This window comes from Hyperolius riggenbachi, chromosome 5 (assembly GCF_040937935.1).
Source record: "Hyperolius riggenbachi isolate aHypRig1 chromosome 5, aHypRig1.pri, whole genome shotgun sequence".
Taxonomy (NCBI): domain Eukaryota; kingdom Metazoa; phylum Chordata; class Amphibia; order Anura; family Hyperoliidae; genus Hyperolius; species Hyperolius riggenbachi.
This window is the reverse complement of record NC_090650.1, coordinates 113,549,571-113,621,659: the sequence shown is the minus strand read 5'-3', so window position 1 is coordinate 113,621,659 and position 72,089 is coordinate 113,549,571. Positions and strand designations below refer to the sequence as shown.

Genomic DNA, 72,089 nt, shown 5'->3' with positions numbered 1-72,089 from the left:
AACACAATAGAGGAATGATAGCTGAGTGAGTTGTGCTCCCCCTCCTATACTGCGCCCTGAGGCTGGAGCCTCTCTCGCCTCTGCCCTGCTTCCACCTATATGTATAGCTATGCGCTTATTCCTTGAACTACTGTGTAAACTTGCATTTCTTAATGTATTTCCTATTGTACTACCTATTGTTCATACATAGAATGTCTTCTGTTTCATATAACCTGATTCTGAAATAAAAAATATTATGGAAAACAAAAAACGCATAAAAACATAAATACATTCGTTTTTAATGTGTTTTTGAAATGTGGTTTAATGTGCATGAAATATGTTTCAAAAACGCATTAAAAACGCTGCATTTTTATAAACACAGCAGCAGTGGGCTCAAGCCCTTAGGTCTCGTTCACAGTAGAGGCGTTTTTTGGATTTTTAAGCACAGACGATTTGTACAAATCGCCCTAAAAGCGCTTACACTATGCTTTCCAATGTGATAGTTCTCAATGGGGCATTCTGTTTGCTTTCCGCTGACTAAAACGCTGCATGGACCATTTTCAGGGCGATTTGCACTGAATGGAAGGTATAGGAAAAACGCAAAACGCTCACAAAATCGCTGTGCAGCGATTGCGTTTGCATTTTTAAGAATAAGTACATTGTATTTATTCTTTTCCAGATCAAAGAGTTCACTTCCTGACTTGTGTCAGGGAGTGAATTAAAAAAACGCTCTGGAAAACCACTTACAAAAACGCTTAGCAAAAACGCCCAGTGCGCAGAAATCACCGGGAATCGAAAAACGCGTCAAAAAGCACCCCACCCGAACGGCCACGCGATCAGAATGCAATGGGAATGAGGCCTTAGAGATCAAGTTTTAATCCCTGCAGGTGACAGCAATTGTGTGTGTGTACGCACTTTTAGACAAATGGAAATCATTACTTGCCATTCTATCTGCATAAAGAAAGACACACTTTTGTGTGTGTAATAATGGAACAGAATAATCAAAGAATTTTCAATAAACTTGCAGAAGAAGTCAACAAATTCTATGAATCATTGTACCCTTTTTCTTATGGTGGGAGCTGGCCAATACAAAACAGGCATTTAAGGCAGCTGAGCTTCTGGGTGCTCCTAATGGAGCCCATATATGGTACAATAAAAACATTTGATTTTCCCTTTTATTCGAGCAAAATTATCAAATCAAATGAAAGTTGAAAATAATCTTTTCTTTCGGTCAAGCAAAACAAACAATTGTCCTGTCTTTTCAATAATTATCCGATAGGACATGTTGGAAAAAACCTTATATTCAATCTAACGGAATAATCGAACGAAATTACAGTATCTAATCGAAAAAAAATGTACCATGTGTGGGCACCATTAGTGCAGAGATTAACTGCCAGAGCATGCGACCTGGCATGATGCCACCTGGGACTCCCTGATTGGTGCAGCTGTTGCTAGGGCTACCAATGTGGTCATTTCCTGTTTACTTCTTGCTGTGCCTTTGAGACGAGTACCTGCTCATTTGGGGTCTGTGATGGGGGTTATGGCTGGAAATTGATGGTATTTACATTTCAAAGTGTACCTGAACCCTGAATGTTGTTTTTTTTAAATAAAAAAAATAGGTATAGGTATTCCTCAGTTACATGATTAGCTCCATAAGTTCCCCCTCCACTGCCTGCTGCTGCTGCTTCTCTCTCTCTCTCTCTCTCTCTCACATTTAGGCCCCATTCACACCTGCAAAACACTAGCGATTTTGCTTGTGCTTTTTACTCTGGCGATTTTTGGCGATTAATGCCAAAAATCGCCATTTACACTTGGGGCGATTTTCCACGATCGCGATTAGCGTTTCTTTAGCACTAAACACAATCGCCCGAAAATCGCCTGAAAATGGTGCAGGATACAATTTTTTTTGAGCGATTTGCCTGAATCGCAGGCGATTAACGCAAATCGCCCAAGTGAGAACAGGCCCATAGGTTTTTATTGCACTAGCGCTTTCAAAAGCGCTAGCGCTTGAGCGTTTTGCCGAACAGGGCCTTACTGGTCACTATGGCTGTAAATGTCATTTGAGGAACCTCTAATACAATGATGGCGAACCTTTCAGAGGCCGAGTGCCCAAACTGCGACCCAACATCGACTTATTTATCACTGAGTGCCAATGGGGGGGGGGGGGGGGGGGGGGTGTTTTGCCGAAAAATGGTCATGGCCATGACATTGTATGGGCGGAGCTAACATAATGATGTAACAGCGAGGCATAAGACAGCAGTGTTTCTGCCATTATGTGGTGAAACGAGGATTCACATCATGGGTGTGCAGAAACTGTGTGATGCTATTTATTAGTATACACGCCGTAACCACAAAGCAGCAAATATAGCCAACTATGACCATTAAATAATAAATGCAGCAACAGTTATCCCAGACACCAGAAAATAAATGCAACGTGGGCAACAATTCAGCAGAAAATAATGCAGTGGGCCACATTTCAGCAGAAAATAAACGCAGTGCTCCACATTTCAGCAGAAAATAAATGCACTGGGCCACATTTCAGCAGAAAATAAACGCAGTGGGCCACATTTCAGCAGAAAATAAACGCAGTGGGCCACATTTCAGCAGAAAATAAATGCAGTGGGCCACATTTCAGCAGAAAATAAACGCAGTGGGCCACATTTCAGCAGAAAATAAACGCAGTGGGCCACATTTCAGCAGAAAATAAATGCAGTGGGCCACATTTCAGCAGAAAATAAACGCAGTGGGCCACATTTCAGCAGAAAATAAACGCAGTGGGCCACATTTCAGCAGAAAATAAACGCAGTGGGCCACATTTCAGCAGAAAATAAATGCAGTGGGCAACATTTCATCAGAAAATAAATGCAGTGGGCCACATTTCAGCAGAAAATAAATGCAGTGGGCAACATTTCAGCAGAAAATAAACGCAGTGGGCCACATTTCAGCAGACAATAAATGCAGTGGGCAACATTTCATCAGAAAATAAATGCAGTGGGCCACATTTCAGCAGAAAATAAATGCAGTGGGCCACATTTCAGCAGAAAATAAACGCAGTGGGCAACATTTCACCAGAAAATAAACGCAGTGGGCCACATTTCAGCAGAAAATAAACGCTGTGGGCCACATTTCAGCAGAAAACAAACGCAGTGGGCCACATTTCAGCAGAAAATAAACGCAGTGGGCCACATTTCAGCAGAAAATAAACGCAGTGGGCCACATTTCAGCAGAAAATAAACGCAGTGGGCCACATTTCAGCAGAAAATAAACGCAGTGGGTCACATTTCAGCAGAAAAAAAAATGCAGTGGGCAACATTTCATCAGAAAATAAATGCAGTGGGCCACATTTTAGCAGAAAATAAATGCAGTGGGCAACATCTCAGCAAAAAATAAACGCAGTGGGCAACATTTCACCAGAAAATTAAATGCAGTGGGCAACATTTCATCAGAAAATAAATGCAGTGGGCCACATTTCAGCAGAAAATAAATGCAGTGGGCCACATTTCAGCAGAAAATAAATGCAGTGGGCAACATTTCACCAGAAAATAAATGCAGTGGGCCACATTTCACCAGAAAATAAACGCAGTGGGCCACATTTCAGCAGAAAATAAACGCAGTGGGCCACATTTCACTAGAAAATAAAAGCAGTGGGCAACATCTCACCTGAAAATAACGCAATGTGGGCCACATTTCAGCAGAAAATAACGCAATGTGGGCCACATTTCACCAGAAAATAACGCAATGTGGGCCACATTTCACCAGAAAATAACACAATGTGGGCCACATTTCACCAGAAAATAAACTCAGTGGGCCACATTTCACCTGCAAAAAAAGGAATTTACTCACCTGACAGAAGTCTCCTCTCCCGGCCGGCCTCTGGCGCGCAGCTCCCCGGACGATCCTCCTGCAGTCTCCCGCGCTGACAGGCAGAGAGCAGGGCTACGGGAAGATGGCGCCCGAAGCTGTGTACTGGAGACACAAATAGTCTCCAGTACAGGGCTTCGGACGCCATCTTCCCGTAGCCCTGCTCTGCCTGCCAGAAGACTATAGAGGCTGGAGCGGGGCTGCGGGCTACGAACTGGCTCGGCGTCTAGTAGACGCCGTGGCCAGTTCATGCAGGACATAGCGCAGCAGCGATGGCGTGCCAGCAGATTCGGCTACGCGTGCCATAGGTTTGCCATCGCTGCTCTAATAGCTTCTGCAGGTTAGGATTATCTCCTGAAGTTGATTGGTTTCAGCAATTTGTGTTTATCAGCATGATAAGCACATGTAGCCTGGAGAGTGGCAGTTGGCGGGGGTGGAATCTGTGTCAGGTCATCTGGGCCTATAGGCTCTAGATATGTAAATACATCAGTTCTCCTTCTCCACTTCCACTCAGCAGCAATACACTCCTCTCCCGGCACCTCCCTCCAATCAATAAAAAAGATAGAGGCAGCCCAGCCCGCCCCCACAAGTTCAAGGCAGCAGCAGAAGCCGTGTTTAAGGCGTGTATTCACGCCATACTGCAGCAAATGACGGGTCCATCAGACCCTCCCGCCGGGCGGACATTCTGCCAACAGTAGCACGTGTGTACATGCTGTCAGGCAGACTGATAAGACGGATTCACTCTGTCAGAAACAGTCTTATCAGTCTGCCGACAGCGTGTACACACGTGCTACTGTCGGCAGAATGTCCGCCTAGCGGCAGTGGCGATCCTACCATTGGGCGCAGGTGGGCGTGGCGCCCCGGGTGACTGACAGCCAGGGGGGTGTCGCCACAACCCCCCATAGTTGCAGTCTTGCAGAGCAGGAGGGGAAGAGCAGGAGGGGTGACAGGGACAGCGGCGGGGAGGGGGGACATATCCCCCCGTCACCTGGGTCCCCTCCTTCTGCCTCTCTTCCCCTCCAAATTGACAGCGGGGGCAGTGGGCAGCAAACAGGCAGGGCGGGCGGAGAATATTCACTTCACTTCCGCGTTCCAGCTGCTGGAACGCTGCGTCGCCGTCACGTGCCTCTTCTGCGCCTCCAGCAGAAGAGGTACTTGACGGCGACGCAGTGTTCCAACAGCTGGAACGCGGAAGTGAAGTGAGTATTCTCCGCCCGCCTGCCCCCCTGCTTGTTATTTTGGAGGGGAAGAGAGGCAGAAGGAGGGGACCCAGGTGAGGGAGGGGGGGGATATGTCCCCCCTCCCCGCCGCTGTCCCTGTCACCCCTCCTTCTAGCTATACTGGGGGGGGGGGGTACTATAATAGCTACACTGGGGGGGGCACTATACTAGCTACACTGGGGGCCACTATACTAGCTACACCGGGGGCCACTATACTAGCTACACTGGGGTGGCCACTATACTAGCTACACTGGGGGGGGGGCACTATACTAGCTACCCTGGGGGCCACTATACTAGCTACACTGGGAGCCACTATGGGGGCCACTATACTACCTACACTGGGGGCAGCTATACGGGGAGTCACTATACTAGCTACACTGGGGGCCACTATACTAGCTACACTGGGGGCCACTTTACTAGCTACCTTGGGAAATAATAAAGGCCAATACATGGGCTGCTTTATCATCCTCAGGGTCCTTTCACACCGAGGTGGTGCGGTAATCTTACCGCACCCCACCGGCATGCAATGAAAGTCTATGGAGACTTTCATACTGCGACGTTGCGGCGCAACGCAACGGAAGTGACGAATTCGCCACATCCCTGATGCAGGTCAAAAACCACGTTAGTGGTGCGGCGATGCGGCCCGGAAGTCATGTTAGTCTATGGCGACACTTGGACTTGTAAAAATTCAGCAACATGACGTTGCGGCGCGCATGTGTGGAAGCGTATTTTAACAATATGCTTCCTTGCACTTCCGCAAACCCAAAACAGGAAGTGACGGCAAGCACATGTCACTTCCTGCTTGGCCGATGGGCAGACAGGCAACACCGCGCAATAGCGTGAGAGGTATTCTAAACGATTAATAATAAACCCTTTTCAAATATAACATTAAGGAACGACCGTTCTTAGTAGAAATGTGCGAAAAATCCCGCGCCTGGTCGCACTACTACGCAGGCAATACTTTCACGCATGTGCTTTAATAAAAATGATCGTTGTACGTCAGTTAAGTATTTGTACACACATACAACGATAACAGACCATTGGTCAAACGATTCCAACAGGTTCGATCATGGCCGACTCCCGATATCGGTCATTTCATTAGGTTGTTGATGGTCAGTCGCTGTTGGTTGCTGCCCATAAATCGGTCAAAACCTTGTTAATCGGTTGTTTTATTAGGCTTACGACCAATATTTATATAATGTGTGTACATAGCTTTATCCGAAAACTGTAGGAGGAAAAGCGATAATAACGGATAAATAGCGGAATAACGATAAGCTAAAAAATCATATATTGGCTTTATTCTGCACAACATAATAACAATATTTCTTGCCTAAATAATAATTAACCAATTTACCAGGGGCGTAGAAACACGTACCGCCCCTGGTGGTCCGCACTCCCGCTCGCGCTCCCGCGCTTGTGCACGCCGCCGCCCGCTCGCCCGGAGATCAATGAATGGGAAAAACCATTCCCGTTCGTTGATCTCAGCCCCCCAGCAATGATCGGCTGCTTCTATGAGAAGCAGCGCGATCATTGTGATTTTCCCAGCCTCATTGTGCTTCCTGTAAGCGTACTTCTGGACGCTTACAGGTCGCATTAACAAAAAATTACTGTTGCCATCTTGTGGCCAAATAGTAAAACTACATCCAATAACATTTTTCATAAATAAATACCTAGTTTTCCGTTATAAATTAACTCATTACCTCCCACACGCCCCAATTTATTTATTTTTTTTGTAATAAAAAGAAAAAAAATTACAATAAAAAAATCAAATAAAATACATAAATAGTTAGGGACTGAACTCTTTAAATATTAATGTCAACAGGGTATAACACTGTTACTTTATAAACTATGGGCTTGTAATTAGCGATGGACGCAAAACTGAAAAAAATGCATTTATTTCCAAATAAAATATTGGCGCCAAACATTGCGATAGGGACATAATTTAAACGGTGTAATAACCGGGACAAATGGGCAAATACAATACGTGGGTTTTAATTATGGAGGCATGTATTATTTTAAAACTATAATGGCTGAAAACTGAGAAATAATGATTTTTTTCCGTTTTTTTCTTATTATTCCTATTAAAATACATTTACAGTAAAGTAGCTCTTAGCAAAATGTACCACCCAAAGAAAGCCTAATTGGTGGCGGAAAAAACAAGATATAGATCAGTTCATTGTGATAAGTAATGATAAAGTTATAGACGAATGAATGGAAGGAGCGCTGAAAGGTAAAAATTGCTCTGGTGGTCAAGTGGTTTATTAAATCTGCCCTGGCCATTTAGTGTAGAGATTAACTGCCAGAGCATGCGACCTAACTGCCAGAGCATGCGACCTGGCATTATGACATACCAGAGCAAGCGACCTGGCATGTGCCATCTGTGGCACATGCCAGGTCGCATGCTCTGGTATGTCATAATGCCAGGTCGCATGCTCTGGCAGTTAGGTCGCATGCTCTGGTATAAATAATGCCAGGTCGCATGCTCTGGTCACTTCCAGCTGTGCCTAGGAGGTGAGTAGATGCTGATTTGTGGTTTCTGAGGTTATGGCTGCAAATTGATGGTATTTACGGTTCAAAGTGTACCTGAATGTTTATCTTTAATGAGATATACGTGTATTTACCCCTCGATTACATAATTAGCTCCTTATTTTTAATGAGATATATGTGTATTTACCCCTCGATTACATAATTAGCTCCGTGTGTCCCCCCTTCCACCGCCCGCTGTGTTTTTTTGCCTGCTCGATCGTCTCTCTCTCTCTCCCTCCTTCCCTCCCCCTCGGTAACAAATGTTTTTTGTACAGCTCGGATCTTACAGGGGGAGGCGGGGCCGCTGGAGGGAGTCTTCACAGAGAGACAGGAATCATGAGAGACAGGAATCAGTACCGCCCCATGACTCAGCCAGCCTATTGCAGCCCAGCCTTTGCCTTCCTCCGTAGTTCCCGCCCCTCCAGCACTGCAGCGAATGAAGAGCTGGGGATTACCGAGCAGCCAGCCTGATATGTGTGGATTTCCCTTCTGTATGCTGGGGGCGATATTTCTGCAGGTATTCCCTCTACACATCCCAAATGTTGAGGGTAAGGAGGGGACAGCCTGATATACATCTGTGCCAAATTACACCGCAAGCCCTGCTGGTTCCAGAGATAATAGAAAATTGTATACTTACCTGACGGTAATTTTCTTTTCCCCATGCATCCATGGCAACACAACGGGTATTGGCCCCGCCCCTAATACCCCATAGGACGTGATAACTATAAGTGTTTTGCCAGTCCCCCCCTGCCATGTCTGATAACTAGTACCTCACCGAACAGTGGGTGGGTGCGCTGTGTTGCCATGGATGCATGGGGAAAAGAAAATTACCGTCAGGTAAGTATACAATTTTCTATTTTCCCCCTGCCTCCATGGCAACACAACGGGATTTAACTAGCCACAGAAAAGACGGGAGGGAGACTGTTGCAGGTGCCAAATCACTCAAACTTTTTTATTTTGTTATTAAATTGCTAATGCAGAGGAGCCAGAAGATATAACTGCTCTTCCGAACTCTAATGCAGTTAGCCCAGAAGTGTCCACTCTATAATGGTTAATGAAGGTGTTTATAGAAGTCCAGTTCGCTGCCTGACAAATTTTTTCGGGCGTGACCTTTGCTTGTGCAGCCCAGGAGGTAGCAATACTCCTAGTCGAATGGGCTTTGATTTCTTTAGGAGTTTCCCTATCATTTGCTCTGTAAGCTCTCTGTATTATCTTTATTAGCCATGAAGCTATTGTCCTGGAAGAAGCCGGCTGCCCCTTCCTATAACCTGCATAGACAATAAATAGTCTGTCTGACTTCCTGATGCTTTTGGTAGCAGCAATGTATGCTTTTAATGTTTGTGCCACGTCTAATGCATGAAGAATCGAAGAATCCTGTTGAGTAAATGTTGGTAACGACCACTCTTGATTTAAATGATAGGCAGAGGAAACTTTCGGCAAGAAGCTGTGAACTGGTCGCAGTTGGACTCTGTCAGGGTAGAACACTAAGTAAGGCTCTAGGCAACTCAATGATTGTAGCTCTGACACTCTACGAGCTGAGGAAATCGCCACAAGGAAAATAGTTTTTTGGGTCAAAACTTCTATTGAACATTGCTCAGCCGGGTGAAACGGTGGCTTTGCTAAATATTCTAATACTAATGGTAGATCCCAAGACGCAAACATAGGCTTAACTGGAGGCTTCATTTTTAGCACCGCTGCCATAAATTGTTTCACTAACGGATCAAATGCCCACCTTTGACTAGTTAGTGTTGATAAGGCAGAAATCTGCACTTTGATCGAGTGAAAGCTAAGTCCCTTCTCTATTCCGGACTGTAGAAAACTCAACAGTTGCGTCACTGATGGTTTTAAGGGGTCAAAGGTATGTACCCTTGAAAACTCTATGTATACTCTCCAAATTCTTTGGTAAGTACTGTTCGTCGTACTCTTACGAGCCTTAAAGAAAACCTGTACTGAAAATAAAATTCAAAATAGGCATACACAAGTCATACTTACCTTCCATGTAGTCTACTCCTCAGTGTCTTTCTCCTGTCCTGCGTCCTATTTGCTCACTATGATCAAGGGAATTTTCCGTCCTCCATTTTGAAAATAGCCATTACCCATAACAGCTTTCTGGTCAACACACAGTTAAACTGTAACATCGCCCACTTGAGCCATAGGGAAACATGGACATTGCCTGGTACATCCGTTTTCCTCTCAGCTATAACTGACAGCAACTGATATTTTACTGACAGCAACTGATATATTTCAGATCTGACAAAATATTGTCAGAACTGGATGGGATTATTGTCAGAAGAAAATGGTGAGCTTCTGAGAGGAACTGATGGCAAGGTAACTATGCAATGTTCATTTGAAGTTACCTCATGTGTTTATTTTAAATATTTTTACTCAGTACAGGTTCTCTTTAAGTAAGGTTGAGATCACTGGCTCTGAGCATCCTATGTCCCTCAATTTCCTCCTTTCAATTTCCATAACATCAGCTTGAGACGGGCAGGATTGGGGTGGACTACTGGACCTTGAGTGAGTAAAGACTCTATCAGGGGAATCTGAATTGGTTGAATTACCTTCATCTGTAAGGCCATAGGGAACCAGGGTCTTTTGGGCCAGTAAGGCAGTACTGCCAGAAGGGTGACTGGTTCCGACCTGAGTCTCGTCAGGAGACGTAGTATTAGCGGAACTGGCGGGAATACATACGCCATGCGAAAGTTCCATGCCGCCGTCAGTGCGTCCACTGCTTCCGCTTGTTGTTCCGGATAGCGGCTGTAATATCTTTGACATTTCTTGTTGAGATTCGTGGCCATTAGATCCACCTGTGGTGTTCCCAGAACTGAGCATATCCAGTTGAAGGTCTTCTGATTTAGTTCCCATTCGTTGTTGGATATTGGTACTCGACTCAGGTAATCTGAGACTATGTTCAAAACTCCTGGTATGTGAGTTGCTGAGAGGGAGACCAGATGAGAGATTGCAAACTTGAATATAAGCCTCGTCTCCTGAAGAAGAGTATGACTCCGAGTCCCACCTTGATTTTTTATATAGGCCACAGCCGTTGAGTTGTCCATCTTCAGAATTACTGGCTTGTTGGAGATTAGATGCAGAAACGCTCTCAATGCACAATAGGCTGCTCTCAACTCCAACCTGTTGGCTGACCAGTTCCTCATGAATTGGGGCCAAGTTCCCTGTGCCATCTCCTGCGCACACATCGCTCCCCACCCGGATGTACTGGCGTCTGTTGTTATAAACAGTGGCTGACTCTGTTGTAGTTGTACTTGTTTGAGGAGATTCTTGTTGGAGAGCCACCAATACAAATCCTGTTTCATTGATCCTGTTATGAGGATATTTTGATGAAGATTCCACCCGTCCCATTGGCGAAGGAACCCTTGTTGAAAACTTCTTAAATGCCAGTGGGCCCATGGAATCATTGGTATGGTAGATGACATTGTCCCTAATACCCTCAAACATATCTTCGCTCTGGCTCGATGTGAATTTAGTATTAGAAAGACTCTTTCCTTTATGGTTAACACTTTTTCTGGTGGTAGACCGACTGCGTTTTCTGCTGTTAGGAATCTGGCTCCGAGATACACCAGGTCATTTGTGGGGACCAACTGGCTTTTCCGGTAGTTTATGATCCACCCGAACCTTTCCAGAGTGGAAATAGTTTGTAGTCTGTGTGCCAGAATTTGTCGTTCTGTGTTCGCTAGAAGTAATAAGTCGTCCAGATAGTGATGACAACGTACCCCTTGTTCTCTCAGCAAGGCAATCACTTCTACCAAAACCTTTGAAAATGTTCGAGGGGCGGTGCAAATTCCAAAGGGAAGGCAGACGAATTGGAAATGTTTTTTGCCTACTGCAAAGCGCAGATACTTTTGATAAGAGGCCAGAATAGGGACGTGCAGATAGGCGTCTTCCAGATCTATTGAAAGTAAGAAGTCGTTTTCCCTTACTGTCGATATTATGGTATTCAACGATTCCATCTTGAACTTCTCCAAGTGAATGTAAGAGTTCAGACGTTTTAAATCTAGAACTGGCCTCCAGTCCCCTGTCTTTTTCCGGACAAAGAACAGGGTTGAATAGAAGCCCTGTTTCTCCTGTAGCTTTGGTACCGGGATTATCGCCTTTTTTACTATTAAGTCCTGCAAATATGACTCCAGTATTTCCCTCTTCTCTGGCAAGATGGGAATTCTTGTTCTTCTGAATACATCTTTTGGTGGAATCTTTTGAAAGGTCCAGGAGTGTCCTACCGTTACTGTGTTTAACCTGCTGAGCGGTCTGGACGAGCTCAGCTCGTCCAACACCGCCAGAGGCTGCCGCTCAGGCCCTGCTGGGCCGATTTTCGTCAAATAAAAAGCAGCACACGCAGCCGGCACTTTGCCAGCCGCGTGTGCTGCCTGATCGCCGCCGCTCTGCGGCGATCCGCCGCGAGCAGCGGCGAAAGAGGGTCCCCCCAGCCGCCTGAGCCCAGCGTAGCCGGAACAAAAAGTTCCGGCCAGCGCTAAGGGCTGGATCGGAGGCGGCTGACGTCAGGACGTTGGCTGACGTCGATGACGTCACTCCGCTCGTCGCTATGGCGACGATGTAAGCAAAACAAGGAAGGCCGCTCATTGCGGCCTTCCTTGTTTATTCTGGGCGCCGGAGGCGATCGGAAGAACGCCTCCGGAGCGCCCTCTAGTGGGCTTTCATGCAGCCAACTTTCAGTTGGCTGCATGAAATAGTTTTTTTTTAATTTAAAAAAACCCTCCCGCAGCCACTCTGGCGATTTAATCAGAACGCCAGGGTGGTTAATACCCATGGTGACTTGATATGGGATTTCCAAACTTCTGCATAGTAGGCTAATCTTGCTCCTACCGGATACTCCTGGGCCTGGAAACTGTCAAAAGGACTTCTTTGGAACCGCAGACGGTGTTATTGCTTTTTGCTTATTATTCTTAGCATAACTGGTCTGGCTAACCTGCCAGTTTCGTCTGTAATTACGTCCCGGTCTATAGCTTCTGGAATTGCGATATCTCGAGGTTTGCTGCTGGGTCTGGACTGCTGAAAATTGCCTTGTAGAACGCCTGTCCTGCGGGATGAGACCCGACTTGCCGCCCGTCACCCTAGTGATGGCAGAGTCCATCCTTTCACCGAAGAGGGACTTGCCATCGAAGGGTATCTTACACCAGGTAAGGCGAGAAGCGGGTCTGCCACCCATGACCTAAGCCACAAGGCTCTCTTCGCAGTCACTGACACCAGCATTGACCTAGCTGACGAGCGGATAACATCGATGGCTGCTTCCCCAACAAAATCCGCTGTGATTCTTAAGTCTTCTAGAGAGGCAATTAAGTCTTCTTTACTCACTTCATCTATAATTCCTTGATGCAGGTTATCTGTCCATGCTCTGATGGCTTTGGCTACTGAGGTGAGCGCTATGGCTGGTTTACATGCTCCCCCACAACCCGTATAAATCTTCTTAAGGTCCATATCTATTTTCCTTTCGAGTGGGTCCTTAAAAGCCACGGCATCTTCTAACGGGAGTGTAACATGTTTCGCTAAGCGTAGGACAGATGCATCTACCACAGGGGCATTCTCCAGAGCTTTAGTTTCTTCTTCAGGGAGAGGGTATAGTTTTGCGAATCTGTTTGCTAGAGGGGGTCTCTTCTCGGTACGTAGCCATTCGTCTTCAATCAGCTGTTGTATTTCTGTCATTATAGGAAAAGGCGTCTTTGTCTTTGTGAGATGTTTGTAATAGCTCTTTTTGGGTTTATCCGGTACCTCCTGCACCTCGGAATCTTCCCAGGCTATCGCTTCCCTCACTGCTTTCACATAAGGTTCTACCAATGAGAAGTCGAAACCAACTTCCAGTTCAGTATCCAGCAGGGCCGCTGAAGACGTGGAAGGTTGATCTTGTGAGGCAGTATGAGATGCTGTTACTGGTAATTTCTCCATGTAATCTTGCATAGAATCTTGAACTGCTTTCTGTATAATTTCGGAAACATCGACGGGTTCAGCAGCCGTCTCCTTCCCTAGATCTCTGAAACAATCTGCGCACACAAGTTTACCCGGTACAACCGGCTGTGCGCAAGCCCAACAAAGTTTTTCTCGGTTCTGATGTGGAGATCTTGATCTTGACTTTGTTCTCTTATGAGACTTATTATGTCTAGATTTGCGCCTGCTGGATCTATCCTTAGAGTCTTTCCTATCCTTCGAGCGGCGTCTTGTAGGCGAATGTGAGGATCGTCTCTTATTGCGTGACCTCGTGCTGCCACTGGAAGACAAGAGAAAAAAAACCCCAGATGGCCGCTTTAGCACTCCTATGTATATATATCCTTTTTTTTTTTTTTTTTTTAACCTACCTGTCACCCCCTTACCTTGTGTAATGATAGTACTGGTCTTTTTGGGGCCTGTGGGCGTCCATAATGAGGCAGCCAAATGCAGGCTGAAAGAGGAATACAAGAGAAGATAAGGATAGTTCCAGGGAAACATAGCGTAGTGTAAAGTATAAGAACTGACAGTAGCACCTAACATCCACTTACTATGTGAAGAATAACTTGCGTCTGTGTCTCGCGCGCACACCCTGTAGCCACCATCTCTGTGTGGTCTGAATTTTTAAATAGGCTGTGCGCGCTACCGAGCGGGAACGCGTCTGACGCGTACTTCCGGTCGCGTTAGCAACCAATCAGGTTAGGCGGAAGTGACGTCATTGTCCGAGGCGCTTCCTGAACACAGCTTTGCGTTCCACCAGCCGCCGGAAACTATAACATTGCGGAGCGCACGCCACATTTGCCTGCTCCGGCTCCAACACACCACGCAAAAAGAAAGAGGAAAGGACGCCCGCCCTGACCGCACTTTTAGTACGGTATTGTTACTTTTTCCACGCCATACTGTCATTTGCAACACTATTAGCATTGAACGACTATACAGTAGGCGAAATGCATATACCCCCAAGAACCAGTAGAACGGGTTTTTTTACTGCCATATGTTAAGCCCATTTAGAACTTGTCATAAGGCCTTGCAGCAGGGAGGCTTACCTGCGCGTAGGTCACATGATGCGACCGGTAAGGGGGAAAAATAAATAGTTTGCAGGGCTAAAGCCTGCCGTCCTGTGAGGTGAGGGACCAGGAAAAAAGACATGGCAGGGGGGGACTGGCAAAACACTTATAGTTATCACGTCCTATGGGGTATTAGGGGCGGGGCCAATACCCGTTGTGTTGCCATGGAGGCAGGGGGAAAAGAGTATAAGGACCTATCTTGTGAACCAGCAGGGCTGGGGGGCTGATATTTTGCACATGGGCAAATTGGGGGGTCTCCTCCCTACCCTCAAACTTTGGGGTGTACAAGGGGAATAACTGCTGAGATATTGTAGGTGGTTGGCACTTGGCACTGAGCTTGTCGTGTGTTAGTCAGTGGGGCAGCACTGGACAGCACAGACACTACTGCAGCCAGTGACATAGTGATGATCAATGTGTGTTTTACATTAGCTGGACCAGTGCTGTGTCTGCTCTGCTGCATATTCAGTTCCAACATAGGGCAGCAGTATAATATGTTTGACATGAATAGAAATTAATTTCAGGTTTTTTTTATGCTGGAAAATGCTTCTGTTCATTAAGGTGATCCAAAACTTATTAGCATTCGTTTGGTGCTGGCAATGCTGAAAATTGTAAGTCTACCTGCTCATTGCTAGATTTATTTTAAAATGATTGGATTGCATCACTGGCATGCATTGGACTGGGCTCAGTATCACCATGCCTGGGGAGCAATGAAATGGGGCAAAACACACCACAGCTTTTCTTGCCAAAGTTTATTTTCAGTCTTCTGTAAAGTGGTTTCTCAGTGCAGCTGTTGCTATGCCCAGTTGAGATGTTAGTGGAAGCCTGCTATGTCACTTTTCTATGGGAGCTCAGTGTGTGTGTGTCGCTGGGCACTGTGTGTTGTCACATATGTGGTTAGGCCTCGTTCAGATCATTCAGTGCAGATGGCTGTACGATTGTACCCCATCTGCGCTACTATGCGCTGCAGATCCCATTCGCTACAGTGAAAGGGATCTGCACTGCGATTCCTGAAAAGACAGCAGCAGCGCGATAGCACATTGTGCTGGTGCGCAATGCAATGGGAACGGCAGAAGGGCTGTCTTAGCCCTTCTACCGGTCTTGCGTGTCAAACACTATGCGCGCTGCCAAAATGTGCACGGCAGCACGCATAGACTGAACAACCCCTTACTGTAGTCCCACACCACTGTCATCCTCAACTTTACACTCCCTTTCCTGCCTGCAAGAGCATTATATAGGTGTTGTCCCACCCACCTTTTATTTAGCACTGCCTGCAACCTGCTCTAGGGACTGCTGGAGCCATTTTGGGCCCAGAGCAGCCCAGCATCCAGCCCCAACCTTGCCCCTGCCACAGGCAAGCAGCAGTTGGGGTGGAGAAGCCAGACAAGTAGTGCCACTGTGCCAACAGTCACAGCCTGACCAGGACCAGCGTGGTGACACTGGGGATGGGTGGGGGGACTGGGCGACCAGGGAATATAGTGTGGGCATTATTTTTTGAATTAAAGTAGAGGCAGCTTCATCCTACATTTTGCTAGGCAGGTCTGCTTACCCCACGGCTAATGCTAGGTACACACTGCAATTTTCTGACAGATTTACAGTCCAATCGATTATTTCCAACATGCCCAATCTGATTTCCAATCAAATTTCCATAGATGTGAGCAGAAAATCGATCGGACATGTTGGAAATAATCGATCTGACAGTAAATCTGTGAGAAAATTGCATTGTGGGAATCTAGTTTTAGATTATGTATGCTGGGTTTTACCCACAACTACGCCCATGGCTATGGCCATGTTTTCAGCGCTGAGCACTTTCCATGCTGCAGGAATGGGTGTCAGTAAAAAAAAATATTTGCCAGTAAATTTTGTCATATAAAATAAAATATAAAATAATTTGAAAGGTGGGCAGCACTGCACTATGGCTACACATGACATATGAGGCACCTGCAATGGCTTCTGCAGGTTAAGGTGGCCACACACGACACAATAAAATTATCCGATTTTACGGCAATTCGATAAAAACGATCGGATCTCCCGAAAAAATCTAAAGCTTTTTTTCATTCGACTGAAAAATCTGATCAAATTTAACGTTTTCTTCGATTTTTATCGATCCGGAATGCCAGATATTTTTCTTCAATCTTTCTAAAGATTGTATGGTGTGTGTTTAGATTGTCAATTTATTAATACACACCCTAGCAATTTTGTCAGAGTTTCCAATCATTTTTATCATAGTTGGGGAAAAATTTAAAATACGTGTGTGGTACATTGGTCATATTTTTGAAATGTAACAATCGGTCAGAAAAAATTGATTGTAATTCTTGAATTGAACAGATATTTCAAAAATTGTATGGTGTGTGTCTACCTTTAGGATTATCTCCTGAAATTGATTGGTTTTAGCAATTTGTGTTTGTGTTAATCAGCATGATAAGCACATGTAGCCTGGAGAGTGGCAGTTGTGGGGGGCGGAGTCTGTGTCATGTCTTCTGGGCCTATAGGCTCTAGATATGAAAATCCTGCCCTGTGTGTTATTAGCACCAAATTATTGCTTGATTATCTGGTTGTTAATGGTTCTATGCAATGTTTTGTAATCATGTGATGGAATAAAGTTTATAACTTGATAAATATACTTAACATGTGGTACCATTCTTATGCCAAATTGCTTCCTGGTTTGGGCTGTTTTACACTGGGCACTTTTTCAGCACTTTGCTGAATGCCGGCGATCATGTATCCCTATGGATACATTCACACTGCGCCATTTGCGATTTTGATCAATCGCAAACGCGTCTTTGGGGCAATTGCGCTGTTATTATCGTTCTATTGATGGGAATCACAAATGCAAATTGTGCTGAAATTGCAAGATTTTGCCGCCAAATCGTGATTGTGGATCCGAATGCGATCGCCCAGGAAACGCGGGCAAGCGCCCATTGTGAACCGGCCTCAGTTTCTGTGTCATTATTGTTATTTGGTCACATGAGAGTTATGATACAGTTAAATTTATCTCTGAAATGATGCCTTATAAAGTCCCTGTGATCCCATTCTGGCTACCTATACTGGGGATGGAACCACTTATACCTGGCTACCTATACTGGGGCACCACCTGTACCTGGCTACCTATACTGGGGCGCCACCTGTACCTGGCTACCTATACTGGGGTACCACCTGTACCTGGCTACCTATACTGGGGTACCACCTGTACCTGGCTACCTATACTGGGGTACCACCTGTACCTGGCTACCTATACTGGGGCACCACCTATACTTGGCTACTTATACTGGGACGCCCATAGCTTGCTACCTGTACCTGGCTCACCTATACTGGTGCACCACCCATACCAGGCTACCTATATTGGGAGCAACTATACCAGGCTACCTATAGCGGGGCACCACCTATAGTTGAATACCTATACTGGGGCACCAGCTATACCAGGCTACCTATACTGGGGGCATCTACACCAGGCTACCTATACTGGGGCACCACTTATAGCTGGCTACTTATACTGGGGGAACCTATACCTGGCTACCTATACTGTGGGCACCTATGCCTGGATACCTATGCTGGGGGCACCTATACCTGGCTAGGGCAGGGGGACGAGCTGAGACAAAAGGGGACAAAAGGTAACATGGGGATAAAAGAGGAACAGGGGGACAGAGGCGGACAAAAGAGGCACAGGGAGAAAAGAGATGAGGGCATGTCCTGCCTGCCACGGGCTGGAGGAAGCCCCAGGTAAGTGGATTAGCATTTTTTTTCTTAAACCACCGTGAACAAAGCCTTGTTGTACTTTATGCAATCCTGATTTTCTTAATGAATCACTGTTTATCTTGCTGTTGAGCTACTGTAATGAAGAAAAGATAGCTTAGGGTGTATACATCCAATTTGGATTGGCCAATTATCTCCCGATTTTGCATCTCCCATGTAGTATGAGAGATTACTTATATAAATAGTCATTACCGCTGCACGACGCAAAGCCTCGTCCACCTAATCGATCAATAGTAGCAATAGGGGTTGTAGAGGTTGCGACCGCATCGGGGCCCGAAGGACCCTCCCTCGACTACAGTATTAGCTCTCTATTGGTTCTGTGCGAATAATAATTACTTCTGTGCATAATAATCACTTCTATAGATACTTGGATTATTGGTAATCATTAACAAACTGTTCCCCATCCTCTTCTTGCACCTCTGACACTGTAGTTGCCATTGGCAGGTTTTGGTGCGCTGTATCAATTATGTATAAAGCGCTTGAGGGGCCCCATTGCAAAACTTGCATCGGGCCCACAGCTCCTTAGCTACGCCACTGTTTTCAAGCCTACATGATTTTTACAGGAAGATCCGCCAAGCACCTTCATTCAGCAGTAGCTCATCACCCTTAAATCTGAAAATGATTTATATGAGCCTGGATGCAGTGTCTATTCCTTGCAACTCATAGCTGCGGCAGTGAAAGTGTCACCCTGGCCACCACAATGCATGCTGTGAGATCCTACTGCCTACATCTCCTGTGATTACATGAATGTACTACATCTCTCATTGTGCATTGCAGTGGCCAGGGATACACTTCCACTAGATGTAGTGTAGATGGGGTGCAGTCTAAAGCAGATAGGGATGTGGGTGCTCTGCTATTTGTTGTTTGAGCAGGACTGTTACTTCTTGTTTTTTTATTGATTTATATAAGAGTAAAAAAATGTTTAAAACACTTCGTTGGCTTGTGTAAATATGTTTTATTTACTTTACAGCTCCCCAATGTTGCTTTAATTGTGTACTTTAGAAGAAAATGGAAAAAGCGGGTCGGGTGCTGTGGGTGCGGGTATCAAATTCACCAGGAAGTGGGTTGCGGGTCGGGGTGCAGGTAGCGGGGCTGTAGGTGCGGGTATCAAATTCACCAGGAAGCGGGTTGCGGGTCGGGGTGCAGGTAGTGGGGCTGTGGGTGCGGGTATCAAATTCACCAGGAAGCGGGTTGCGGGTCGGGGTGCAGGTAGCGGGGCTGTGGGTGCGGGTATCAAATTCACCAGAAAGTGGGTTGCAGGTCGGGGTGCAGGTAGTGGGGCTGTGGGTGCGGGTATCAAATTCACCAGGAAGCGGGTTGCGGGTCAGGGTGCAGGTAGTGGGGCTGTGGGTGCGGGTATCAAATTCACCAGGAAGCGGGTTGCGGGTCGGGGTGCAGGTAGCGGGGCTGTGGGCGCGGGTATCAAATTCACCAGAAAGCGGGTTGCGGGTCGGGGTGCAGGTAGTGGGGCTGTGGGTGCGGGTATCAAATTCACCAGAAAGTGGGTTGCGGGTCGGAGTGCAGGTAGTGGGGCTGTGGGTGCGGGTATCAAATTCACCAGAAAGTGGGTTGCGGGTCGGGGTGCAGGTAGTGGGGCAGTGGGTGCGGGTATCAAATTCACCAGAAAGTGGGTTGCGGGTCGGGGTGCAGGTAGCGGGGCTGTAGGTGTGGGTATCAAATTCACCAGAAAGTGGGTTGCGGGTCGGGGTGCAGGTAGCGGGGCTGTGGGTGCGGGTATCAAATTCACCAGAAAGTGGGTTGCGGGTCGGGGTGCAGGTAGCGGGGCTGTAGGTGTGGGTATCAAATTCACCAGGAAGCGGGTTGCGGGTCGGGGTGCAGGTAGCGGGGCTGTAGGTGCGGGTATCAAATTCACCAGAAAGCGGGTTGCGGGTCGGGGTGCAGGTAGCGGGGCTGTAGGTGCGGGTATCAAATTCACCAGAAAGCGGGTTGCGGGTCGGGGTGCAGGTAGCGGGGCTGTAGGTGCGGGTATCAAATTCACCAGAAAGCGGGTTGCGGGTCGGGGTGCAGGTAGCGGGGCTGTAAGTGCGGGTATCAAATTCACCAGGAAGCGGGTTGCGGGTCGGGGTGCAGGTAGCGGGGCTGTAAGTGCGGGTATCAAATTCACCAGGAAGCGGGTTGCGGGTCGGGGTGCAGGTAGCGGGGCTGTAGGTGTGGGTATCAAATTCACCAGGAAGCGGGTTGCGGGTCGGGGTGCAGGTAGCGGGGCTGTAAGTGCGGGTATCAAATTCACCAGGAAGCGGGTTGCGGGTCGGGGTGCAGGTAGCGGGGCTGTAGGTGCGGGTATCAAATTCATGGGTGCGGGTATCAAATTCACCAGGAAGTGGGTTGCGGGTCAGGGTGCAGGTAGCGGGGCTGTGGGTGCGGGTATCAAATTCACCAGGAAGCGGGTTGCGGGTCGGGGTGCAGGTAGTGGGGCTGTGGGTGCGGGTATCAAATTCACCAGAAAGTGGGTTGCGGGTCGGGGTGCAGGTAGTGGGGCTGTGGGTGCGGGTATCAAATTCACCAGAAAGTGGGTTGCGGGTTGGGGTGCAGGTAGTGGGGCTGTGGGTGCGGGTATCAAATTCACCAGAAAGTGGGTTGCGGGTCGGGGTGCAGGTAGTGGGGCTGTGGGTGCTGGTATCAAATTCACCAGAATGCGGGTAGCGGGTCGGGTGCAAGTAGCGGGGCTGTAGGTGCGGGTATCAAATTCACCAGAAAGTGGGTTGCGGGTCGGGGTGCAGGTAGTGGGGCTGTGGGTGCGGGTATCAAATTCACCAGAAAGTGGGTTGCGGGTCGGGGTGCAGGTAGTGGGGCTGTGGGTGCGGGTATCAAATTCACCAGAAAGTGGGTTGCGGGTCGGGGTGCAGGTAGTGGGGCTGTGGGTGCGGGTATCAAATTCACCAGAAAGTGGGTTGCGGGTCGGGGTGCAGGTAGTGGGGCTGTGGGTGCGGGTATCAAATTCACCAGAAAGTGGGTTGCGGGTCGGGGTGCAGGTAGTGGGGCTGTGGGTGCTGGTATCAAATTCACCAGAATGCGGGTAGCGGGTCGGGTGCAAGTAGCGGGGCTGTAGGTGCGGGTATCAAATTCACCAGAAAGTGGGTTGCGGGTCGGGGTGCAGGTAGTGGGGCTGTGGGTGCGGGTATCAAATTCACCAGAAAGTGGGTTGCGGGCCGGGTGCAAGTAGCGGGGCTGTAGGTGCGGGTATCAAATTCACCAGAAAGTGGGTTGCGGGTCGGGGTGCAGGTAGTGGGGCTGTGGGTGCGGGTATCAAATTCACCAGAAAGTGGGTTGCGGGTCGGGGTGCAGGTAGTGGGGCTGTGGGTGCGGGTATCAAATTCACCAGAAAGCGGGTTGCGGGTCGGGTGCGGTAACGGGGCTGTGGGTGCGGGTCTGAAAAATTGGATCAGCGCAGCCCTCTAGTGCAGGTATCACCTGATGTGATCACACAGTGTAGGAAGGACATATAGAGCTGCTATATTGCACTTTATAGTAGATTGTGCTGTTATTTATCTGATATACAGAGTTGTAGCAATAGTTATAGGCACAGCAGCTGCTTTGGGGCCTAGGAGATAAGGGGGCACCGGAGATGAGAGAGGCCTGTGTGTCCTGTAACGCCATCAGCAGACACTTGTATGTAAAGCAAGTAGCAGGACTCAGGCATTGAGGACAGTATGTGTGTAGTGCTGGAAGTGGGGAAACCAATGGGTACTTCTAGAGCCTGTAGGGAAGCAGTACTGAGTATTGCAGCTGTGCATCTCTGTGTCTTCCCATGCTGTAAGTGACTGGCTGCAGCCTCCTCCAATCCTATCCTTTTATCTGTCTTGTCACTACAAACACTGATGTCATGCCTGTAGTCATATGTGTGTCTGTATAGACTTGCTGAGGACTGTCCTCTAAACTGTCTCCTTTCCATTTACAGACGTATCTACAAATCCTTTGACCTGCGGAAGAGTACTGTGCGACCAGCGACTGCTGTGAGTATTGCAGTGATATTAACCACTTCACACCTAGACCTTCTTGCCCTTATGGACAGTTGACATTTTAGCTATGCCCCTATTTAATAAGATGTAACTTTATCACTACTTATGACACCTGAAGGTGGCCATACATTGGGTGTCAGGGCGGCTGGTTGACCATCTGTTTCATTTGTTATAATAGGTTTGGTTTACAATGCAACCAATTTTGGTTGCATGTATGGATTGGACAGGCTGTAGATGTAGTTGCTCGATCGGGTGCACGGTGGTAGTGGATGATAGGCTAGAAAGGAAGAAACCGACACCAGACTTCCACGTTCCACTCTCGGCTGGTTGCCCAGGGAACGCGTACATGGATTCTCCCGGAAGTCGCTATGGACTAAAAGATCGCCAATAGTAGGCGCTCTCTTAAAGGCCACCAACGGTTTAGAAGGTAGACACCCCTTAAGAATAGGGTCCTGGAGCAGAATAGGCCAATTTTTAGTGACCACCCTCTTTATCTCTCTCTCCATTGGGGAGAAGTCAAAGGTAAAAACCCCTGAGCCTTTTTTCGAGTGGCTAGAATTGGATACTTTCCTCCTAATGAGGTCGGATCTATCTTTCTTCAAGGCCTCTTTGATAGCAAGCTCGAGTTCAACTGCATCATAACCTCTTAGGAGCAGGCGTGATTTCAACTCCATAGCCTGTTCCATGAAGTCCTCCAGACTGGCATTATTCCTGCGTAGCCGCAGGAATTGGCCGTATGGGAGAGACCTCATGATATGGCGGGGATGGTAGCTTTCGGAATGCAAAATAGTATTCGAGGCCGTCGGTTTCCGATAGCCCCTAGTTACAACCGTCCCTTCCTGAATCATTAATTCAAGATCCAAAAAATACACCTTGTCTGGTGAGTATTCCATCGTGAACTGCATGTTCACGTCGTTAGTATTCAAGTATTCTAAAAAACCAGACAAGGATGCAACATCACCCGACCAAAAGGCCAAGACATCATCCACGTACCTGGACCACATCCTCAGATGTGATCTAAAAGGGTTGTCTACAGCGTGGATAAATCTCTCCTCCCAGGCCCCGAGAAAGAGATTAGCATAGGTACAAGCGACTGGGGTCCCCATCGCAGTGCCGGAGACCTGCTGGTACCAAGCGTCACCAAACAAAAAAGCGTTGTGGGTAAGAATGAACGCCAAGCAATCACATATATATTCGTTAAAGAGGGGATCCTTGTCGCCTCTGTCAAGGTACATCCTGACAGCTTTGAGGCCCTCTAAGTGGGGAATTCTACTATACAAGCTTGTGACATCAATGGTAACCAACAGGTCTCCTCTGCACCACGAGGTGGACCCCAGGCCCTCCAAAACGTCGAGGGTGTCGCTGAGATGGGAAGGGACATGGGATAAGAGGGGTCTGAGGATGTGATCCAAGTACCTAGAGAGTCTCTCCGTGACCGACCCCAGGCCCGACACAATGGGTCGGCCCGGTGGGTCGGTCAGGGACTTGTGTATCTTAGGTAGATGGTACCATACCGGTTTAACCGGGAAATCAGGTAACAGATCCTTGGCCAATCTGGGAGTAAGGAAGCCCAACTCCACCCCTTGTCGCAACAAAGATCTCAAGGCGGATAAATATCCTACCGTGGGATCGCTTTTCAAAGGTTTATAAGTGGAAGCATCAGAAAGTTGTCGTAATGCTTCTTTTTTGTAGGCTGCAGTGGACAATATGACCACCGCACCCCCTTTGTCTGCTTTCCTGATCGTTAGGTCAGGGCGATTTTTGAGCCAATGGAGGGCTCTAGATTCAATGGGGGTAAGATTTGGTTGTGACTTGGGGTAGAGCAGGGCCTTCACCTCCCTGTCCACTTGTTGTTCAAAAACATCAATAACGGACCCAGCTTGTGTAGGAAAAGGCATGGTAGACCTACAAGGTTGAAACCTCCTAGCGTCATGTAACGGCACTTCAGCCGGAACTGACTCATTAAGCAGTTCATTCAGAGTTGAGATAGCTTCCAAGTCCCTGTCATCCCAGCTTTTTGATACACTGAAGCCCAGGGCTCCTATTGTTGGTTTCCCTGCCGGCTGAGTATTGCTATCTACGTTAGGAACTTCCAGTCTCTTTTTCTCAAAGTGGTGTTTAATATTCAGCTTCCTAACTCCTCTATAGAGATCTTCTTTAAAGTTGGGGTAGTCAAATTGTGTGGACAAGGAAAAGTTCAGGCCCTTATTCAAGAGGTCTTCCACTCCTTCTGGTAACAACTCAGAGGTCAGATTAACCAAGTTCGTTTTGTTGTTGGTGGGCATTGTTACTGTCTCGTCTTCCTCTTTTTGCTCTTTCTCTTTTTGTCCTCCCAGGAAACTTGCTTTCCTTCTGCTCTTTCCTCTTCCTCGCCGGATTCTCTTTCTAAAGGGACCTGCTGTTCTTCTATCGGGGTTTTTTTATGTTTATTAAGTTGGGACGGTTTTTGGGGTTTGCGTGGTTTAGATCTTGGTGTCGTGTTGGGGAGATCCTCTCCACTGGACTCAGATTCTGTTGTCCAGTAGCCCTTGGGCTTCCTAGGAGGACGGGGTTTTCCTCTCGGCCCCGGGTTCACAAAGGTCCCCCAAGTAAAGATCCTACCGAATTTATAGTCCTCCCTGTCACGCAAATACTTCTTCAACTTCCGTCCTTTGATATTGTCCTGCAAAGGTACTAGTTTTTTATCGATTTTATCAAGCGTGGCTTTATAAGAGTTCTCAGAAACCAACTTTTTATACTCCAGCTTGCTCTCAGTTATTGCAGATGTAATTAAACCCAACTCCACTTTGCTTCTGTCAAGTACTATATTTTGCAGACGTGCAGAATGTTCCAAGAACTCCTGCTTCCAAGTTTCAAGAAATTTGGGATCTTGTCTGTACTCAGAAGGCTCTTGATATCTCCTGAAGCCTCTGGCCACCAAGTCCTCTCCCTTATACTTCTCAAGAGTGGTCACCGTCCAGAATACTCCCACCTCTCTCTCACAGAGCCTCTCCAGGTTTTGCTCCAGCACCTTGGCGCCCACAGTGGAATTGGAACAATTGGGACCACTGGTATAAGTGAAAAAACCAGACAGGTCCGACCTCCCCGCGGTGACGTTATCACCTTGCACTTTAACAGCCTCATCTGTTGAATCAGACTCCTCTCGAGAAAGATCTTCGTCTAAATTAGACATAACTGGTGCTCAATACCTTAGGGAAGGAACAGTTCAATAGGCAAGCTTTGAAGAAGGTAGGTAGGCACTCAGTAAATTACAGATGGGACAGATCACTGAAAGGCAGTGTGCAAAACTTCAGCAGAAGCTACGTGCTCACGACATGAATAGTTCAAGCATTGTGACCATTTCAAGTAGGAAAGAAAACAGAAGATGTCTGGCACTGTAGCTTTAATGTGTGACAGCAGGTGTACAGTTGATTGGCAAGCAAACACACAAGGACAATGTCCGTGAAGATGATAATACTTATCGTGCTCTGCTGAAGGTGGAGAGGCGACTGTGGGCGCCAGTGGGTGCACGGCCTTACAGCCGTTTCACAATGGGGTGAGCCTTGCTTCTTCGGAGGCTTTTCGTGCACAATGTGCTGAAGGGAAGCGGCCATTAAATCGCCTGCTTCCGTGAGGGTCCCGCCCGCCTGTAGGAAGTGACGTGGGGCAGCACCATTGGCCGACCAATGCGCGTCATCGTGGGCGGCGCGCCCGCGTACCACCAATCGGAGGCGCAGGCGCGTAACTGCGTACAGATGAGGCGTGCGCGAGGGGCTTGAACAAGTCGCCCTGGCAACCTGGTCCGCCCCAACCCGTAATGGCAAGCGGCGAATCACGCCGCCGGCCAATAAACGGAGAAAGGGGCGGGTGCGAGAACGCACTGCAGCGTTACCTAGCAGCAAACGATAAACAAAACCCCTATGCCATCCACATTAGGGAAGGGATAGATTATCCATATTCCCAAGCTAGGTTCGCTAGTTCTAGTGGAAGGAATAATGCAACAAATGTGTAATGCCACGTACTAGATACAGCCATGGAACGCCCCATGCCAAGGGTGGGCAGGAAGGGGGGGGGAAAAAAAGGGATGAGGGAAGTGAAAGTGAGGGAAATAGGGGTGGGAAAACAGTGAGGCGGGACACGAGTCCTAGATACAGAGGCTCCTACAGAAGAGAGAGGTGGGAGGAAACATAGGACAAGGAGACCACTCCATAGAGATAGAGACCTAAGAAGGGTGCATTACACCCATCCATTCGCCACACAGACCGACAAATAGATAGACATAGTAAAAATGGACTAATACAAATATATAAATATTGAAAAATTATTAAGATTAGAAATTAAATATGTGAATAAAAAGGACGGTCATAGTGGCGAATAAAGGGGGGGAAAAGGGGATAAATCAGAGGACAGAGAAAAGACCAACATACAGAAAGGAGATCTCAAGGGTCAAGGAAGCATGCTAGGTCCAAGTGGTCGTTAAGACCAAGAGGGCCCATGGCATCTGTCTTAAGAATCCACTTTGATTCGAGCTTAAGGAGCAACTTTTTCCTATTGCCACCTGTAAGGCCGTGCACCCACTGGCGCCCACAGTCGCCTCTCCACCTTCAGCAGAGCACGATAAGTATTATCATCTTCACGGACATTGTCCTTGTGTGTTTGCTTGCCAATCAACTGTACACCTGCTGTCACACATTAAAGCTACAGTGCCAGACATCTTCTGTTTTCTTTCCTACTTGAAATGGTCACAAACTAGACATCCTTTGGGTTTTTTCCCCTCAGGAGTTATTTTATTTCTTATGCATATTAACCCCATTGGCGTTATGATTCTTTCCGGATTTTAGGGTCTAAAATTGGTGCAATTTTTTTTTGCACCCTATCAGACCCTAAAACCTGGAAAAAACCATGCTGCCAGGGAGATCTGCAGCAGTTCTGCAATCACTCACCTCCCTGTCTCCAGCACTGCAGTTAGTATAGGTAGCCAGAAAATGCTCCCCCCAGTATAGGTAACCAGAGTGGCCCCCTTCTGTAGGTAGCCGGAGAGAGTGCTCCCCCAGTATAGGTAGCCAGAGAGTGCTCCTCCCAGTATAGCTAGTCAGAGAGTGCTCCCCCAGTATAGCTACCCAGAGAGTGCTCCCCCCCAGTATAGGTAGCCAGAGAGTGCTCCCCCCCCCAGTATAGGTAGCCAGAGAGTGCTCCCCCCCAGTATAGGTAGCCAGAGAGTGCTCCCCCCCAGTATAGGTAGCCAGAGAGTGCTCCCCCCAGTATAGGTAGCCAGAGAGTGCTCCCCCAGTATAGCTAGCCAGAGAGTTCTCCCCCAGTATAGGGAGCCAGAGAGTGCTCCCCCCCCCCAGTATAGCTAGCCAGAGAGTACTCCCCCAGTATAGGTACCCAGAGAGTGTCCGCTCCCCCCAGTATAGGTAACTAGAGAGTTCTCCCCCAGTATAGCTAGCCAGAGAGTGCTCCCCCCAGTATAGGTACCCACAGAGTGCTCCCCCTAGTATAGGTAACTAGAGCGTGCTCCCCCCAGTATAGGTAACCAGAGTGGCCCCTTCTATAGGTAGCCAGAGAGTGCTTCCTCCAGTAAAAAAAGATGGGCTACATGTGGCCGGATCCTGATGCCCTCTTTGCATATACCCTTCCGGGCTGCGTCTCTGAGTGTGGCTTAGGGTTCTCCATTTTATGAACTGAAAATTAACCCCGAGCAACACTTGGAAAAAACACTAGGGGGTTAAGTAACATGTGAAGGCTAATTCTCTATAGTGACCACACATCTCCAGCTAGTCCTGCCAATCACAGGGGACTGAGACCCCTTTTCTGACCTTTTTTTTCTTGTATTACTGTTATTATTATTATTGTGTACAAGGAGTGTTATCGTACTATATTACCCAGTCTGCCACTGAGGCCTGATTTATTTTTACCTGTGTTTTATTGTGTATTGGAAAATGTTATTGCATCACTATGGCTGATGTGACGTCACACAGACCATGTGATCTTAATGTTTCTTTTGTTCTATTCTCTACAGAATTATGTCTGATTTTGAGGACCCAAAGACTTTGAGCCTTCCATCCATGTCGTGAGTATATCCATATGCTGTTCAGTAACCCTCCTGTAACATTAGCAATAGCTAATAACATCTTGCTTTCTTTCTTATATAGTGAGGATCCAATCCAAACAATGGATCTGACGGACACTAGCCTGCAAATTGTGTAATGCTGGGCATAGATGGTTCGTTTTATATTATCAATCGAGCCGCTGATGATGGCTCGATTGATAATATTCAACCTGTCCGATCACCGCAGCGGGTCGATACCTCGCTCGATCCCCGCGGGTGGACAGTGGTAGAAACGAAACGCTGATGAGGAAGTGCCCACGGGGACGAGCGGGATTCGATCCGCGTGCACACGCGGACGTGCGGACGAGCGGAGATGCGCCGGCATCGAGACGCTGGCTCGATAGCAGCACATAAACGAACCGTCTATGCCTAGCATAAGTATATCCATACATGTGCAGCATCTCTCCAATAGTGTCTTTATATAGAGGTAATAGATTGATGTCCATATAGAGCGGCAGGAGCCGGTGAATTTACTTTCCTGTTTTTTTTTCTCTTATAGACCTTGATATGGACATGTGAGTATAACCATGGGGGGTGCAGAAAGACTACCTAATTCTACTATGGGGGGTGCGCAAAGGCTACCTAATACTACTATGGGTGGTGCACAAAGACTACCTAATACTACTATAGGGGGTGCAGAAAGACTACCTAATACTACTATGGGGGGTGCACAAAGACTACCTAATACTATTATGGGGGGTGCACAAAGACTACCTAATACTACTCTGGGGGGTGCACAAAGGCTACCTAATACTACTATGGGGGATGCACAAAGACTACCTAATACTACTCTGGGGGGTGCACAAAGGCTACCTAATACTACAATGGGCGGTGCACAAAGACTACATAATACTACTATGGGGGGGGGGGGTGCATGAAGGCTACCAAATACTACCGTGGGGGTGCACAAAGACTACCTAATACTACTGTGGAGGTGCATGAAGTATGTCTAATACTACAGAGAGGTGCATGAAGTCTGTCTAATACTACTATGGGGGTTCACAAAGACTATACTATAAGGGGTGTACAAAGGCTACCTAATACTACTATTGAGGGTGTACAAAGTCTACATAATACTTCCATGGGGAGCTGAAAGGATACCTAAAACTACTATGAAGGGGGGTGTACAAGGGATACCAAATACTACTATGGAGGCGAGGGGGCGTAAAAAGGTCACCTAATACTAAACTATCTGGGCATTAAGTGTGCACCCAAAAATGACTTAATACTACTATCTGAGTGAGTGGACTCAAAAGCTTCCTAATTCTATAATTTGGGAATGATAAGGGGGCACAAGTGCTACCTAATACTACTGTATGGGGTGGGGGTGATGGATGGGGGTCACAAAGGCTACCTAATGCTGCTACCTGGGAGGAGGGATGTAACAAGAGACCACAGAACCTACCTAATACTGTCTGGGGAGGGGGGTGATGGAGGGCCACAGAGGCTCCCTAGTATTATTTGTGTTACTTTACTCTTCCTGTATCTGACACAGTTTTTGTTTCTCTCATTACAGTGAGGACCGTGAGTTTTCAGACAGTGACTCAGTAAGTACACCCGACATGGCATGTGAGGAATGGATGGAAGTTGTTGTTGTTGTTGTTGAATATAATGTAATAACATGAAATACTAATTTGTGCCTTTCCGCTTTTCTCTTTTCAGTCTGATTTTGAAAATGGCGGGTATCTTGACTGTAAGTATGAACATTTGTACACACACCGGACCAGCAACGGTAATGGCAGAGCTACAATTGGAGTATGGCTACATAATACTGGAGCCACATCTGGCTACCTATATTGGGTACCTATATTCTGTGCCTGATATTTTTGGACAATCTTACTAATAGTCTCTCTTTTATTTTCAGCCCTCGGAAGAGACGAACTGTAAGTCATTTTTCCTTTGTCTACAAAGCCTACAGGTGCAACTCGAAAAATTAGAATATCGTTCAAAAGTTAATTTATGTCAGTAATTCAACTTAAAAGGTTAAACTAATATCTGAAATAGACCCATTATATGCAAAGTGAGCTATTTCAAGCCTTTATTTGTTATCATTTTGATGATTATGGCTTACAGTTTATGAAAACCCCAAAATCTAAATCTCAGACGATTAAAATATTGTGAAAATGTTCCATATTCTAGGCTCAAAACGTCAGACTCTAATCAGCTAATTAATCCAAAAGACCTGCAATGGGTTCTTATTTCATGTATCAGTTTCACCTTTTAAGTTGAATGACTGAAATGAATGGACTTTTGCATGATATATCACATTTTTCGAGTTTTACCTGTTTATATTCACTTATAGTATAAACAGATGTACTGTGCACCTCTGTGTACATTTAGATTTTTAATCAAAAAACTAAGGTGGGTTGCCAAGAAGGGAAGGTCAGTGAGTTTGCAGCCCAGTGGCGTAGCAATAGGGGTTGCAAAGGTCTTGACCGCACCAGGGCTCTTGAGCCAGAGGGGCCCCATAGGACCGGCACCCAACAGCAGCATTATGCTAGGCATACACGGGTCGATCCGGTGACCGATTAGCCGCCGGATTGACCTCCGCCGGGTCCCCGCTCATGCGCACGGATCGATTACCGCTCGTCCCCGCCGACGCTCCTTATCAGCCGCTCGATTCCCCCGCCGGGGATCGAGCGGGGAATCAATCTGGCTGGTCATCGGACCTGTCGGATATTATCAATCGAGCCATCAGTGGCTTGATTGATAAGGAGAGTTTCTCCCGTGTATGCCCAGCATTAGCTCTTTATTGGTCCTGTGCTTGTAATGATCACTTTTATAAATGATAATAATCATTAACAAGCTGTTCCCCATCCCCTCCTTGCACCTCTGTCTGACACAGTGATTTCCTTGGCAGGTTTTGGTGCCCCGTATCAATTGTTATGTTTAGAGTGCTTGGGGGGCCCTATGTAAAACTTGCACTGGAGCCCATAGCTCGTTAGCTACGCCACTGGTGCAGGCCCTTCCTCTACCAGACGAGGCTGTAGGCATTTTAGCACTGGGGGTACTTTGCATGTAGGAGGGCTTTTCTGCCTCCTCTGTAAAGCCCCTTGTGTTGAGGAAAAGGACCTTTATATGACCTCTGTATAAGAAAATGGCGGTGACAGTAAAATAGATCAAAAAAGGAGAGGGTGGGTGAGACTTATGGCTGAATCTTGAAGCCCACTTAAATGTGGGTTACCAGATATATCCTCTTACACTCGGGGAATAAGTCTCTTTCTGATAAATCACTGACTCCTGCCCATCAGGATTTTGGGAATCCTTAGTGTCATATTGGGTGGGTGACATCCGGGATTCATAATCCTAACCTCCTTTTACCAGATTATACCCCTAGTGACCTATGCAGGTGATGAGCATTATAGCCAGAAAACAAGCCTTTCCTTAGAATTCCAGCAATGCCTGCTCCCATACCCCTGAGGACAGGTGCAGTGCTGGACAGGAAGAGGTGCGGGGTCCCCTTTTATATAGCCATAAGAATAGGGGTTAGACCCACAGGGAGTATTGTTTGAAGAAATAAGCTTAGCAGCTGTCACATTATCATAGACTACTGATAGCAGTTTTCTCGCCTTCACTGACTTGCGTTCCCGTATTGTTCAGAAGGTGGAAGGATTGCTGTTGTAGATGTTTAAAACATGTCCAATTTCAAGCAAAGATAACTCATTATTCTCTCTTTCATCTCTTAGCTATCTTGCTACTCGTCTTGCTTCTGCCCTCTTCATCAGGGACATCCTGCTCGAGCCACGTCCGGAGTGAGTATCGCATCTATTCACTTATTGTTTATAAAATGTTTTTATTGTATGTGTAATGTTATTGTGGGAAGGTGAACATATGAAGTGACTAGTCTGGTGAACACCACTAATGCTGGGCATACACGGTCAGATAATTCTTATCAATCGAGCCGCTGATGGCCTTGATTGATAAGATCCAACCTGTCCGATACCCCCGCCGGATCGATACTGCGCTTGATACCGATGGGGAGAACAATGGGAAGAAATGAGCGTCTGATTAGCAGCGCCCGTGGGGACGAGCGGGAATCAATCTGCGTGGACGAGCGGAGACGCTGGCTCGATACCGGCGCAAAAACTAACTGTGTATGCCCAGCATAAGGCTCCCTGCACACTGCAAATCCATTTTCTGATTCTGATTCCGTTTTCGATTTTCAATTCTGATTTTCCCTGAATACATTCAACAGAAAAACGGATAAAAAAACGCGGCATGCAGTAAAGATTAAAAATCAGAGTCAGAATCGGAGGTAAAAAAACGATTAAAAATCGGAAGATTCAGATTCCGCTTTTTAATCGGTTTTTACCTCTGATTCAGATTTTTAATCTTTACTGCATGCTGCGTTTTTTGATCCGGTTTTCTGTTGAATGTATTCAGGGAAATCGGAATTAAAAATCGGAATCAGAATCTAAAAACGGATTTACAGTGTGCAGGGAGCCTTAGATTGTTTAGTGATACACACACACATGCACTCACACACACGCACACACATACACACACATAAACACGCACTCATGCACGCATACACATACACGCACACGCACGCGCACACCCACCCAGGATTAACAGGCAATACTGGGAAGGTGGCCGCTAATGATACAATTTGCTGAATGATCTTTTACAAACGATTCTTCTTAATGATTGGAAATGATCGTTTGGGACCACTGATGAACATAGATCTCTTAACCAGTCCGATCACATTGACAGGATTGATCCAAAATTTGGATCCAGTTCATTAATCTGATCGGATTGGTTAGGAGATATTCATCCATTAGTGGTCCCAAGTGATCATTTCCGATCGTTCATAAGAAGAATTGTTTGTAAATGATCATTCAGCAAATTGTATCATTAGTGGCCTAGGAACACTCTATGCAGAAACGCTAGCGTTGCGGAAATCGCACATAATGTAAGTCAATGAACCGCATGGAAAAACGCATATGTTTACATTCTTCAATGTGCGTATTTTAAAATGCAGTACTTGCTGCATATTTCTTCCAAAAGGCATCTAAAACGTACATAATGAATGTCAATGGTGACGCAGAGGTATTGTGTTTTAGTGCGTTTTTTTAATTTTTTCTTTTTTAAACCAAGTTGGGTGATTTGTTTACGCTTCCTGCTGGCTTCCTAGTGATTACTATAAAATGCATATCAAAAACGCATACAAAACACATGTGTGATTTATATATGCAAACTGCAAACGCATTAAAACACACGCAAAATGCAAGAAACCGCATGTGCAGAGCAAAAACGCAAACACGCTCAAAACGCAAGAAAAAGCACAAATGGGTATGCAGCAAAACGCTAACTTTCCCGCACTGCCTAGTGTGTTCCCACCCTAAGAGGATCTAGGAAGCATCAGGCTGGGAGCACACTAGGCGTTCCATGAAAGGTTGCGTTTTGCGGCATATGCATTTGTGCGTTTTGAGTGCGTTTGCATTTCGCACATGCTTTTTTTGCACTTAGCTTACGATTTTTATACATATGCGTTTCACACATAAAAATAGCATTTGCGTTTTTGTGTGTTTTGTATGCGTTTTATGCTAATTACTAGGAAGTCAACAGGAAGCTGAAATACTTACAACTTGTTTTTTAAAAAAAAAAAAAAAAACGCATAAAGAAATGCATAGAAAACACAATACAAAGTTAAACCACTGCATCACCATTGACATACATTAGGTGCGTTTTAGCTGCGGGAACGCAATGTGATCCGCAAGCATATCAGAAAGTACATAGTCTGCGTTATCTGATGTTTTCATCCATGCTTTCCATTCACCATGGAATCACAATGCAGGATTGGATGCATTTTGCCGCGTTTGCGGTGCGATTCCATTTATTAATGATTTATTGGGGGAATAGCAGGGCACTAATTCTTCTTCATCACACATCACTTCATTACAGGATGAGGCAGAGGTCACTAATATTGCTCAGATCTGGCTATATACAGATGTGTTATGATAATATGATGGCTCATGTAATCATTCTGTCTCCTGTATTCCTTAGGTTTGGCCTGGCCATCGTGCAGACCCGCCTGACCAGAGACCATGGACCGATGCCGTAAGTATTTAATTATTGTTATTTATTGGATTTAAATAGCACCAACATATTACGCATCGCTGTACAATAAATTAGGTTACAGACATTGATAATAGGGCTTACAGACAACACAATACAGGGAATAAGCAATAAGACACACAATGCCAGATCAGGCACTAGAGTAGTAGTCCAAGTAATGCAGATTCATGTTAATCGATGAGCAGAACAAACGATCAGATAGGATACACACAGGGGCATCACAACAGGAGTTGCAGAGGTTGCGACCACCCGAAGGGCCCTCCCTCAAATACGGTATTAGCTCTTTGTTGGCCCTGTGCTCATAATAATTACTTTTATAGATACTTTGAATAGTGGTAATCATTTGCACACTATTCCCTATCCCATTCTTGCTCCTCTGACACTGTGGTTGTCATTGGCAGGTTTTGGTGCGCCGTCTCATTTGTTATGTATAGAGTGCTTACGGGGCCCCAATGTAAAACTTGCATCGGGGCCCACAGCTCCTCAGCTATGCCACTGAATACACAAAGAGGGAGGGCCCTGCCAAAGGCTTGCAATCTAAAGGGAGGGGGTGGTGTCACAATAGGAGTTGGTTGTCAGATACGTGTGCAGTCAGATGGGTGGGACACACACAGGCAATACTTGTAGATGCATTTGGTTGTCTTTTACTTGTATGCTGAGATCATGTCTGCTTTATTCCCTGCAGATCGTACGAAGACATGCAGAACCCGACACCCGAGAACGTGTGGGGGTAAGTATTACCACTGACCAATCAGCTCTCTGGTACATTTTATAGACAATGGACACACTGTTGTCTATAAAATGTACCAGAGAGCTGATCACCTACCTGTTCTACAGGACATTGTATAGCCATGGAGATATACAGGGATGGTGTAAAAAGAGACCCACTACTAATTCTCTATAACATCTGCCATGCTATAAACTGGCCCTGTAATCACGTGTCTCCATTACATGTATTACATTCCAGCCACCAGCCGCTTATCCGGACTTCTTTCCATTCTCGAGTTGCTGTGTAAGTATTACCTTTGAGTTTAATCAGCAATAACAGCCAAAGTAACGCCTCGCCCTCTGTCTTATTTCCTAGGATCATCACCGCCGTGGCTGCCGACATCATATTCGGCATGGAGATGCACCCGGTGCCCCCCCTCACGTGAGTATTACCTGAATCTTATAGTTTGACCTGCATTAGATTGCTGTATAATGATTGTAACCTCATTTTGCATTTGTTTCCTTTAATAGGGATGATGAGGAAGACGCCTGGAGGAAAGTGGTGAAGAGGTGAGTATTACCATATACACAATACACAGCAATACACAAGCAGCTCCACTATTTCCCCCATTAGCACTGTGGATAGCAGACACACCTCTTTCCTTTGGGCCCTCAGTGATACAAGGAGGTATTTAGGTAAGGAATGGCTAGGTGCAGTAGAGTAGCTAGACATTATGGGGCCCCATAGCAAAACATTCATGGGGTCATAAAATGTAGGCATTCTTGGGAAATGCCACCTACCTCTCCCCAATGGATATGACCACCTACCTCTCCCCTATGGATATGACCACCTACCTCTCCCCTATGGATATGACCACCTACCTCTCCCCTATGGATATGACCACCTACCTCTCCCCTATGGATATGACCACCTACCTCTCCCCTATGGATATGAGGTAACTGGGAGATTTGCATTCTCATGTGATCTGCACTGCATATAGTCCATGGGCACTTAGATAAAATCACAGGGTAAAGGAACACAAGAATGTTGGTGAATACATCAAGTACCATCTGGGCCCCCTCTGCTCCAGGGCCGCATAGCAGCTGCTATGACTATTGCTACACCCTTGCCTAGGTGTTATATTGGGGTCTTCCATGACTGAAAGCAGTCTCCGCAGGCCCCTCTAGTGGTGAACATTAGTATTCACAGTACAGCAATTCAGTCTTTACCTTACTGCAGAAATGCATTAGAAAAAAGTGCCTCTGTTAAGCCTTTCCAATACTTTTCCCCAATCATCCCCCCCCCTCCCCCAGCAGCTCATTATTTCCTGGGTGCTGGAGGGGGACATGGGTGATCGGGGAAAGCACTGGTGGGGGTGGTCCGGAGGGTCTATAGCTCCTTGCACTAGAGGAAGGAGGTGACATAGCATCAGCACAGCGTTATATGTTGGCGCTATAAAAATCCAATAAACAATAAAAATATTAAATCCTGCTATTTCTTATCATTTTTTGCAGGATCCGAGACGATTACACCGAGGATCCAATGTAAGTACTTTATTAGCCAAACAAGTCAATGGAAGCGCTGAACCGTAAGCACTTGCAGGAGTCTTTACGTATATGTATCTTCTTGCTGTTTCTTGAGAATAAACATATTACAAGCTATTTCTTCCTTCCTTAGCCCTACAAAGTATTTACTGTGAAACTCATAGTTCTCTTTCACTTTTCTGCAGCTTCGTCCAGCCACCACCACCAGCTGCAGAGGACATCCAGCCACCACCACCAGCTGCAGAGGACATCCAGCCACCACCACCAGCTGCAGTGGACCGGTAAGTAATTCTCCAATACTTGCTACTAATGATTATGGACTTTGATGGTTAACAGTGGGAGCCAATCACAAGATATTAGTGAAATGCATATAATTCCGGCTTGCATGCAAATTTCATGCAAATTTTCAACTTGGAACCGGGTAAATCAAATGTTCTTCCTGTCGTTTTTGATTGGCCCAATTCCAAGCAGCGTACAATTTATATATTAAAGGAATACTTAAGTCACGTAAAAAAAATTACTTTTACTCACCTGGGGCTCCCCTCAGCCCCCTGCAGGCTGTGAACACGGCTGATTATCCGCGTCCCCAGACGCAATAGCGCCCTCTATAATGCTATTGCGTCCGGTGACGCAGATAATCAGCCGCGTTCACAGCCTGTCGGCCGGTGACGGCCAAACCGGAAGTGGCCGCCGGCGAGACCAGGCGCATCGGAGGGACACGCCGAGAGCACCGTTCAGCTGCAGGGGGCTGAGGGGAGCCCCAGGTCAGTAAAAGTCATTTTTTTTACGTGACTTAAGTATTCCTTTAAATTTGCATGTAAGAATAATTGGCATGTTATTGACCATTTGTTGTCCATGTATGGGATCTGCCCACCAGCCGGTTATACAGGATAAGAATTGTATTATATCCATTGAAGATTTCCACAGCCTTCTTATACTTACCTCTGTTTTCCTTTTACAGGCCACCCACTCCAGGCCCAGCAGAGGGATCACCACCGGAGGCCCCACCGGCAGAGCCAGCACCAGCTCCTCGGAGGACTCTGAGAGCAAGGTAAGTTGTCCTGCAACCTGTCTATAGGTGTGGCCATCTGTAGTGCTTCCTATAGGCTCCCTCCTTGTGATGTCACTTCCTGATAGATCAGATTTTAATCTATGGCTTATGACTGCCCATCCATCATATCACCCCCACCTCAGTTCTACCTTCCCAGTCTGCTTCTGTACAGTACCCAGTGTGGCTCCTATAGCAAAGTGCATGTCAAAGAGCAACACTGACCACTACTGATCAGTGTGGAGAGTCGGTCCACAGTGGGTGACCTCTGCTGAAGGCACTACCACTATGCAAATGGGGTGTGATAAGCTCCTCCTCCTGCATGCTATTCCCGACTGGAATGATCAGGAACAGTACAGGAAGAGTTTGATCTGATTGTGTGGTGGGGTGATAGTGGTGGTTGTGGTGGGGGTAGTTATTTCTACTATTCTACTATACTTTACATACTTGCCATGGGGTGTTTTTTAGCTGTCTAGATGAAACCTGTAAGAAGGGTGACAAGTCACATTTAATGGATATGGGGGCTTTTTCCATCCTAATTTAAAGAACTATGTAAAGAATTCAATAAAAATGTTCCCCAACTTTAGTTACTGCAGTTCATTTTCAAATATTTTCCTTAGCATTTAAATTGCTTCCAAAGATCACTGAAATCTGCTTTATGTGTCCCTGAAAAGCTATCCTGTCTAAAGATGACCATACATTAGGCGACTTGGTGGACGATTAACCATCCGATTTGATTATTATAATCAAAATCAGATGAAAATCGGTGCCGCCAATTGCATGCCAAACCGACAATGCGATAAATTTCGTGCCAAAATTCGTTGCATTAGTCGATTGGACATGCTGCAAGATGTAGGGCCGACTTGCTCAATCGGGTCCCAGTGGTAACCGGCAGCGATATCAGGACAAGCGAGGAAACCCCTGGCGTTGTTCCTGGAATGTGTACAAGTGTGTGTAATATGTAAATGTGCTGTAATGTGCATTTATACATTACCTGTCCTGTGTCATGGTGGCCGTCCATCTTCTGCCGCTCTGCAATTACCCGCATACACGCTGCCAGCGCATAGCACGCCGGTGTGTGACGTCACACACCAGCAGCGTATATGCGGATAATTGAAGAGAGGCGGCAGACAGACGACCACAGGGTCACAGGACAGGTAATGTATAAATTCACATACATACACACACAGCGGCGAGGCGGAGGATGTGGCGGGCTCAGCCGATTCCCAAGAGATTTCATGTTGAAATTGATCGGTAATCGGCCTGTGGTGTATGTACAGCTGACAGATCTCTCTCCGATCAGATTCGATTAGAGAGAGATTTTCTCTTGGTCGAATCTGCCCAACAACGCCATATTTATGGTTACCTTTACTGTCCACTTACATTACTTGTAAGTTAGTTCTCACAGGCAGAGTCTATTGTTCCTCTGGCTGATTGTATTAGCCCTGCAACTCTAAGTCATGGTATCTGTCTGTCTAATCAGCTCTCTAGCAGGTATTAGCCTGAATTATAACCAGAGATAGATTCTAAACTTATAAGTTCACATGTATTGCTGCTGATCACTTCTGAAGCACAAAAAAGTTCTTTAATTCCCATGCGGGTAAATTCACCTTTAAAGGGAATCTGAAGCAAGAGTTATAAGGAGGCTACCATATTTATATTTATTACCCAACTGCAATGTGGTCCCGGGGCCCCTGCAGAGTTATTGGCAGTGTAGCGACTCGCCTGTCCTGGCTGACACAATACCCCCATTAGTCTGTGGCTCTGTGTTCCCCTCCTCATCCTCACAGGGCTGCCTCTCCCCCATTAGTCTGTGGCTCTGTGTTTTCCCCTCATCCTCACAGGGCTGCCTCTCCCTCATTAGTCTGTGGCTCTGTGTGTTCCCCTCCTCATCCTCACAGGGCTGCCTCTCCCCCATTAGTCTGTGGCTCTGTGTGTTCCCCTCTTCATCCTCTCAGGGCTGCCTCTCCCCCATTAGTCTGTGGCTCTGTGTTTTCCCCTCATCCTCACAGGGCTGCCTCTCCCCCATTAGTCTGTGGCTCTGTGTGTTCCCCTCCTCATCCTCACAGGGCTGCCTCTCCCCCATTAGTCTGTGGCTCTGTGTGTTCCCCTCCTCATCCTCTCAGGGCTGCCTCTCCCCCATTAGTCTGTGGCTCTGTGTGTTCCCCTCCTCATCCTCACAGGGCTGCCTCTCCCTCATTAGTCTGTGGCTCTGTGTGTTCCCCTCCTCATCCTCACAGGGCTGCCTCTCCCCCATTAGTCTGTGGCTCTGTGTGTTCCCCTCCTCATCCTCACAGGGCTGCCTCTCCCCCATTAGTCTGTGGCTCTGTGTGTTCCCCTCCTCATCCTCTCAGGGCTGCCTCTCCCCCATTAGTCTGTGGCTCTGTGTGTTCCCCTCCTCATCCTCACAGGGCTGCCTCTCCCCCATTAGTCTGTGGCTCTGTGTGTTCCCCTCCTCATCCTCACAGGGCTGCCTCTCCCCCATTAGTCTGTGGCTCTGTGTTTTCCCTCATCCTCTCAGGGCTGCCTCTCCCTCATTAGCCTGTGGCTCTGTGTGTTCCCCTTTTCATCCTCTCAGGGCTGCCTCTCCCCCATTAGTCTGTGGCTCTGTGTTTTTCCCTCATCCTCACAGGACTGCCTCTCCCTCATTAGTCTGTGGCTCTGTGTGTTCCCCTTTTCATCCTCACAGGGCTGCCTCTCCCCCATTAGTCTGTGGCTCTGTGTGTTCCCCTCCTCATCCTCACAGGGCTGCCTCTCCCCCATTAGCCTGTGGCTCTGTGTGTTCCCCCCCCTCATCCTCACAGGGCTGCCTCTCCTCCGTGACCTGGTGCATGTTAATACATAATATGCCGCGGATCACTGAGATGATGCAGCCGGCGCGGATGAAGACGCGGGAATGCTGGAGCAGGGGCATAATGGAGGAGTGCACCAGCCTGCAGAATAGAAAGAAAGCAGAGATTTCAGGTACACACATCATCCTGCGCTCTGTACCCACTGAGGGGACTGATGTACTTTTTATAGGCTGCGGAAAGTCATTGGTGTTGTTAGCTTTGTGTCTGGGGCATATTCCTGCCACTTGTCCTTATTCCCTCATGTGACGCAACCTTTATTCTTTCTTTTTCAGATTCGCCAGGGCTTGGAGACGGGTGAGGGGCTTCTTCACCTGCAGTTCCACCAGGACGGCCTAGGTAAGTGATCATGCCTTGTCATACTGCTGACTAGTACTACCATGTTGTATAGCATAGCCTGAAAGAGGATTTACACTTTGTTTCCCTCACACCACTAGAAATTGTCAAGGGTCTTCCCCATCAGGTGTTTCTCCACTCAGGGTGCTGTCAGCTGGCTCTTATAGAGTCTCTGATGTGCCTGGAGGTGGGAGCACCATATACAGCCCCTCTGCAGACACTCACTGCCCCCTAGTGGCTGTCCAAGGCCAGGACCCCCGTGCGGTGTGATGGCTTTTACCAAGAACTGATGTCTGAGTTATGGCGGATAAAGTCCAGCATCTCTCCATCAGCAGCAATCTAAGAGCTGCTGACCAGCACTGTCACATGGCTGATCCAGGGGAGTCCTTTACTGTCAGGAAACCCCTGATTATTCTAGTATGCTGAGCTGTCACACCTGATAATGGCGGCACATGCCCCCAGAGCTTGTGTGACAGAATTCCTAACTACAGCCTATCCTGAGATGTAGAGTTCTTCTGATTATATACAATATCCATGTTCTCTCACTAACTTTATTGTCCCTTGTTTGATTTACAGACAGACCATCATTAAGGCGTGGTAAGTATACCTTCAGAGGTAAGTATACTTTTATAGTTAGGGAAAAATGGGGGGTGGGGGTTGGAGTTTGATTAAAACCAAAAATACAAAAAAATACAAAAAAGAAAAACACAAAAAAATTTACTGTGTGTGTGTGTGTGTGTGTGTGTGTGTGTGTGTGTGTGTGTGTGTGTGTGTGTGTGTGTGTGTGTGTGTGTGTGTGAAGGGGGGGGGGGTTGGGCGGGGGAGAGCGATAGGATCAGAATTACTAGGCAATTTCCGGGAGAGCTGATCCAGGGATTCGTCTGACTGCCATTTGCATCTGGAGTCGGGAAGGAATTTTCCCCTTTTAAGGCTAATTGGCCCACGCCTTGAAAGGTTTTTCGCCTTCCCCTGGATCAGTGCCCACAAAATAAACAGGCAGTTTAAATACAAAAAAAGAAAAAAAAAATACACAAAAAAACACTATTGTTAAGTTGGGGTGTGTGTGTTGTGTGTATGTTGTGTGGTGTGTGTGTTGTGTGTATGTTGCGTGTTTTGTGTGTGTGTGTGTTGTGTGTATGTTGTGTGTGTGTTGTGTGGTGTGGTGTGTGTGTGTGTGTGTGTGTGTGTGTGTTTTTTGTTTTTTCTACAAAAGGAAAAGAAGTAAAACAACATCCAAAACAGAAAAAAATACTAAAATATATAGCTATAGGAAGGGGGTGGAGGATCAGAATTACTAGCCAATTTCCAGGAGAGCTGATCCAGCGATTCGTCTGACTGCCATCTGCCATCTGGAGTCGGGAAGGAATTTTTCCCTTTTAAGGCTTATTGGCTCATGCCTTGAAAGGTTTTTCGCCTTCCCCTGGATCAGTGCCCAGAAAATAAACAATCTGGCAGCATTTCCCCATATAATAAACATGATCTGGCAGCACCCCCCCCCCCCCCCAAAATACATAAACATGATCCAGCAGCAGTCCCCCCACAAAAAAATTAAATAAATAAATAAACATGATCTGGCAGCAGTTTCCCCCTCCCCCCAAAAAATAAACATGATCTGAGAGCAGTTCCTAATATAATAAACATGATCTGGCAGCAGTTGCGCCCCAGAATAAACATGATCTGGTGGAAGCCCCCTCACCCCAAAAAAATAAACATGATCTGGCAGCAGTCCCCTCCCCCCCCCCCCCCCAAAAAAAGAAATAAATATGATGTGGCAGCAATCTCCCCCTCTTCCAAAATAATTATGATCTGGCAGCAGTCCCCCCCCCCCCCCCCCCCACAAAAAGAAAGAAAAAAATTAGCATGATCTGGCAGCAGTTTCCCCCTAAAAAACAAAACAAAACGATCTGGCAGCAGTCCAGTCCCCCCCCCTCCCCCACCACAAAGAAAAAATCATAAAAATCATCTGGCAGCAGTTCCCCACATAATAAACAAAACATGATCTGGCAGCAGTTTCCCCTCCCCCCCCCAAAAAAGAAATATGATCTAACAGCAGTTCCCCCCCCCCCCAAATAAACATGATCTGGCGGCAACCCCCCCCCCCCAAAAAAAAAAAACATGATCTGGCAGCAGTTTCCCACATAATAAACATCTGGCAGCAGTTTCCCACATAATAAACATTATCTGGCAGCAGTCCCCCCCCCCCAAATAAACATGATCTGGCGGCAGCCCCCCCACCCCAAAGAAATAAATATGATCTGGCAGCAGTCCCCCCCCCCCCCCCCCCGAAATAAACGTGATCTGGCAGCAGTCCCGTCCGTCCCCCCCCCCCCAAATAAATAAATAAATATGATCTGGCAGCAGTCCCCCCCCCCCCCCGAAATAAACGTGATCTGGCAGCAGTCCCGTCCGTCCGTCCCCCCCAAATAAATAAATAAATATGATCTGGCAGCAGTCCCCCCCCCCCCCCCGAAATAAACGTGATCTGGCAGCAGTCCCGTCCGTCCCCCCCCCCCCAAATAAATAAATAAATATGATCTGGCAGCAGTTTTCCCCCCCCCAAAAAAATAAACATGATCTGGCAGCAGTCGTCCCCCCAAAATAAAAAAATAAACATGATCTGGCGGCAGTTTCCCCACATAATAGATATGATCTGGCAACAGTTTCCCCCACATAATAAACATGATGTGGCAGCAGTTTCCCCACATAATAAACATGATCTCAGTCGGAAGTTTCCCCACAAAATAAACATGATCTTGCAGCAGTCTTCACAAAAAATAAACCTGACCTGGTGGCAGTTCCCCTGCACTGCACTCATCTTTCACCTCGTCACCTTACCACTTTACATCTGCCTGGTGCATGCTGATCCTTCATGCCTACCTACTTGCTGACACCGGCTCCCTGATGACATCATACGTCCAGTGACCAGCGAAGCCTTTTTTTTTTTTGTTATACTTTTGTTTATTGAAAAGTTTTTAAACATACAAAGATTGAACATTACTCAACACCGAACAGCTAGTGTAAGTTTCAGTAGTAGACAAGATCATAAGCATAGATTATCACTGGTTCGATTATAGACATACAGTAATCAGTTATTGGGAGGGAGAGGACTCCATATAATTCAAGAGTCTATTTGAGTAGGATTAAAGAGTGTGGATATCTTGACCGGAGTCGAGGTACCAGGACGATCTTGTCTAGCATATGTGGTGACAAGTATATAACATTAAAAGCTAGGTAGTTATAGTCTACGATCAAGAACATGCAGATTCTGTTAACCAAAGAATCAATACAAATAAACTAAAACGTGTTACACCAGTGATTGATGGCTATATCAGTGTAGGCCTATGAGTGAGCTTGGAGAGAGTTCTAGTGGCCTACATGTGGAGTGGAGATTGAAGAGGGTGAGTGCAAGGGTTTAAGGAGTAGGAGATGATGGGATGAGAGGCCTAGTATAGGGCGGGTCAGGAGTCCTCCATGGGGTTGAGAGAGGTTGAGTTGGGTGATGAACTAAAATTCCCAATGGATATTAGGGAGGCATGAGGTCAGGGGAAAGTAGGTTCCAGGGGTTCCAAACCTTGTGAAAGTGCGATTCGGTGCCTCTTAAAGATGCAGTCATTTGCTCCATTTCCCTAGTCCATTCTATCTTAAGGTTGACATCTGTTAGTGTTGGGGGGGCAATGTTTTTCCAGTAAGTGGCTATTGCCAGGCGTGTTGCTGTTAGAATGTGGGTGATCAGACGTATGGTATGTCTTGGAGTGTCAGGGGGGGGTTTACCCAGGATCATGTAGAGAGGGTCTAGGGGCACTAGTACGCCTGCTTTTGTTAGGATGAGGTGCTGAACCTCGGTCCATAGTGGGGAGATCAAGGGACAGGACCAAAAAATATGTTCTAGAGTTCCTTTTTGATTGCAGCCCCTCCAGCAGAGATGGGAGGAATCTGGGAAGATTTTCGATAATCTGTCAGGAGTGAGATACCATCTGAATAAAATTTTATAGATATTCTCTCGTATTTGTATACACATTGAAGAGTGTTTGGCATTCTCCCAGATCTCCTCCCAGTCCTCTATTTGAATTGGCTGAGAAAGAGCTGAGGCCCATTTGGACATATATGGATGATCTGGGGTGGAAAGACCCGATTTAGTATGTAGCAGGTGATAAATCTGCGAAATCAAACCTTTTTGGTATCCCTGTGAATCGCATATATGTTCAAAGGGAGTTAAAGATGGTATGGAGGGTGAATCCCGTAATGTAGATTGGAGGAAATGTCGTATTTGGATATGCTCCAAAGTGTGTATAGGGGTAGGGGGAATTCTATCTTCTAGGGTAGAACTAGGCAGAATCGACCCCGTGAGTGGGTTCTTCCAGTCAAGTAGATTAAAAAGTTTTAGGCCAAGCCATCTATTCATAAAACCTTTGGATAGTCCAGGGCGAAAAGCCGGATTGCCTAGGATTGGCATTAGAGGGGAGGGGGAAGATTTTAAGCCAGCTGTGGCAGATGTTGATCGCCAAATTTGGAGGGTGAAGTTTATGGTAGGTAGGTGTTGGGTTGAGGGTAGTTTAGGAGGGGAGTCTGTCCATATTAGAGAGGCTAGGGTGGTGGGGAGAGTACTGACTGCCTCAATGAGGCCCCATTTGGTATATACTGTGAGTTTGGACCATTCTCTCAGCTGACGCAGGTGAGCTGCTTGGTAATAGTATCTGAGATGGGGTAGTCCTAATCCTCCCTGTTCTCTGGGGGATAGGAGAACTGAAGCTCGGAGTCTCGGTCGTTTGTGGTTCCAAACAAATTTGGAGAAGGCAGATTGGAGTTTGGACAGCTGAGAGGAGGGAACCAATATTGGAAGGGTTTCAAAAAGGTAAAGCAATCTGGGAAGTATATTCATTTTTAGAGTATATATTCTACCTATCCAGGAGATCTTGTAGGCGGTCCACTTATGAAGGTCCTGTAGGATTTGTTGTATTAGAGTAGGGAAATTATATTTATAAAGAGTAGAGTAAGTGGGTGTAAGGTGGATGCCTAGGTATTTCAAGGAGTGGGTTTGCCATTTGTAGGGAAAATTATGTTTTAAGGAAGTGAGGAGTTCGGTTGGAATTTTAATGGGCATAGCTTCAGTTTTGTCTTGGTTCAGACGAAATCCTGATAAGGATTCATAGGTGTCCAGGGTATTATGCAGAGCAGGTAGGGATATGAGGGGGTTCGTGATAGTGAGTAAAATATCGTCCGCAAATAGAGAGATTTTGAATTCGTGCTTGTTGAGTTGGACACCCGAGATATTGTCGTTTAATCTTATGGCACTGGCAAGGGGTTCAATACTAAGAGCGAGAAGTAGGGGAGAAAGGGGGCATCCCTGCCTGGTACCATTATGGATCTGGAAGGGAATAGGAGAGGCCATAGGGAGTTTTACGCAAGCTGAGGGAGATGAGTAGAGGAATTGGAGTATGGTCAGGAAGGGTCCATTAAAGCCTTGGTGTTGGAGGACGTGGAAGAGGAAGGGCCATGCTAGGCGATCAAAAGCCTTCTCCGCGTCCAAACTGAGAAGCAGAGAAGGCCTGCCCGCACGAGACATGAGGGAGATAAGGTCTATTGCTCGACGAGTATTATCTCCTGCCTGCCTATTAAGGATAAAGCCCACCTGATCATTGTTGGACCAGCGAAGCCTTTTTATCTGTCTTCCAAGCCAATCCCTTTTGTAGATATTTTAAATTCTCAATAAAATAAGTAAAATAAAATAAGATTGTAACTGGTGTTTTTTTTTTATTTGAAAACTCAGTGTGGCCGTGGAGCCTGTTTGTACAGTGTATAGTGTGTGGGTAAATGTACAGCACCTATGTGTGCAGTGTGTGGTTAAGTGTACAGGCTATGTGTATAGCATGTGGGTAGGTGTAAAGTGCCTATTTGTATAGCATGTGGGTAAGTGTACACTGCCTATGTGTAGAGCATGTGGGTAAGTGTACACTGCCTTTGTATACAGGGTGTGGGTAAGTGTACACTGCCTATGTGTAGAGCATGTGGGTAAGTGTACACTGCCTTTGTATACAGGGTGTGGGTAAGTGTACCCTGCCTATGTGTAGAGCATGTGGGTAAGTGTACACTGCCTATGTGAAGAGCATGTGGGTAAGTGTACAGCGCCTATGTGTATAGCATGTGGGTAAGTGTACACTGCCTATGTGTAGAGCATGTGGGTAAGTGTACAGCGCCTATGTGTATAGCATGTGGGTAAGTGTACAGTGCCTATGTGTATAGCATGTGGGTAGGTGTACAGTGCCTATGTGTATAGCATGTGGGTAAGTGTACACTGCCTATGTATATATATCATGTGGGTAAGTGTACAGTGCCTATGTGTATAGCATGTGGGTAAGTGTACAGTGCCTATGTGTATAGCATGTGGGTAAGTGTACAGTGCCTATGTGTATAGCATGTGGGTAAGTGTACAGTGCCTATGTGTATAGCATGTGGGTAAGTGTACAGTGCCTATGTGTATAGCATGTGGGTAAGTGTACACTGCCTATGTATATATATCATGTGGGTAAGTAGTGTACAGTGCCTATGTGTAGAGCATGTGGGTAAGTGTACAGTGCCTATGTGTATAGCATGTGGGTAAGTGTACAGTGCCTATGTGTAGAGCATGTGGGTAAGTGTACACTGCCTTTGTATACAGGGTGTGGGTAAGTGTACAGTGCCTATGTGTATAGCATGTGGGTAAGTGTACAGTGCCTATGTGTAGAGCATGTGGGTAAGTGTACAGTGCCTATGTGTATAGCATGTGGGTAAGTGTACAGTGCCTATGTGTATAGCATGTGGGTAAGTGTACAGTGCCTATGTGTATAGCATGTGGGTAAGTGTACACTGCCTTTGTATACAGGGTGTGGGTAAGTATACAGCGTATCTGCCTACAGTGCACGAGTAAGTGTACAGCTGATGTGTACAGCATGTGGTTGAGTGCACTGTATATCAGAATACAGTAGTTGGGTAAGCGTACAACCGTGGCCGGGACTGCTCTGCGCATGACGTAAATAGTGACATCATGTGCAGAGCACTCCCGGCTGCGGTCGCACACTGTAGGACACGCAGCTGGGCCAGCGCAGGTGCAGTGATGCCCGACTCGGGCGACCCAGAAAACGCTGCATAAGGGGCTTCAGGTATGAAAGGAGGGGGGCAGAGGAAAACGGGGGAGCGGTGGGCATCAGGACAGCATCCCCTACATGCCTGCTCCCCCCCCATTTCTCCTAGTGTGTTGGGCTCTGGTATCCTTTAAGTGTAAGTGGCATATTGTTTTACAGTGTGTGGAAGAACAGTGTATCTGTTTACAGCACATCATGGGTAAAACTTCAGTGCATGTGTACAGTGTGCTGATAAATCTAGGTGTGTGTACAGCACATGACTCCCTGGCGGGCAGCACTTGTGATTCCGTACATACTAAATGGGATCGCGGGAGTAATTGCCCCAAAATGCAGGCAACCATACACTGCGGTTCAGCTGTGACTCGCAGCACATGTATGGAAACATCAGAGAGTGCAGTCTATGCCCTCTCCGATGTCCCTGCGATCACGTTTCCATATGCACAACTGAAAGCACTATATATGGAAACGAGCCCTAAGTGTACTGTGCATATGTACACGAAGCTTCAGTAAATATGCAGCACGTGTGTACAAAGTGTAGGTAACGCCTGAGCACACTTGTGCATTTCTGCAGGGTCAGTGTGCAATATGCAAGGACACCAGAAAGGACACAGAAAGCATTTTAAAAGACCCACTGCAATGCTCATTAACACACTTCAATATACACACTTTTTATGATCCATTTTTTGAGCATTTTTGTTATAATGCAGATGTGTGCTCAGGCCCTAAGTGAACGCTGCATGTGTTTACTGAACTTTTGTGTACAACATGTGGATATGGATACAGCACATGCTTCAGTGTAGTTTAATATATAGCATCTCACAAAAATGAGTACACTTCAAACTTTTTTTTAAAAATATTTTTATATTTTTTCATGTGGCAACTCTGAAGACCTGGCTTGTTGATACAAGGTACAGTAGTCAGTGTACAGCATGTAAATTTGCTGTCCCATCAAAATAACTCAACACACAGCCATAAATGTCTGAACCGCTGGCAGCAAAAGTGAGTCCATTCCTAAGGGAAGAATGTCAAAATGATGCCCAAAGTGTCAATATTTTATGTGCCCACCATTATTTACCATTATTATTTATTGTTTTTGTAAAGTGCCAACATATTACGGAGCCCTGGACATAAATACATACAGTGATACAAAGGATGACAGACATAACAAGGATATACAACACTGGACACATTTATACAAGGCAAACAGGGTACCATATACATGATCTTGTGATTTTGGACTCGTTAGGTAGGCCCAGTAATACAAGTGCAAGGCAGTCATAGGAAAGGAGCACATGATCATGTACAGGGCCGCTTCTAGACTTTTTGCTGCTGAGGCAAATTGGTGAGGATGTGCCCCCCCACCCCGATTTGCAATGATCGCAGAACACCAGACAATTTACTCTGCTTCATCTAATGTTCTCACATGACATGCTGCAGCTCAACACAATAGCACACTGGCTGGCTGTGAGTCTGTGACAAACAAGCTGCTCACCCTCAGTCACTCCATTCCTCCTGAGGAAGGCACACACAGTACAAAAATACTGCCCCTGAAATCTCTGCGTCTGATGCAAATGTTTCACCTTGCTTCATGAGAGAACCGGCCCTGATCATGTAGAACAGTGTTTCTCAACTTTTTTTGGTGTGTACCCCTTTATAATACTGTTTACCAAGTACCCCCCAGATATACATAAAATGATGTAACCCTGGACCTCCACATGCTTATTAGCAGTACCCCCAATTTTTGTATAAAATATTTCCAAGCTTTCCCCTTTTTTTGTTAACTAAAAGACTTTTACAATTTTGTTTATATAATTTTGTGATCTCAAAATTGACTAAATGAAATTAAAGCACACCTGTACTGACACATTGCATGAGGAGATAAACAACGTTATGTAAAGTAATAGTCATAAGAGCTTGCCTGAGGTCACTTTCTATTTTTCTTCATGGCAAGGGTTCTTAAACTAGTGCTTTTACCTAAGCAAATAAAGCTGCTGTGCAACCATGGCACTCCTGAAGAGTAAACCGAAGCCAAAATGCTTGAATTAGGCTGAAGAAACACTGTTGATAACAAAACAGGTCTGTAAACTTCAAACAGCTACTATTTATTTTGCTTTTCAGCTGAAAGGTTCTTTTTTCAACTCATGGCTGTTCTCTAGAATTTGGTCTTAGAGAAAGAACTTCAGCCCATCAATTGAAAACAAAAATGTGAGGCTCCAGGAAAATTCAATTTATTTGATTTCTGAAAAATCACTGAGAACTTTGCATGAATATTCAGGTCTATAAGTTATGCAGCAGAGTTAGAATGGATTGAAAAGATGCAAGTCTGTTGGTAGGCCACAGACAAAGATATTCCAATGATTAAGTTGGGATGTGAATATTTTAGTAGAATACTACTACTTATAAAGGGATGTTATCAACATTTACCATCTCAGGCAAATAAGGAGATTGAGGCGGAAAGAAAATAACCGCTTTGGTTTTGCTCTTGTCAAGTTTTGGGGTACAAGAGATCTTGAAAGACGATACGGCAGTATTGAAATTCTTTTAAGTGTATTTGTTTCCCACAAACTTGAATATAGATGAAGAGAACTCCAGTAAAGTTGGCGTGTGCAAGGAGCGTGTTGCAATTTTACCATTGCTAGTGCAGGGGGAGAACCGGTCATTTCCCTGGGGTAGCGTGTGTAACCTCGGTAATGCACGTGGTACTAATGGGTTAACAGCCAGTGCCCCCTGCTGATGCGAGATGAGTTAGGACTTTGCTTTTTGGATATCAGCGGTTGGTTTGGTAAAAGCTGTTTCCCTGGAGTTGGTAACATTAGGAGTTAGTAGACTAGTAGTCATCTAATTCTGCATAGACATGTTTTTCCCGGACTCCCCCAGACGCCATGATTCGTCGATGACGTCATCCCGATTGTCGCCATGGTGACAGGGGAAGCCAAACAGGAAATCCCGTTCTGAATGGGCAAATTAAATGTGTGAGTTTTATCCACAGGAGCACGTTTTATTTTAAAACTATAATGGCCGAAAACATAATGAATTTTTTCCATTTTTTTTCGGATTATTCCAATTAAAGGGACCCTGAGCAGTGCGTGAAATTAAGATTACACTTACCTGGGGTTTCTTCCAGCTCACCGTAGGTGGCGAGGTTCCCCGGCGTCCTCCTGGCTCCTCTCCTTGTGCCTCCGCCGGCCCCTGTTACCGGCGTTACGCGGCAACACCCGGGCCGGGTGTATGGCTGGCTCTTCCTGGTTAATGAGGCATGGCGTGGTCACGCCGCCGCTTCGCGTCATCATGCCGGCCTGACAGGTGTGCGCATGCACGGAACCCGTGCATGCGCAGACCTGTCACGCCGGCCGCTGTGATGACGCCGAAGCAGCCGGCGTGGTGACGCCGGTAATGAGGACCGGCGGAGGCACAAGGAGAGGAGCCAGGAGGACATTGCCCCAGGTAAGCTTACTCTTTAAATTTCACGCACTGCTCGGAGTCCCTTTAAGATGCATGTAGAATAAAATAATTCTTAGCAAAATGTACTACCCACAAAAAGCCTAATTGGTGTCGAAAAACACAAGGTATAGATAATTTTGTTGTGATAAGTAGTAATAAAGTTATTGGCAAATAAAAGGGAGGAGCACTGAATTGTCAAAATTGCTCTTGTCCATTAGGGTAAAAACCCCTATGGGGTGAAGTGGTTAATCGAAGTATACGATAATTGGTTCTTAACAATCTCCAAACATTTACCGTTGCTTTTAATTAAAATACTAATTTGGAGTATAAATAAGATTTAACATTTTCTAAAACTCTATATTTGTTACTTTTGGTTAAGTATATCAAGCCTGAGCTACCCCTGGAGCCATCAGAAGTACCCCCTGGGGTATGCATACCACACGTTGAGAACCTAGGATATAGAATACACTAGCAAAGGGAGGACCCTGCTAAAGGCTTACAATCGAAGGGGAGGAGATATGGACACACTAGGTAGGGCAGTAAAATAAGTATTTAGTAGACCTACCTCCCAACGCTTTGAGATAAGACCAAACTAGGGTATAATAGATGAGGGGTACACATCAATCAAAAGCATAGAGACAGAGTTAAATATAAAATATAAGTTTATTGATGCACTCAATGGAGAAATACACACAATTGCATACTTTTGCACAGGAAAATAGCAAGACTTAATTGCATCTCATTTGGAATGACAAAGTTAAGCCGCATCTACACGCGTAGATGCGGCCGCGATGTTCCTTATCAATCGAGCCGCTGATGTGGCTCGATTGATAAGATCCGACAGGACGGATCTCCCCACCGCCGATTCCCTGCTCGCTCCCCGCGAAGGGACAATGACAGGGAATCGAGCGGAAGATAAGCGCCGCCGGCGGGGACGAGCGGGGAATCGAATGCGGCGCACGCGCGGCGAGCGGGGACGCGGCGGGCATGCGGAAGAGGTGATCCGGCGGCTAATCGAGCCGCCGGATCGCAGCCGCATCTACCCGTGTAGGTGCTTGTCTCTGTCCATCCTGTCAGAACAAATCCGGTTGTACCTTATAGCTTGGCTGTAAATTCTAGAGTTCTTAATGTGCTTGGGATGAAAACTGTCATATCTTAGGTATGTGGGACGGTCTGTAGGTTTGCGATACACAGAGGTTTGTATGTTGTTACCCCTGATGTATATGGTGGTGTCCAGAAAGTTAAGTGTGCTTCCTGTAAGCGTCCTTCCGGACGCTTACAGGTCGCATGTAAACAGACTCGCATGTCGCATGTAAACATCTTGTGGCCAAATAGTAAACTACACTCTAAAGTATTTTACACATACAAATACATTGTATTACACAATAAATTAACTCATTACCTCCCACACTCCCCAATTATTATTTTTTTTGTTATTTAAAAAAAAAAATACAATAAAAAAATAAACAAAATAGTTACCTTAGGGACTGAACTTTTTAAATATTTATGTCAAGAGGGTATAACACTGTTACTTTATAAACTACGGGCTTGTAATTAGGGATGGACGCAAAACTGAAAAAAATACACCTTTATTTCCAAATAAAATATTGGCGCCAAACATTGTGATAGGGACATAATTTAAACGGTTTTATAACCGGGATAAATGGGCAAATACATTTCATGGGTTTTAATAACAGTAGAATGCATTATTTAAAAACTATAATGGCCGAAAACTGAAAAATAATATTTTTTCCCACATTTTTTTCCTATTTTCCCATTAAAACACATTAAGAATAAAATAATTCTTGGCATAATGTCCCACCTAAAGAAAGCCTAATTGGTGGCGAAAAAAAAAAAAAATACAGTAGTTCATTTCATTGCAATAAGTAATAATAAAGTTATAGATGAATGAATGGATGGAGAGCTGAAAGGTGAAAATTGCTCTGGTGTTCAAGGGGTAAAACCCCTCAGTGGTGAAGTGGTTAACACTAACAATAATATTTTTATAGCGCTTTTCTCCCTGGGGACTCAAAGCGCTGTGACCCTGCATTATGCAGTCTCAAAGGCTTGGAAAAAGAGGTGAGTTTTTAGCCTTTTTTTTTAAAGCTGTCCAGAGAAGGAGCCTCTTGTACAGATAGTGGAAGTGAGTTCCATAGAGTAGGCCCGAGCACCAAATGTTAGGTGTATCCTGGGTATAACCAGCTTCATCTTGTTGGCAGAGTGGAGGGTGTGTGGAGGGGCAAAAATTTACAAGTCAGTATATTACAAGCCATTATATCAGGTGATCTAGAAAGTGGCCATTGCCACTTTCTTGCCCACAGAACTGAATGTACATCCATGGAGCCTAAAGGCATGGAACACCTGGAAGCGCATCTCGTTTGAAACTCGACACCTCAAATGCCACACCGCTTAATCATATCATCTTTATGCTAGTAAGGAGAGATAATTATATAGTACTTATGCTGAAATAAATAGACTTTAAAGAACAAGTGGTAAGTAATTACTTAAAGTGTATATCAGTATATGTGTCATCAATATATATAAAGAATCCATACTTACCCAGGGCTTCCTCCAACCCCATAAGCACATGTGAGCCCCTTGCCATCCTCCTGTGGTCTATCGTTCAGCCACGATCAGTCTCGGTAACAGGCTCATTTGGGTCCAGTTTGGGTCTTCTGCGCATGCGCCTATTTAGGTGTTAAAATTATCATGCATCCCTTTTCCTTTACTTAATGGAACTAGCAGTTATGCACAAGAAATCCATAAAGAAGTGGGGTAAGAGTAGCTATATGATGCCCCTTACTGCAGGTTTCATTCCAGGCATCTGCCTGGCTTGCCTATACCTCAGAAACAGGCCTGAGTAGTACTTTGGCAGCTGTTGATTGATTTTTACAATTATCTTGTTAAAGTGGATATCCAGCCTAAAACTCATTTGCAGTCCTCCCCCTGTAAGGTAGGGTTAATATTATTAATTTATAAAACGCCAACATATTTCATGGTGCTTTACAAAGTAAGAAACAAACATAGTGTACATAATGATACAGACGATGATATCCACAAATATAGACACTGGTACAAAATACTGAATTGGTAATTACAGTGACAAATGTAACATGATGAATAAAAATGTATAAAATGTATAACAAATAGCAAGATATAAATGAATAACAAATTCCAAGACAGACAAGTGTGAGAGCGCCCTGCCATTGCAAACATACAATCTAAATCGTCCTTGAACCCCCCGAATCAACCAACTTCAGGCATGGAGCCTCATCCCCCAGAGAACAAAACGCCATTCTGTTTTCTATATTGACTGATTTGGGGAAGGAATAATCAGATCACACCCCATGGAGAAGATGGACATAAGCTTTGGTGCAGGGGTGAATAGTCAGGAAAGCCACACAGGGTAGCAGTTACTACTGTCAGCAATGGGTCAGTGGCTGGTAGTGTTTGGTCTGGTAGCCCATGAATTTGGGTTCCCCATGCAGCATAAGTACAGTAAGGTGTGTATAGTTACCCTTTACTAGTAGTAACAAACACATAGAGATGCATAGGTAGGAGTAGGAGAGGATGAATGGATAATCCACAAATCCAGCCCATATTCAGAAGCCAGGGGATAATCTTCGGCTATACCTGAGGATCAGGATAGGAACATAGGAGGAATGAAATACTAATGATCACAAATGATGCAGTGTTAGTAAAGAGCCAAGAGTCAGAAACCAGAGGAGCACAAGATGAGTGAAATATAAGGAATAAGCGTCAGCAAGATACCAAGAGTCACAAACCAGAATCAGGAACACAAGATCAGCAAAGGATAAGGAGGATGCAGAAAACCAGGAGTCAGAAACCAAAGGATTAGGATTACAGATTAGTGATTAACAAGAATTAGGATGATCAGGAGCAAACGGAACAAACCAGAATCTAAAGCCAGAGGATCAGGAGCACAGAATACGATCATAGAATCAAGCGGCAATTAGCCAGTACAAACTTGCGGACTGATCAGGCAAGTTTTTGTCAGCTAGGAAATACGTATGTATGCCGTCAGCCATTACAAAGCATAACAAGTGTCAGAGTTAATCACAGCTAATGAGCTCAAGCAAGCTTCAGTCTTCTCACAGACAATAACTTTCGCCAAAGGTAAATGTTCCAGCTGTATGTGCGGCTTACAGCAGATGCTCAACACTGCCAAAACAAAAAGTCTCAAGTCAAGTCCAGAGATCAACGTAAAAGTGACTGTCAGTGGTTAACAGTGAAGGAAGAGTAATGTAGAGGATCTGGACAAATAGATACTGATTTTGGGCAGTTCAGTCTCCAATCAGCCAGCCATGGAGTGCCTTTCAGTTGCAATCTAATGCAGTCAAATGGCAGCGTTTGTAAAAAGAAGAAAATGTGGGTCTACCTCCCTGTGGAAGACAGCCGTGTGTTGTCTCCCAGGTTGGAAGAGTGGAGGCAGAAAGACCTAGACATGAATGTCCTTCAATGTTCAATGCACAGAGTAGGGAGCTTTCCAAAAGAGCTTGCAGTTCTATACGACCTACTGCCAAAACCCTGCTGGAATTGATATGTCTCTCTGAGCATTGTACATTAGTACATTTACATTGGCATACTGCCTGTAGAGTTGGACTTCCCAGACAAGGGGTACGTGTTACCAATGCAGACCCCCCAGCTTTTGAAGGCAGGAAAAGGGTACAGTATGCGGCATGCCATGGCAAAAAATGGGTGTGGCCATATGCTACTGTGGGCGGAGCCAAATGTAGATGAATCTCCTTGACAAAAACAGAAAAGGTCCTCCCCATTGAAGCTTCCGCCTCTATATATGGGGGGAGGGGCCCATTTCATGCCCCCTCTAGATTGTGAGCCTGCATGGTCCTCCTTTATTTCTTCCACTATGTACAGGGGCTTCAGTGGCTCAGTAAACATGCACCCCTCATTCATTAAATTTGAAGTAGAATATCTCCTCAATAATACTTGCTACAGACCTCACTTAAGGGGTAAGGATGCGACACTCCATGCCACTTTCATGTCATATTGCAAACCCCCAGCACTACTGGTTCCTGAGATAGCATTTATCAATCTATTTCTGGAACTAGCAGGGCTACAGGTCTGTAATTTGACATGGGTTTATTTATTTATTTTTAACTAAATTTAAGTGGTACATGTTTACTGGGTCACTGAAGTCCCCCCATACATAGCAGAGGCTTCAGCTTCAGGGGACCAGGAACATGGGGGTGTCAAACCTGTGGGGAAAATTTCCCTGGGACTCTGTTGGGTCCCTCCCCCCACACCAGTACTTACAACTGCACAAGCAGAGGAAAAGCCTGCAGCTCCTGAACATACCTGACACTGAGCCTTTTCCCTCGCCCTCCTCTCTGATTGGATGGCCACTAGCAGCAGCAACATTGGCTAGGGGGAAGCTGCTGATGCTCCTATTGGCCAAAAATCGTTATCTGTTTGTGCTGCTGCTGTATCCATGATCTGCTGGGAAACCAGGGCTGTTAATGCAGTACCCTGGGAGATCATGCGGGAGGTGCAAAAACAAGACTGTCCCAGCAAAATCGGGACAGTTGGGGGGGGGGGGGGGGATGCCAGTGGTGAGCTTTTGGGCTAAACACAACCAAGATCGATGTTTTTTTAACAAGTGTGTTGACAGTTTCTGTCTGGCGGAGGCCCATATGCAATTAACTTTTTCTCCTGAGTTTTCTCCTATGTGATATTTTCAAATAATAGTCAAACAATTGTCAATAAAATGCATTTTGAACCACCAGCAAGCAAGAAAATGCGCAACTTATTTTTTTACAGTACTTTTTTTCAGCTACTTTTCGGTACTTTTTAAATTGCAAAGTAATGAAAAGTTATTTTAAATTGAAGATGAAAAACTCTCTCCTAGGAGAAAACTTGGGAGAAAAGACAATTGCATATCCCTTGTTTTTATGCAGATTTTAGCTCTTCAGCTCTTATAATGTATATACAGTAGCTTGCAAACGTATTCGGCCCCCTTGAAGTTTTCCACATTTTGTCACATTACTGCCACAAACATGAATCATTTTTTGGGGAATTCCATGTGAAAGACCAATACAAAGTGATGTACATGTGAGAAGTGGAATGAAAATCATACATGATTCCAAACATTTTTTTAAAATAAATTACTAGTATTGACTCAGGGGGCTGAATAATTACACACCCCACTTTGCAGTTATTTATTTGTAAAAAATGTTTGGATTCATGTATGATTTTCGTTCCCCTTCTAACGTGTACACCACTTTGTATTGGTCTTTCATGTGGAATTCCAATAAAATTGATTCATGTTTGTGGCAGTAATATGACAAAATGTGGAAAACATCAAGGGGGCCGAATACTTTTGCAAGCCACTGTATAGGATAGTCCCTGTTTTTAAGCAGAAGTGAGCAGACAGTCTATGTTTAGTCCATTCTTTGTGCAGTAATAATTGTCCGCTAAAACGTGATGAGGTGCAGAGAGTAAAACTTTATTTGCAAGAGTAACAGCACTCGCTGTCACGTATATAATTGCTGAATGGTGCGAGTGCAGGCAATTTTGTCTCTAGTTTCATGCAGGTCATGCCTTTCCGAAGAACTACTCCAGTTAGATACAATGAAAGAGCTTGTCTCCCATAAGTTACATAAGATGGTGGTGTGAGGCTGTCACTTGTGGTTGGGCCAAGAAGCCCATCTGTGGGAACCCAAATGCATTTAGGCCATCAGTGAGCCCACAAGCAGGTGTGTATGACGCACACTGTCACTTAGGGAATTCAGCATAAGATTCCCATCCCTTGCTGCAGAATTTTATGCTCCAGTGCTTGTCAGCAAATACTGTGGTCAGCAATGTATTATGGATAGGAGGTGAGTTATTTCACCTTTTACTATTTATATTATGGCATATGTTATTAGGTGTGCCTTGATACATTTGATACCAGCTGCCAAGAAATAGCTGATGATATTACTTTTTCAGCATGGATTTCATCAGGAGAAATGACTATGAAATGAACAGTAGATGCAAGCAGAAATAAATATATTAATATTTAAATTAGTTCCTTTGTCCAAAACCTTATTAATTCGGTGAGTTCACTTCCTGACCACATTACTTTTAAAGCAGACCTGAACTCTTGCACAGGACAAAAGGAAATAAGACAATGTGATTGTCTAATGCCAAGCTGTAATTTGATCTGTCCCCTGTGTCACATGACTGTCACGGCAGAGATGGCAGATAAGCTCCTTTGAAAGCACAGGATGTTAACAATATGTCTGTTTCCATGAAAGCAGGAAGTAGAAACTGTGCAGATTTATTTTAGGATTTGTATCCGATGTAACAAAGAAAACATTTTTTTAAAAGGTTTTTATGCTGTTGTATATCGTTTTAGAGCAGAGAGGACGTTCTGAGTTCACGGTCCGCTTTAACATGGAGGGGAGTACATTTCAAGAAATGGGGGGGGGGGGGTGTCAGCAGCACATCCATGGGACAAAGAATGTTAAGCACGAGGGACTCCTGCCCACTTTTGTGTGCCCCACAACAGGGCACACACATCCAGCTTAAAGGACAACTGTAACGGTAGGAATATGGAGGCTGCCATATTTATTTCCTTTAAAACAATACCAGTTGCCTGGCTATCCTGCTGATCCTCTGCCTCTAATACTTTTAACCATATCCCCTGAACAAGCATGCAGCACATCAGGGGTTTCTGACATCATTGTCAGATCTGACTGGATTAGCTGCATGCTTGTTTCTTGTTTTATTCACACACTACTGCAGCCATACAGATCAGCAGGGCTGACAGGCAACTGGTATTGTTTAAAAGGAAAAAAATATGGCAGCCTCCATATTCTTCTCACTTCAGTTGTCCTTTAATATTCTGGGCTGGTAGGCTTTTTGTCAAATTTGTTAACTGCTGGCATGTGGGTGCGCTGCTGTGTAATGGCATTATAAAGGAATATTTTCCTGTCAAAAGTTGACCTCCGGAGACTGTTTTGTTGGAAGTTTGCCTGTGGCCTTGGATTGAGGCTTTGTACCGGTGTTGCTCCCTACCTATCGCTCATAAAAACATAATCAAAAGCAGGAGTCTGCAGAGCCTGTTTGTACTGTTAAAAATATGACTGTTCATGTCTGGTAGAACTCATAGGGGAACATGATCAGTTTATTCTGCCGAAGGATTTTGAAAGTTCTGATTTGCAGCATTCTCAAGCTGAACACCTGGGTATTAAATCAAAGCCTATATCACCTGGTCAGACTGATCACATGCTTCCTTATGTTCTCTTGTAGATCGCAGATGAAAGTAAAAAAAAAAAAAAAAAAAAGACTATTTTCCAACATGCTCTACTTTTTTTCTTCTTTTGTGTTCTTTTTTTAATATTCTTGCTTGATTGGGGCAAATTTAACTTTCCAACCGGGTCTTCCTAGTGGGCCAGACAGTCATCTGGTACATTTCAATAAACCACAGCAAGAAAAGATTAAGTGAATGATAAAATATGTGGGTCACCCTCCAACACAGGGTGCTGCCCAGAAAGACATAGTAAAGCTGGGATTTCTCTGTACTTCCATTTCTCTCCTCTCCAGTGCTCCGCTCTCTCTTGTCTACTTTGCCAGCCACCCCTCCACATCCCTCCTCCTATTCACCGTCATCTTTATTTTGTCTCAGTCTTTCTCTGGACCTCTTTCTCTCTCCCCTCTATTTTTGCATCATCCCACCATATCTCTCTTCTGGCATCTCATTCTCTTTCCTGTCATCCTTACCCCCCTCCCCCCACGCAGAGTTGGATCATCCGCCAGGCAATCTAGGCAGGTGCCTAGGGCCTAGTGGGTGTCAAGGGGCTCAACTGTCACCTTATTTGGCCGGTTACCACTTTAACTTACCAAAAAAGACTACAAGTGGGCCCAAATCTACTACCTTGCCTAGGGCCTCAATTTACCACAAGGCACATGCCTACAGGCAGGCACCTGATGATGGAAAGGCGGCTCACTCTCCTCCCCGAGTGCCTCCCTCCCTCCTTCCCTATGCAGAGTCCTGAGCAGAGCGTAAATGAGAGGTTACTCACCCTGCTCTCAGCATTCCACTGACAAGATCTCCCTTCAGTCAGGGGCACCTCTGGCTACTTAATACTGAGGTTCTTCTAGTTACCTAATACTTGGGGGCACCTCTAGCTACTTAATATTGAGGATACTTCTGGCTACCTAATGCCTGTAGCTATGATGGGCAAGGGAAGTGAGGGAGAAGTGACAGCTGGGACAGCCAGCACACTTGCGGTGCAGTTTGGTGGGGGTTTGTAGGTTCATGGAGGTTGAAATCTAGGGTGCCAGCAGGACATCTGTGCCTATAGGCTCCTGTGAGGTGAATCCGGGCCTGGCCCCATTACATTTCTGCACACACCAATCACTCTTCTGTGTCTCTCACACTCCCTGTTTTCCTCAGTTTTACTGCTGCTGTCTCTCCACTGCCCTCATTATCTTGCTTCTCTCCCTCACCTTTTACTCTCTCGTCTTCTTGCTATTCTGCCTCATCTCTGTATTCCTTGTCAATATTCTCCCCCTCCCCCACTTCTGTCTTCTCCCTCTTCCATTTTGCTGCTCTCTTTTCCCTTTGTCTTGCTTTCTCTTTCTTTTTCACTCTCACTTCTATCTCATTTCCTCTTTTTCCTCTGTCTCAGCTCTCATGTTGGATGTATTTACACGATGCAACACGTGGCATGGCAACACATTGCCCCATATATTGCCATGCATTGCAGAGTGGCAACATTCAGTTGAATGATTTCACATGACCCATTGTGAAGAAATGCTGTCAGCCTGACTCTATTTTCATCTCACACTTCACTGATCTAAATTGGCATAATAAAAACATTGGAAAAGTCCTAACGACAGCATTCTGGGCAAGTAACCAGGAGCAGTGCACCACTTGGCAGTGTACACTGAGTGAATGAGCTCTTCCTGTCTTTTACCACACGCTTCCCTCTCTTATTTCCCTCTCTCTTTTCCTCATCCCTTCTACTTGTACTGTTGTATTACTCCACTCGTCTTCACACTCTCCTCTCTCCCTCTTACTCCCTTTCTTTACTTCAACAAACATCATTGGTCACTAAAGCTAATGTATTTCTTGGCACAGTGTGACTTTTAGTCACCTGTAAGAGTTCAGAAAATCCCTATATGAAAATGAACTAAGAGAAAAAAAAAGTTATTTCAAGATATTATGAATAAGTGATATATGTTATATATAAAATCAGGGGTGTAACTAGAAATCAGAAAACTAGGCTGTACACAAGACCCTGCTGCACACTGAATAGGGACTGTCTACAAATCTTTGTCTACAAAACTTTGTATGATTCCTTATCAATGGCAGAGCAGATGCAATAACTGACACAATTGTGCAGAGAGCAGAAAGCTTTTTCTTTCTGTGCCCAGACTCCTTAAGCATCACTACAGTACACAGCACTGGGGGAGGTATAGAGAGGCTGAGAGTAGAGCAACACTGTAGACAAGACCCTGCTGCACACTGAATAGGGACTGCCCACAAATCTTTGTCTGCAAAACTTTGTATGATTCCTTATCAGTGGCTGAGCAGATGCAGTCATTAGAACAATTGTACAGAGAGCAGAAGTTATTTTTTTTCTCTGTGGACTTAGTTGTCAGTCTCTCAGGACAGGGAAAAGGAACTCCCCTCCATGGGGCCCTCTGAGGCTCCCCTGCGGTTGCATCCCTTGCAAGTACTATTGTTACACCCCTGTATAAAATGATTGCCCAATTTATTTTAATGTTGGATTAAGTAGGAAAATAAAATAAATCTAACAACAAAATTTAGATGTTTGGTAAAGTTAAAATCAATTAGGCACAATGGATTTAACTGGATTTTAATGAGAGATGCAGATTGTATTTTAAGAGGGGCATTCAAAGGGAATATTAAGCAGAGCAGGGTCACCTTCATGGCAATCTAGGCAGGTAAATTATGTGGCCCCCCAGCAAAACTTTGACGTGGCACCCCAATGCTCACAACCTTTCTCTTGTTTACACCTTGTGACCCTCACAGCCTGGGGTCCATCTCACAAGGGTCATAAAGCAAGGGTAAACATTGTAATCTAAACTCCCTTAACAAGTATAGCCACACCGGATCTGAAGGATGGACCCCCTTATCAGAGAGAATGAAGTAGTAGTTGGGTGTACATGGTGCTTTGGAGGAGGGGTTGTTAAATATTATTTCCCCTCCGAGTCATCACAACTTGGAGGGAGAAGTAATTCGGGGCCTGGTAATCGTGGATCCCCGAATTACTCATGTACGGGGTGCGGACTATAGCATTACTGCTGTAGTTGCGCCAAGCTTCGGCACTACACGGCACGTGGCAGGCACCAAAGAGTCCTGCTTCGCTAGTTGGGGCCCCCTTAGAGCTCTGGGCTCTCTTGCGGTGGCAAGGACTACTCCCACGAAGTTATGCCCTTGGGACCCAGGGCCTGATAGTTGTCCATGGGCCGGCTGTCATTTCTTCATACACACCTCAATTTAGTCTTAAGGCTAGCTAGCAAGCAGACTGAGCCAAAGGTGCCACCTTCCCAGTGGTCCTATTTTGCATTAATCCATCTCTGGTCATAAGAACACACCTTACTGGATAAAGTGTGACTTTGTACAACACTCTGATTGGCCTTTAGGGAATCATCACCTTTACCTACTTTCCATATGGCCACTCAGAATCTGCGTAACTCTGAATGCTCATTTCTTAGTAAATAAAGGTTCTTATTGGTGGATACCAGACAGAAGGTAGAGGTTGCTATCACTATTTTAACCACAGTGGGCTCTGCCTGTATAATTAGGAAGAAATGAGTCACATGACCTCTGTCCTTGTGTATATTTTCATTGCAGAAATGTTAGTAAAACATTTGTTTTGCATTATTCTATAAAAATCAATTTACTCAATTCCAGGAGCTTTTCCATATTTACATGATAAAATTGTGACATGAATATGAATACACATATATAATGGGACTATGATGCGCATATTAAATTACATGAATATGAAAGGAGTATGCTGTCAATGTAAAATGAACAATGAGAAAACTGGGAAAGGATTATGAAATTATATAAATATGAGATGAGCTGGATAAGATACAAGTATGCATTGACATTGGCATGAAATGTTATGCAGATGTAAATGATATAAATGTGATCATATGGTTTATTGTTTTCCCTTGTGCAGTTTATCATTGCTTGGACACATATGATTAAGGCTTGGGACACACTGGGGATCGCTGCTACACTTGTAATCATAATCATGAAATCATGCAATATCTGGCATTATTTGTGCGTTGTTTGGAAGTGTTGTACAATCAGTGGTGGCGCTACACTGTGGAATGCTGGGGCACTGCCCCACTCCCAGGTACATCTGTAGGTAACTATTCTTCCATAATAGCACCATCATTTGGACAATCTGTTCTGCTGAAAAGCTTCTGAGTTCTGTTTGTGATATTTACATTTGGTTCCTATCATTGCTGAACTAGTTAGCCTCAGGGCCGGTTCTAGACTTTTGATGCCTGAGGCAAACTTATGAGGATGCGACACCCCCCCCCCCCCAATTGGAATGATCGCACAGCACCCGAAAATTTGCACCGCACGTTATAGCTGCAGTGAGCCCCCCAAAAAACACCCTCAGTATAGGTAGGTAGCCAGGTATAGGTGCCCCCAGTGTTGGTAGCTAGGTACAGTGTCCCCCAGTATATGTTAGCCAGGTACAGTTGCCCCCAGTATAGGTTGGCCAGGCACTCTCTTCACTTCCTGTTTCTGCCTGGTGCTTCCCCCAGACTTCTGCTGCCTGAGGAAGTCACCTCACTTGGCATCATGGGCGGACCAGGCCTGGTTAGCCTTAATAATAATAATACTAACATTTGGATTATTATTTTGCTGTTGGACTCAAAGCACTCAGGAGCTGCAGCCACTAAGGGCGCATTCAAGGGGCCTACCCAGGGTCGGACTGGGCCACAGTAGTACAGTTTTTTCCCTCGGTGGGCCCCGCCTCCAGGTCGCTGATGGGCCCCCCCCCCTCCTTGTCTGACAGAGCTCCAATTGCTGCCTGCAGCACAAAAATTCTCTTCTCAGTGCTGTAATCACTCATGCTAAGAGCAGTGGTGTAGCTAAGGAGCTGTAGGCCTCGATGCAAATTTTACAATGGGGCCCCCCAAGCACTCTATACATAACAATTGATACGACACACCAAAACCTGCCTATGGCAACTACAGTGTCAGAGGTGCAAGAAGGGGATGGGGAACAGTTTGTTAATGATTACCACTGTTCAAAGTATCTATAGAAGTGATTATTGTGAGCACAGAACCAATAGAGAGGTAATAGTGTAGTTGAGGGAGGGCCCTTCGTGGCCCCTTTGGCCCAAGGGCCCCGATGCGGTCGCAACCTTTGCAACCTCTGCGGTCGCAACCTCTGCAAAGTAGGACATTACTTTATATTGAAGGAGGGGACTCTATGCAAAGTTTTGCTGGGCAGCAGTGTCTCTGAATTACAATGCTGCTAAGATCATGTACATTTGGCCCTGTCCATAATACATCATGACCACTCCCACCTTCCGGTGCATGGCCACGCCCTTTTTTCACCGCAATCATGGGATGTGTGGGCCCCAGGTTGAAATTTCTTTTGTGGGCCCCCAGTGTTCCAGTCCGACCCTGGGCCTACCTGCAGTGTTAGGAAGTCTTGCCCAAGGACATCCTACTGAATAGGTACTGACCCTAGCCAGGATTTAAACCCTGGACTCCCATGTCAAAGGCAAAGCCCTTAACCAGTACACTATCCAGCCATTTAATCTTATCACCTGAGTTAGGCAAAAAATATCTAAAGCTCGCCGTACAAACATCGATTTTGATCACCCAAATGGGTCCCACCAGCCAGCCATCATGCCCCCTTTGTGCCCCCCACCTAAATGTGGAGCTTGAGCCGCCACTGTGTACAATCTACTGCAGGCGATTATACAGTGCTTCTGCTTTGCATTTTTTTGTTTCTTTGTATTAAACAGGGGAAATAAAGTTTAAAATGCTTACCGTGCCTCCGAAGCACAAGAGGCCATAGATGCTTCTCAATCTCCAAAAGAGAGAGACCCAGCAAGTAGTTGAAACTTTATTTAAACTTAAACATTGCCAACAAAATTGCTGCAAAATCACTTTTGAAAAGTGATTCAGAAGAGAATTTGCAGCTCGCTTATCTCTTGTAGTGGAGAGCAGTGGCTTTAAAAATGTGGTAGGTCATTGACTTGTATCAGCGTGGAGCTTTTTTAGATCGCTGGTAATCTCAACATGTTGCTGGAAACACCAGTGGGCTCCACGCCTTACTCTTCCTTAGTACGGTTATGGTAACCAGAGCAGGTACTGCACCTCAAAGCAAAAAAAAAAGAAAAAAAGAAGTAGTGCACTCAATCAGGCTGCTGATATGAGGAGCTCAAGAGGCAGGGTAAGATACACACAGGGAAAAATTTAAAGGGACCTTGGCTCAAAACTCCAGAAGATACCCACAACGGCTCAAAAAAATGTGATTGATGTTATCCACTGACATGTGGGTAAAGCCCTCAGTTGACAGCAAGGCCAATCTCATTGAGGAGTCCCTATGATAATGGTGTGTGGAGTTGCATCCTACACTTACAATGTAGATACATTCCTACACTTACATGATTGGACACATATCAGATTGGATAGAAAGTCTGAGAGCAGACTTGCCTGAGGTTGCTAGTGGATTTAAGACCTATGGCCCTGGCAGAGGTCGGGATTTGACCTCTTGGGCGAATGTTCGGGCAGAGTTCTCTATAGGTGTGTCATCACCCTACAGCAGGCTTTCTCAACCAGGGTTCCCTGGAACCCCAGGGTTCCTTGAGCACTCTGCAGGGGTTCCTTGGCATTTTCCCCCATCGTGGCGGAAGTATATAGAGCACATTATAATAGGTGGTACTGTAACAATAAGCACTAATTTGGGGGGTCAGAAGACAGTATAATGAGTGGCAGTGTAATAGGAGGTAGTGAAATACAGCCACAAATACTTGTAAAGACCATGCCTCCTGCAAAATAAATGCAGGGGTTCCTCGAGCTCAAAACATTGTTTGCAGGGGTTCCTTGAGATCAAAAAAGTTATTTGCAGGGTTCCTCCAGAGTAGAAAGGTTGAGAAAGGCTGCCCTACAGGCTAGTTATGCATTCTGTAGCTATAGAGGAGGGAGGTGAGCCACATCCTGGTGCATATGTATAATGTAACACTTAAATATTAGTTTGATCCAAAACTCATATCAGAGAATTGGGCAGGTGTCAGATGATTTCTTGTATATCTCAGAGACTTCAGAGTGGAGATTTCCCTCCTCGAAATATTCTCTCTCATCTCCTTTAGTTTTAAATCAGGATGATACCATTTATTGGCTAACTAAAAATGAATAAAAATAAGCAAGCTTTCGGCCTTGCAGCCTTCGTGGTGCTTATATCCTGTTAGTTTGCAGGCTGGTGGTACAGACATCCAATTTCCAACAACAACAAATTGGGGCTTTAAGTGAACAAGTATTCGTCTTTTATTTCTTCATATCAAAAAGGTCTTCATAGCAACGGACACACAAGTAGACAACATTTCCAGAAATTTCAATAACAACCAAAACCGATTGCCTGACACGTGTTTCACGATCAGAGATCGCTTCCTCAGAGGCATTCAGTATACATGTATATCTGTTAAAAAACATACAATCAAAAATTCCATATTACATACCATTCTAGGTGTATGTGCATCGCAGGGTACAGGTAGAGGATGAAAAGAATTTAGATCAATCTTACCACAAGAGGATCCAAAAAAAGATCACAGACCACAATCTGAAAAAATCATTACAATTTTCATAAGTACTGATATGGAGAATATGCCAGTAAAGCTAACTCCAAGTAAAGCACCCATGTGCAAGTCCATCACCATCTGTGCGCCACTAAATATAGTACAAAAATACTGAATACATGTCACCTTATATGTGTCTCTCACACGCATGCAACCATGCCTATAGTATACACATACTGGTTCACATATGTATAATCCCCATGTATATCAACGCAGCCATGTATGTGCTGCAGCCCACCCATCATCCTGAAATAATCCAGAGATGGGTGTATAAGGTATCATATATACAGTGGAGGAAATAATTATTTGACCCCTCAATGATTTTGTAAGTTTGTCCAATGACAAAGAAATGAAAAGTCTCAGAACAGTATCATTTCAATGGTAGGTTTATTTTAACAGTGGCAGATAGCACATCAAAAGGAAAATCGAAAAAAAATAACCTTAAATAAAAGATAGCAACTGATTTGCATTTCATTGAGTGAAATAAGTTTTTGAACCCCTACCAACCATTAAAGCAGGCCATACACTGGCTCGATTCACGGCCGTTTCGACAGCAGATCCGATCCTGGGATCGGATCTGCTGCCAATCGCTTGCGCTAAACGCACCCGCCGATCCGATTCCCTCCCGAAATCGGATCGGTCCGTCGATCGCGCCGTGCGGGAAATTACCCTCGATCGCCCGCCGGTAGGAGCGCGTCGCTTGCGGCGTACGATTCGGGCCCGATCCGAGCATGTATACATTACCTGAAGCTGGCTCCGGGGTCCTCTTCTCCTCGCTGCACCGCATTTCCGCATGTCCCAGTGTACGCTTATACTTCCTGTGTCACTCCGGTGACCAGGAAGTTGAAATAGAGGGCGCTCTATTTGAACTTCCTGGTAACGGAGTAACACAGGAAGCGCCGGGATGGAGCAAGAACAGCGGTGCGGTGCAGTGCAGAGAAGACGCCCGGGAGCCAGCCTCAGGTAATGTATACGGGGGGGGGGACAGGCGGCAGGAGCAGCTGAACAGATTGTGATCGGTTTCAGGCTGAAATCGATTCACAATCTGTTTGCAGTAAAGGCAGCCATACGATCCCTATCTGATCAGATTCGATCAGATAGGGATCTGTCAGCTGGTCGATCTAATGGCACATCGACCAGTGTATGGCCACCTTAAGAGTTCTGGCTCCCACAGAGTGGCTAGACACTTCTACTCAATTAGTCACCCTCATTAAGGACACCTATCTTAACTAGTCACCTGTATAAAAGACACCTGTCCACAGAATCAATCAATCAAGCAGACTCCAAACTCTCCAACATGGGAAAGACCAAAGAGCTGTCCAAGGATGTCAGAGACAAAATTGTAGACCTGCACAAGGCTGGAATGGGCTACAAAACCATTAGCAAGAAGCTGGGAGAGAAGGTGACAACTGTTGGTGCGATTGTTTGAAAATGGAAGGAGCACAAAATGACCATCAATCGACCTCACTCTGGGGCTCCACGCAAGATCTCACCTCGTGGGGTGTCAATGGTTCTGAGAAAGGTGAAAAAGCATCCTAGAACTACACGGGAGGAGTTAGTGAATGACCTCAAATTAGCAGGGACCACAGTCACCAAGAAAACTATTGGAAACACATTACACCGCAATGGATTAAAATCCTGCAGGGCTCGCAAGGTCCCCCTGCTCAAGAAGGCACATGTGCAGGCCCGTCTGAAGTTTGCCAATGAACACCTGAATGATTCGGTGAGTGACTGGGAGAAGGTGCTGTGGGCTGATGAGACCAAAATAGAGCTCTTTGGCATTAACTCAACTCGCTGTGTTTGGAGGAAGAAACATGCTGCCTATGACCCCCAAAACACCGTCCCCAGCGTCAAGCATGGGGGTGGAAACATTTTGCTTTGGGGGTGTTTTTCTGCTAAGGGCACAGGACAACTTAATCGCATTAACGGGAAAATGGACGGAGCCATGTATCGTGAAATCCTGAACGACAACCTCCTTCCCTCTGCCAGGAAACTGAAAATGGGTCGTGGATGGGTGTTCCAGCACGACAATGACCCAAAACATACAGCAAAGGCAACAAAGGAGTGGCTCAAGAAGAAGCACATTAAGGTCATGGAGTGGCCTAGTCAGTCTCCGGACCTTAATCCAATAGAAAACCTATGGAGGGAGCTCAAGCTCAGAGTTGCACAGAGACAGCCTCGAAACCTTAGGGATTTAGAGATGATCTGCAAAGAGGAGTGGACCAACATTCCTCCTAAAATGTGTGCAAACTTGGTCATCAATTACAAGAAACGTTTGACCTCTGTGCTTGCAAACAAGGGTTGTTCCACTAAGTATTAAGTCTTTTGTTGTTAGAGGGATCAAAAACGTATTTCACTCAATGAAATGCAAATCAGTTGCTATCTTTTATTTCAGGTTATTTTTTCGATTTTCCTTTTGATGTGCTATCTGCCACTGTTAAAATAAACCTACCATTGAAATTATACTGTTCTGAGACTTTTCATTTCTTTGTCATTGGACAAACTTACAAAATCAGTGAGGGGTCAAATAATTATTTCCTCCACTGTACATGGGTTTGACAAACAATCACCAGGAAAACCCTCAGTGAAACAAGGGAGAAAGCCGCCATCAGGTGCATAGCTATATGAAATAGATGGCCCCAAATATATCTCTGGACCCACTAGATCCATATTCCCCCATACAACTGTATACAGTGAAACCAGCAGAGCTGTGACCCATACACATAAATAAAGATGAACAGTGCTGCCCTGGGTACAAAGTACGACCCATCAAGAAAAATACCCACTAATATATATCTCACACATAAGTATAGATAGGTACCTGTAAAGATATGAAGACCAACACCAAGTGGACCAGCGTCCAGAAAGAACCACCGTCCGTGGTAATGCGGAAGTGTAGTGTCCACGGATACATTCAAACTTATAAGCCCACAGACAGCCAATAGGACAGGCCCAAATAGTAACATGCGGAGGGAGGGGCGGGAATATAGGTGCCAGCACGCCGCAGTGGAGCGCACGCCACACACATACATGGAGTACGCGGAAGTGTAGCAATATCCGTTCTCCAAACCCAGCAATATCCGGGTCACGTGGGCTGTGATGCAATGACGCCAAGTAGAATAGACGCATCACAGATGCAAAAAATACTAGCGCAAGCGTATAAGGAGTAGTCCAGCCGCGCATGCGCTGGACGTGCATTAGTAACAGCATGGGAACAATGTATTTCTACACCCCCTCCTGGCTGATATAAAAAAGACACCTAAACGGTTGCTAGAAGCCCGCTATGCGCTTCCCACCGCAGCTAGTGTAGATAAGGCTAATATATGGCACCATCTAGTGGACAATAAATATAAGGGAGAGCATGAAAAATTGGAAGCCTCCCACACCATATGCAACTTAGTGCTCAGAATTACCCATAAACCCAGAGAAAGAAAAGTTAAACCCCCTAGCTAAATGCATACCTGGCATATCTCCCTATTCAGCACTACAGAGGGAATAGATATCTATACAATAAGATTATACAGAGTGGCCAAAATAGAAAACATAAATAATACATAACAGTAAGGTAAGAAAAATAAAATCCCCAAACGAAAACCCCAATAGGGGAAACAAAGGGAGAAACCCCAACCCCACGATATACATATCCTGTACATCCTAGGTTCTCAACATGTGGTACGCGTACCCCAGGGGGTACTTCTGATGGTTCCAGGGGGTACTTCTGATGGTTCCAGGGGGTACTCAGGCTTGATATACATAACCAAGAATAACAAATTTAGAGTTTTAGAAAATTATGAATCTTATTTAAACAAAGCCAAATTAGTATTTTAGCTAATTAAAAGTCATATTAAATGTTTGTAAATTGTTTAGAACCAATTGTCATGTACTACGATTCAATATATATTTGTCAAGGGGTACTTGTGATAATGTTTACTATGCTAGGGGGTACTCGGTGAGTACAGGGTTTCAAAAGGGGTACATACCAATAAAATGTTGAGAAACACTGCTGTACATTACACATATACAAATCCCTATAAAAACATCTTGTAGCTAATATAATCATTAAGCCCCGGTTTTTCTTCTGCCTTTAACTCCCAAATCCATCTAGCCTCCATTTGATACAGTTTCCTGTCTATATCTCCCCCTCTAAGATTGGGGTGGATCCTATCTAATACTGCAAATTTAATATATCTCCTATTTCCACCGTGGGCTTCTATGAGATGTTTAGCTATGGCCGATTTTTCACCCTTTTTGCCTGTATCATATATATGTTCATATATTCTATCTTTTAATTCTCTTTTAGTTTTTCCCACATAAAATGCATTACATCTGCAGATGGCTATATAAATTACAGCTGGAGTGCTACAGTTAGCATAATGTCTAAGTTTGATGGTTCTATCTCTAGCCTTCACTTCCAACATTTGCCCTCTATGTATGTACTGACAGTATGAACAGCCCCCACATCCATATGTACCCCTGGTCTTGCATGGTTCCCCACGTACTTTTCCTGTATAATGGCTGTTCATAATCTGAGCCCCTATTGTACGGGATCTTTTGAAAACTATACGTGGATATTTTGGCACTGCCTTCCCCAGCATTTTATCCTGTTTGAGGACAGGCCAGAACTTATTAAGTGTTTGTTTAATAATCTGATGTTCCCCACAATACGTTGTAATCATTGATAGGGCATACTCATTCGTGTTCTGTGTA

At 45.5% G+C, this 72,089-nt stretch overlaps 1 protein-coding gene and 1 long non-coding RNA gene across 2 annotated transcripts; both read left to right on the top strand.

The window, feature by feature from the left end:
• The first annotated feature begins 30,136 nt into the window (after positions 1 to 30,136).
• Positions 30,137 to 35,253, top strand: LOC137519715 (uncharacterized). The gene is made up of 4 exons (XR_011021092.1): positions 30,137 to 30,309; positions 32,113 to 32,178; positions 34,433 to 34,486; positions 35,190 to 35,253. It is a non-coding gene; the product is annotated as an uncharacterized lncRNA (long non-coding RNA).
• A 228-nt stretch (positions 35,254 to 35,481) lies between these two features.
• Positions 35,482 to 40,993, top strand: LOC137519325 (uncharacterized). The gene is made up of 6 exons (XM_068238276.1): positions 35,482 to 35,654; positions 35,744 to 35,782; positions 36,728 to 36,757; positions 36,943 to 37,038; positions 37,719 to 37,808; positions 40,930 to 40,993. The coding sequence occupies exons 1-6, from the start codon at positions 35,626 to 35,628 to the stop codon at positions 40,991 to 40,993; spliced, it is 348 nt and encodes a 115-aa protein (XP_068094377.1). The 5' UTR covers positions 35,482 to 35,625.
• The last annotated feature ends 31,096 nt before the right edge of the window (positions 40,994 to 72,089 follow it).

Bases quoted from the DNA above. Each gene is read 5' to 3' on its own strand.
- LOC137519325 (XM_068238276.1), top strand. From the start codon at position 35,626: ATGGAGATGCACCCGGTGCCCCCCCTCAC. The intron at 36,758-36,942 runs GTAAGTACTTTA...ACTTTTCTGCAG, and splicing joins GATTACACCGAGGATCCAAT to CTTCGTCCAGCCACCACCAC. The intron at 37,809-40,929 runs GTAAGTTGTCCT...TTTCTTTTTCAG, and splicing joins CGGAGGACTCTGAGAGCAAG to ATTCGCCAGGGCTTGGAGAC.